General features: G+C 37.5%; 5 protein-coding genes and 1 pseudogene across 12 annotated transcripts in view; 5 read left to right on the forward strand and 1 right to left on the reverse strand.

Annotated features, from left to right (window-relative positions):
- The first annotated feature begins 6 nt into the window (after positions 1-6).
- Positions 7-21,257, forward strand: LOC147870795 (uncharacterized). 6 transcript variants are annotated; one of them, XM_087341911.1, is made up of 12 exons: positions 7-1,474; positions 1,606-1,653; positions 2,330-2,793; positions 11,797-11,869; positions 12,008-12,168; positions 12,554-12,638; positions 12,777-12,946; positions 13,332-13,416; positions 13,546-13,718; positions 14,105-14,189; positions 14,328-14,497; positions 14,602-21,257. In XM_087341911.1, exons 4-12 carry the CDS (start codon positions 11,799-11,801, stop codon positions 14,679-14,681), a joined length of 1,080 nt encoding a protein of 359 aa, XP_087198037.1. In that variant the 5' UTR covers positions 7-1,474; positions 1,606-1,653; positions 2,330-2,793; positions 11,797-11,798; the 3' UTR covers positions 14,682-21,257. The 6 variants fall into 6 exon arrangements, with proteins under 6 accessions (XP_087198037.1, XP_087198039.1, XP_087198040.1 ...); XM_087341913.1 differs by having other exon boundaries at positions 2,340-2,793; XM_087341914.1 differs by having other exon boundaries at positions 7-1,425; positions 2,340-2,793.
- On the reverse strand, positions 4,446-9,383 carry LOC147870796 (uncharacterized). The gene is made up of 2 exons (XM_087341917.1): positions 9,314-9,383; positions 4,446-8,958 (listed from the first exon to the last, which is right to left on the reverse strand). Exon 2 carries the CDS (start codon positions 7,321-7,323, stop codon positions 6,394-6,396), a length of 930 nt encoding a protein of 309 aa, XP_087198043.1. The 5' UTR covers positions 7,324-8,958; positions 9,314-9,383; the 3' UTR covers positions 4,446-6,393.
- A 5,851-nt stretch (positions 21,258-27,108) lies between the features above and the next one.
- LOC147870797 (U5 spliceosomal RNA) lies at positions 27,109-27,221 on the forward strand (annotated as a pseudogene).
- A 337-nt stretch (positions 27,222-27,558) lies between these two features.
- LOC147870798 (uncharacterized) lies at positions 27,559-40,592 on the forward strand. The gene is made up of 4 exons (XM_087341920.1): positions 27,559-28,375; positions 31,281-31,433; positions 35,746-35,837; positions 39,642-40,592. The coding sequence occupies exons 1-4, from the start codon at positions 28,301-28,303 to the stop codon at positions 39,760-39,762; spliced, it is 441 nt and encodes a 146-aa protein (XP_087198046.1). The 5' UTR covers positions 27,559-28,300; the 3' UTR covers positions 39,763-40,592.
- A 713-nt stretch (positions 40,593-41,305) lies between these two features.
- On the forward strand, positions 41,306-51,993 carry LOC147870799 (uncharacterized). Of its 2 annotated transcripts, none has more exons than XM_087341921.1 (6): positions 41,306-41,450; positions 42,573-42,633; positions 44,598-44,743; positions 45,991-46,176; positions 50,038-50,101; positions 50,735-51,993. In XM_087341921.1, exons 4-6 carry the CDS (start codon positions 45,992-45,994, stop codon positions 50,831-50,833), a joined length of 348 nt encoding a protein of 115 aa, XP_087198047.1. In that variant the 5' UTR covers positions 41,306-41,450; positions 42,573-42,633; positions 44,598-44,743; position 45,991; the 3' UTR covers positions 50,834-51,993. The 2 variants fall into 2 exon arrangements, with proteins under 2 accessions (XP_087198047.1, XP_087198048.1); XM_087341922.1 differs by having other exon boundaries at positions 51,187-51,993.
- A 7,543-nt stretch (positions 51,994-59,536) lies between these two features.
- The window catches only part of LOC147870800 (fatty acid synthase-like), a 14,807-nt gene continuing 2,801 nt past the window's right edge, over positions 59,537-71,542 (forward strand). Inside the window, exons 1-8 of one of the 2 annotated variants that reach the window (XM_087341919.1) lie at positions 59,537-59,690; positions 59,838-60,542; positions 60,840-60,956; positions 63,308-63,536; positions 66,191-66,643; positions 67,999-68,281; positions 69,963-70,259; positions 70,981-71,171. In XM_087341919.1, coding sequence (XP_087198045.1) covers positions 68,267-68,281; positions 69,963-70,259; positions 70,981-71,171 — 503 coding nt within the window. In that variant the 5' untranslated portion in view covers positions 59,537-59,690; positions 59,838-60,542; positions 60,840-60,956; ... (1 more) ...; positions 66,191-66,643; positions 67,999-68,266. Of the gene's footprint in view, positions 59,691-59,837; positions 60,543-60,839; positions 60,957-63,307; positions 63,537-66,190; positions 66,644-67,998; positions 68,282-69,962; positions 70,260-70,980 lie in introns of both variants that reach the window. The other variant, XM_087341918.1, reaches the window with a different exon arrangement.

Genomic DNA, 71,542 nt, shown 5'->3' on the forward strand with positions numbered 1-71,542 from the left:
GAAGTCACATTTTCAAATAGTTTATATGTATATATATATATATATTATTATTATAAAATTATGTTTGCTAAGAAAGCAAAGCATTACTGAAAGAGGGAACATATTTCATATGTACATTGTTTTCAACAGTAATTAGCCAGTTAATGTATTTAAAGCAAATATATATAATTACAAAATTATATGAGATATTTATTACTATTTTCATGTCTTCTTCTTCTTATAGCGTTATAACACTGTGTGGGTCTTAGCTTGTTCAATGATTTTTTTCCATACTGTCCTATCATTCACAATTCTTCTCCATCCTCTTACTCCCATCGTCCTCACATCCTCCTCCACGTCGTCTATCCATCGTTTCCATGGTCTCCCTCTCATCGTTCTTCCAATCGGTCTCCATTCCATCACTCTTCTAGTTACCCGGTTTCCTTCCATTCTTGCAACATGGCCAAGCCAGGCTAACCTTTTGCTTTTGATCAGCCTCACAATATGTGCTCCCTGTATGATACAATCTAGTTCATGATTCATCCTAATTCTTGTGAAAAATAAATTAAATTATATTACATCCTATAGTTGTACCCTAAACAGAAGAATTAGGAAAATAAATAAAATTTCACTTCATTTTAGTGTGCTAATGTAGAGGTTTAGGGGGGATTAGATAACACATTTTCCAAATTGGAAAGTCTGACTGTGAGGTGTATAATGTTTCCACTTTGAGACATGTATAAATACATTTTGGTGTTTCCCGATAGGAAGAGAGACAGTCATATCCATCACATCTTGTTCGACAAAAGATAGCATTCAATTATACTTGATGTCTAAGCTTTCATAGAAATTTACTGAGATAACGATCAATATCCAGTGGTTACAACAGTTGGGGAGTGACTGTTACAAAACCAGTGAGTAGCATAAAAGCTTAATAGGGAGAGATTTAATGCGAATAAAGTACACAGTGTGAATATTAAAGACCAGGAAACAACTTTACAACTTCAGAAATATTTGAAAAAGTGTTATAGTGAACCTAACATTCTCTACCATAGAGAATGTATGTAGTTACAAATTGAAGCAGCATAAACTATGTTTTGATGATGAATTCTGAAAATTAACATTAATAGCAAGGGGATAGTTTTCAGTTGTGGCAAAATCAAGACAGGATGAATGGAGATAGCCTAAACAGTATAACATGAGAAAAGTTGATGTTTAACAACAGAGAAAGGGAGACTATTTGAAAAATAAAATCAACTTGAACACAAAGGAAGAACAAAAAATATTGCACATGTGTTTGAAGTGCTGACGAGAATAGGGGTTCTCTCTGCGTTTCTGATAATGTCATCTCTGGTTGGGACGACGATGGCGCCATCATTCTACTTAGTGTGTTAGGGATTATTTGACTAAGATATTTTGTTGTGTCTTCTGCTTCTGTTTTGTAGTGTGATTATTAATCTTTTCTGTATTTGTTAAGAAATATTGAAATAATTTAGTAAGAGCTTAATATTTTTTATTACATTAACATTTATCTTTATTAATGAGGTCAATATTGCTGTAGAATATTTCCCTGATTTATTTTTTTCATGTTTTCCAGACTGTTTTTATCTTGTTTTTTTGCTCTAGGCTGTTTAGTGTGGTTGTCACATTTAATCTGATTTTGACCTCCAGGAAGTAAGTATCTTACAATATTTCTTGCAGTGAATTTTCATTACTTGGTTGTTCCACTATTGACAAATTAGGTAATCTCTTTTTATCTTTGTGATCCAATCATTCTTTTCAGATATTTTATCACTGTTTTTTTTGGTGAAACTTGCTTATACATTTTTAAGAAATTATTTAGGAATGTGTTGAATTTTAAATCTACATCAAGGCTGTTTCATACTGAGTGCCAATTTTCAATCCATGTGTTGTACATTCTTTAATAGTGTCTTCATTTCTGAGTCTGATTGGTATTCTGTACTTATGATAACTGGAGATCGACTTTTTTATTATTAATATTACTAGAAGTTGTACATCGTGATCAGATGGAGTAATTTTGGATTCTTATGGGGAAATTAACTATTGCCATGACATTGAAAAATGCTACTCGGGCATTTTACACATTTTTATGGTGACTTTCAATAAGATAATTTGTATTGATGATAATGGGACCACAGTTGACGATGTTGTGCTGTAGGTTTAAAAAGATAATTTATAATGCTTTGTAACTTGTTTAGGAAAGTCAGCATTGCCAGTGGGGGCTCTATATATAGCTAGGACATATATGTTGGAATGTTTAGATTCCAATTGCACAATGCAGCTTCTATTTCTTGTTATTTTAGTGACACAATACATTTATCTAATTAAGTATATTGCAGCAAACTACAAGGTCGATTCTGAAAAGTTGGCGTCGTTCATCAAAAAGTACCTCAAGTCAGCCGTAGCATCGGGAGAGCTTGTGCAGACCAAAGGCAAAGGAGCTTCTGGTTCGTTCAAGTTATCCTCTGGTAAGCCTGAGAAGGCTCCGACAGTAGTTACTACTGCTCGCGGCAGGAGTTCTTCAACGTCTGCACCGAAGGAAAAGAAACAGCAGCAACCTACAAAGGCAAAGCTGAAATCTTCGAAAAAACGCCGGTGAAGAAGACTCCTGAGAAAAAGAAGCAGGTTCCAGCGCCGAAGGCCAAGAAATTGCCATCTAAGGCTAAGAAAGCTACAAAAGTCCCTACCAAGAAGCCGAAGCGCCGAGACCGAAGACTACTGCAAAATCCAAGGCAACGAAGAAGGCAGCTGCCAAGAGAAATTGGCACCTTCTTTTACCATATTTCGTCTAGAGTAAGTACCTCCAAAAGTAACATTTTCAAGTTTTACCTCTGGTGTTGGGTTAAACACAGATTAGGGTGTGTATATATTATTAATGGACACTGATAGTTGATCAGTTTTGTTTGAAAGTCCTCTTATGTTATGATGGTGCACCACAGAATTGTTATCTTGATTGTATTCTGAATTTAGAACTGGTTTATTAGCATTGATGTAGACATCTTTCAGGTATTTGGTGACAGATTTGGGCTTAAGCCTAAAAGAAGGGTTAGATCTTACATCAGTGATTACAGGTATCCAGTTTGCACCTAATCTAATTAGCAGTGAGTTGCACAAGCTTCTACTTGCCTTCTGAATTAAGTTGTAATCCGTGTCTGGTATGATCATTCCTATTTGAGGATGAATTGTCAGTTAATCCAATATGTGATTTGTCTGCATTCCAAAGGGCACACTCAAGTAGAATATTTCCACTCCCCACCCACTTGTCTATACTAGAGCAGGGCGCTCCTTTTGGAGCTCCTAGGGGGGGTTGGTCAAGTTTGTAAAACGCAACCAAACTTGGTTAGTCCCAAAGTGGAGTTAGTTTAGTGTCTCATTCAAGTGTTTTAACCCCTGAGTAAGAAACTAAATTAACCCACCCGAATGGGGGATTTAAACACTTGACCAACCCCCCGAAGGGGGTTGGTTGCGTTTTAAAATCTTGAGTAAGACACTAAACTAACCCGTGTGTAAACAAATATAAGGTGATATTGTTGATGACGTCATTTTTTGTCGACAACGATGGCTAATCCTTTCGGAGAGCTTCCTGTAATCTGATGTTTTAGTTCTTTGCGTAGCTTTTCAGAGGCCAACTGTTCTTGATCAGTCAACTTTCTATGTCCAGCAACACCATTGCTAATCTTCGTGTTTTTTTTTCTTTTTATTTTTTTCTGTTCTTGTTGTATACGTTTTTCTATGTTTATGAATGTTACTCTCCCTTCGTTTTACTTTATTTGTTAAATAGGTCTGACGGATTAGTTCTTTACGTCGCTTTTCAGAGGCCAACTGTTCTTGGTCAGTCAACTTTCTACGTCCAGCCCCACCCCTGCAAATCTTCGTCTTAAAATCGATCATAAAGTCAGTTTTCATAATAGTTTTCGTAATCGTAATATATCGAATGGGTATCAGTTTACCTTATTGAAGTTGTTGGAGTTGGTACTTCAAATACTTGATAACGTGTTCTTTCACTTTTCTGATGTTTTAGGCCAACTGTCAGTCAATATTCAAGAATGCGAAGTGCTCCTTCTGGAGCAGTGATAATGCGACTGGCTTGATATTTTTTGATTTCTAATCTGATATTTTACTTCTTTACTTCGCTGTTCTTGGTCAGTCAACTTCCTACGTTCAAAACCCAACCTTTGCAAATGTTAGTCTGTTTCTTATCCCTTCTGTTCTTTTTACATATTTTTTTTACGTTTATGAATGTAAGTCTTACTTACCTTTCCTTCTTCTCTTAATATTTTGCTTTAGCTTTTTTTAATTGTGAGATAAGTCTGATCTTTAAGTTTTTACTTCGCTATTGAAAGGCCAAATGTTCTTGGTCAGTCAACTTACGTATTGTTTGTGTTGAAATAGTATGACAAAAGAGGGAAGTGAATTTTTGAAGGCAATATACGAAGACAACAGAATAGAGTAAAGAAATGACCTAAAATTTGTTATTGTATGATTCTTTCGAATAATAAGAGTGTTACACTTTTACATTAATCGATAAATTTCCTAGATTTTGTAATATGATTATCGTCGAAGATAAGCCATTCATCGTTGTAACGTCGCCATGCCTTAAAATGTCCGTCGTTTCCAGTACCGTTAATGTCCACAAATTCGACCGCACTTTGCAATTTCCAATGTTTTCCATACATTAATTGGTTGTTTTGTGTAATTCTCATTATTTGAAATGTGCGTACTCCATTTAGAGTTAATCTATTTATTTCCAAAATCATGTACTTTTGACGGTCACCAACATCAATATCTGTCGTTCCACGTACGTAGTGTTGTTGACATTCCGTACACGTTCCGTTAACTAATCCTTCCCAAACGCTTAAGTTACGTACCAACATGACAATAGCGTTCTTACGTAGTCGCAAATTATGTGGGGGCAGTGATCGTGGTCGCAAAGTGTCTAAGTATTCGGGTGTCACCATTTCACTGAACTTTTCTATGTCCGAGTCTTCGACACCATCAATGCTCGAGTAGATTCGCTCAGTCTTTTCGTCTAGTAAGTCAACAACTCTCTCATTTATTTCGTCGACGTCACAATTTCTTGCAGCAAGGATTGCGGTAGTTTCGAGCATTTCGATGTCATTGTTTCTTATGATATCTCCGCAAATCTTTTCGATTAAATCGCCCGTGGAAACCATGTTTTCAGGCACTTCTACCATGTCGTCGTGGTCGTTGAGGCGTCCTTCGCCGAGGTCGAGTAAGAATTTAGTCCATTTTATAGCTTGGGGTGTGGCGCGCATGTTTTCAGACAGTGACGTGACCTTAAAGTGTTTCCACAAAGGCGAATATTTTATTGTTGAATACAGTGTTGACGTTTTGTTTGAATTGCGTAAGACAGGTAAAATCTGTCTAAAGTCTCCACCGAGCAACATAACTTTACCTCCAAAGGGTAAGTTACAACGTGTGAAGTCTCGCAAAGTTCTATCGAGTACATCCATACAATACCGTGGTGCCATTGGTGCTTTGTCCCAAATAAATACGTCTGTATCTATCAATTCTTTTCCTCTGTTATCCGTTATCGAAATGTTGGTGTTAGAGTCAGGCAAAACAGGAACGGGCAGCCCGGCTACTCTGTGGACAGTGTTTCCTTTAGGCAACAAACTTGCTGCGATACCTGTATAAGCCATCGTAGTGACTTTCTTTTGTCGTCCTACTAACAAATGGTACAATGTTTTATATGTGTAAGTTTTACCGCATCCTCCTGGACCATCAATGTAGAAGTACAGGTTTTTGACAGTTATTTTTTCGTCTATATGATTAAGTATTAAGTCAACGATTTCCTTTTGTTTCTCGTTGAATGATTTGTACATTTCTTCACCAATTCCAATGTGTTCCTCAACAGTTAATTCTTTGTTAATTACTGTCTGTAATTTTTTAATTTCCTGAGGCAGTGTTGGAAAGTCTTTCAAACTTTTCCCTTCAATAATTAACAATTCATTAATATTAGCATGAGCTTTGTCACGTGCGTCAGAGTCAGAAATTTTATCTTGTTTTTTTAAAGTCTTGCGCCATTATATCGATGAAATCATTGAAAAGCTCTTCGGGGTGCAATGGGTGACAATGGATTAGAATCTGAACAAACAACACACGTAGCTGATAAGGCATTTGGTAGATCGCACCTTCTTGCATTCAGCGTCATCTTCGATCAGTCCACGTGCTAAACAGGCTTCTGTGAATGTTTGGTAAGTGACAGTGTCGTAAGTCTTTAAGTCCTCATAGTTTTCTGCGCCTTTCACATTCATCAAAAGAACACGAAGATGGAATGTTTCTTGATCTCTAGGGCGTCCGATTGTGTGTTTACCATCTCTTCGTGGAAACCATGACTTCTGTTTCTTCAAGTTCGTCTTTTGTTCGTATTCAACAGTTTTCTTCTTCATCATTGGTACCTTTCATTCCTGCTCTCCACGTATAGTGCTTTGGAATTTCGAAATAATAATGCACAGGCAGACGTTTGATTGCATGACTGTGTTTGTGCATTTCATTTTCAAGAATGCGATGTGCTGCTTCTGGAGCAGTGATCATGCGACTGTCTTGGTAGTTGGTGATCTCGTCGTAGTGAAGCTCATCTCCTTCGATGATTGTATAGTTTGTCAAATCACCACCTTTAAAAGCATATTTGAATAGGTACTTTACTGAAGTAATCGACGATACGGACTCAACATTGATGTGACAATTTAATTCGTGCATCAAATACGGACAGTATGGAACAACGTCTTGATTTGTTGCGACAAATCCATTTTTTGCGGAGTAAGTGCGTTCATTATTTTGTTGTTTGTAGTTTGGATAACCGTCTTCGACGATTATTGTGCAAGGAGAAAAGTGTTTGGGAAAACCTTTACTACGCTCATTTCCCTTCATGCAACGCGGACTACATTGATGAATCACGTTACGCGTAACAATGTCGTAGAGATTTGGTTCTGTTTCGGGGTCTGGTAGTTCAGCGCAAATGAATTTGTCAACATCTTCATCAGTCTTAATTTTTGATCCTTCTTGGAGGATTAAAAGGATATGTGCATGCGGAAGTCCTCGCTTCTGAAACTCAACTGCGTACACGTAAGCGAGCGACTTTCCCGTAACTGAATGTTTGGTCAGCAAATCCATCAAGTGATTGAGTTTCAACTTGAATGCTCTGTCAACGAAGTCGGGTCTGTCTGGTGGTGTTTTATGTGGTTCGAGATTTTCGCGAATTTCACGCCAATTAGGATTGGTCGTAATGGTGATGAACAAACACGGCGTGCCGAAAGCAGCGACCATTGCCATTGCTGCGTCTTGGTACAGTTCCAACATGTATCGTGGCGATCCAACGAACGATGAGTTCAAAACTTTAATGCGCCCGATTTTCTTCTTCTTTTCTTTTGCAAGTTTGCTTTCAAACTGCTGCACTTATCTACACGTTTACCTTGTTGGAGTTGGTACCTCAAGTAGTTGATAACGTCTTTTTGACGTTTAATTTCAGTATCAACCAAATATTGTTGGAAAAGTTTCCCACTTTTTGTGATTGGATTAAATTCCTTTTCGCGAGTAGCGATTCTATAGCGAGCGAACATTCCTCGTGTTAAACGATCACCAACTTTAGCATCTTTCAGTCTGAGGTCTTTATGCCATTGCATTGTGCCGTAAGGAAACAGAAGGGGATAGACAAAGGGTTCAACGAATGGATTCATTGTCGAAAGACGTCTGAGTCTTTGCTCCTTGGTACTGTAAACAACAACATACGAATCAGGAATGTCACCGTCGTCGGTTTTAGGACACACAACAGCGACGTCATTGCTCCATTTCGGATTGTACCTGTTTTTGTCGTCTCCAGGAAACATCGACATAACCAAGTTTAGCTCCGGTTCAGACTCGTTGTTACGCTCAGCGTTTTCTTTTTCAAGCTTGTATTGGTAGTTCATCATGCGATAGGATTCTGCGTGGACGTTAATGCGCGAAATTATATCAGTTAATTTCGTGACAATTTCTTCTTTGGTGTCGCCTTTCGAATTCTGACGTGCATTTTCTATTCTTCTTCTTCGTCGATCATAAATAGTTGACCAAAAGTTGCATTCTCATTATCTTTCGGAAAAGATGCCGCATTCATGTTATAATAAATTTGGCCATGCAATTTAAAACAATATGGCCCTGGTCGACTAATTCCGAAGTCCATGAGATTCGCTTGAAATGATGCGAATGCCATCATGTTGTTGTAAACACGACATTTGTTGCGAAAATGTCGAAGAGAAAAGAGTTTTCTAAGTTCATCAGGGTTTCCATGTGCACAACAATCATAAAACGATTTACTGGAACGTTGAGTCGATTCATCAAGCCAGTGATGTTCGTCGTTGTTGAAATGTGCTGCTATTAGCAGTCGTCCTTGGTTCTTCATTACTAATTTACTTTGATATCTAATACTTTCCTTTTCAGCGTCTTGTTTTTTTCTCCTCTGTTCTTACCGAATAAGTTTTTCTACGTGTGTCGTTAATATGGTCTCGTCTATCATTGTAAGTCTTCTTTCGCTCTTCTTTATTTCTTAAATACGTCTGATATTTCAGTTCTTTACGTCGCTGTTCAGAGGAAAACTGTTCTTGGTCAGTCAACTTTCTACGTCTCGTGTATCATTGTAAGTCTTCTTTCTTTCGCTTCTTATTTTCGTAATCGTAATATATCGAGTATATATATGAGTAGTATTATTAGTATCACTTTACCTTGTTGGAGTTGTTGGCTCTGGTACTTCAAATAGTTGATAACGTCTTATTTTAGTTTTCTGATGTTTTCCAATAATGCGATGCCACGTGCTGCTTGTAGAACTGTTATAATGCGACTGGCTTGGTAGTGAAGCGTTATTATTTGTTTACTCGGCATATGATAGCCTACATATTCTTGTGTATTTCATGGTCGGAATTCCTTTAGAGAGAGGCGTTGAAGTCGTGACTGTTCTGCTTCCTGTAGGGAAGAAAATGAACTCAAGTTGCCAAGTAAAGAAATGACGCGAGTGGATTGCGCTAAATAAATATTTGTAGAACCTAAACCATTTGTGATATGTAAAATCTGAAAACAGATATGGAAAGCTCTAGAGGTAATACGTATTTCGTACGCAATATGTCCAGATCCATCTGTTACGGTTTTCGAGAGGCGGGCGCTTAACGCCGCCAGATGCATTAAAAATTGCACACATTGGTTCATTAAAATTACAATAAATATATAAGCAATTATAATTACAACAAAATACATTACAGATTCTTAAAGGTCTTTATTTACTGATCATTTTACATATTGGTTACATTACCCTTACTCTTACCATTCCTGAGGAATGAACATTTAAAGGTGACTCGGCTATGGATAACGCTATTTGATGACGTCATTTCATGAAGACAACGAGGAATCAGAAATTTTTATAGTAAGAAGATAAAAGAAACACAGGTGAAAGCCTTCAACTTGCCTGTGGGGTGGGGGTGGGTGTTCTAAAGAAGATGGATGAAAATCATAATAAAATTCTACTGACAGTAAAACAAAGGCTTCGTGTACTTAGGAAATTTGAGAACAGAGAATGGGCAACAGAATTTATAATAAAAGTATGTGATAGGGATTGAGTGATTCCATCCTTGAAAGAACACCATATACCAGGCTGACCTACTGATGGCTTATTTTGGGCATAGTTTTCTGGGAGTCCAGTAACACTGGTTTGATTATGGGGGAAACTTTCTCCAGATCTAGTAAGAAATCAGGAAATCAAAAGTTCATGTCATGGTGCGTGCTATGAGAAGTTTTGAAAAGATTGACAGTGAACTGAAAAATGGCTTCAAAGTGGTGCGTGTGAAGTGGACATAGTCAGTGCTGCCATGAGACAAATGAGAGTGAAGTTCATGCTGTCATGAGGGAGAGTCTAAAGAGTTTTCAGAACAAGTGAGCATTACAAACTGTTTCTTAAAGAAGGTCTGTTGTGTGAGGAACGTTAAGCAGTTTGTGAAGTTCTGTGAATGCACCAAACAAAATAGTTTGGATTAGCTCTTTTTTTTTATTATTTATGCATCTTCTACCCTTCATTAGCCCTGATAATCAATACAACTGGTGGGAAAGGGAAATTCTTGAAATCTGTTAACTTTTTTGGTTATAGTTGTAAAAGAAAAGTTGTTTAACTGTGATGTCTTCGTTATTATTGTATAAAATATGAAAGAGAATTTCTTGAAATCAGTTTGGCTATTATTCTGTAATTCATGCTCATGTAATTCTCTTGGTCAAGTTTATAAACTTCATATAGGAGTGAATGTTCTGAAGGGAACATACCAAGCTCAGATCTTAATAACACTGGTGTTTCACAGTGATACAAATCTTATAAACTATATCTGGCCAAGGTGTATTCTGGATTTGTGCAAAGTGAAGACTTGAATGTGGAAGATTTCATAGATAAAATTTTGGCTGTGACGCGTACTGCTTGAGTGCGTTAGTCGCCAGGTACCGACTGAGGGCGAAGGTACTGTGCCTGTTACAGTTTTATTTTTATGGAAGCCCCACAGCCCAAATGTTACGCCGAGTTTGAAATCTGTGTGTGTATCTTGTGTTTTCTTTTGATTGGTTTGCCAGCTCTTCCAACACAGACCTTGCCACACATGCAAGGAATTTAAGGTGCAGTGTGTCTTCTATGTGAATGTTCTTTGCTGGTCTTGCTGTTGTTCATTTTGTTTGAGAACATTTGTTGAAACTATCTTCACTATACCAGTGTTGAAATCTTGCAGGGATTGTGACTGGATGTTGATGTGCTGGTCAGGAGCCTGCTTCTGCTTTGCAAGAATTCACATGCCCGATTTATTATTCACTTGTTACAGAACTTTCATTCAGAATTTGAATGACTTTTTTATTGTAATGACAGCTTTTGAGCATGTATTTAAAGTACAAGGATACAGTTTGGTCCAGTATAATATGGATTTTTATAGAAATTCCATCAATGCATAACATTTACATTTTATGATATTCGTGCAGAGATAACCGTATGGAAATGACAGATGTAACTTGGGACACTCCTACTGTCTGTCACATCTATCGTAGGTAATATACGATTGCATAACGCCTTTGAAACACAGTGGTAATAAAGTGTACCACAAAGAGCGTTCAGTGATAGTGCCATTTGGCCACAGAGTATAATGTTTCTGCTTTCTATCATTCTGACAGTAAGCATTGATAATTTCGCTAAAGAGCATTCACCGGTTGAGGAGGCTGTTTTTTGTTAGAAAAAGAAAGTTTATTTTTAAATATTATTTTCACAAGTTTCAGCTGCAAAAGGTTAAAGTTTATACTTGAGGAAGCACCCGACTGTTTCAAGGTACCAGATTGCAAGTGGTAGGGTGTGTGTCATTACATGTTTTGGGGCGGAATTCTGCAGCATAGCGTCGTTTCGTACTGTTATTTCATTCTACTCGTATTTGTTTCAACGTCAATAATTACACGTTTTCCCAGCGCGTGGGGTTTTATCTAATTTTTTATTGTACATTATTTAGCTTATTTAAAAACCCTGGTTTCCCTTCAATACTGAAGATTTCTGTTGAGGGGAACATCTGATTCATACTGTTTCATTCTTACATTTGGATTACTGGTTGATTTTTTTAACTTTGTTGTATTGAGAATGTCAGAACAAAAATGACTACTGTGCAGTTTTGGGATCTAACGTAATATTAATCTCAAACGCTACCGCGTCCTTATCAATTCCCTGTTACAAATGCCATTGCCCATGTCAAATCCTAGATGAAAACTGCTTGAGTTTTCTTTATACGTGCTGTATGTTCACAGCAATGGAACCTGGTCCTTCAAAGAGGGTGAGGCAGGAGGAAACGGCTGCATGTGCCAGCAGCACGTCTGAAGGGTAAGTGTTCATCATTACTTCTCTCTGATGTACAGGGAATATTTCCCTCAGCACAGGGAAATTGTAAAAGTATGAAAGTAAACCACCAGGTGTATCTGAAGTCTTGACCTGATAACTGTCTGTCCTTTTGTTTGCTAGGAATTCTGACATCGCCATCCGTTTGCTGCAGTTGATATGCATTTGCCGATGTTGGCCACCTCCTGCTTACCAGGGGCAGCTGACGCATGATCGGAAGTTCAAACACTTCTGCATTGTGCGGAAGCAGCGTGAGGAAGAGCAAATGAAGCTTCAGGAAACAGGTTAGTTGAGTCATAGCACTGGGTATACGATGAGTGCTATGTTTGTGAATGTGTATGCTATGATGAGGTTAGGAATACCAATAGGTGATGATTTTGTGTCGTCATAGTAATCTATAATTTCCCTAGAAAATTTTGAAATTATTTTTAATATTTATATGAATCATACTGTTTCATTCTTACATTTGGATTACTGATTGATTTCTTAACTTTGTTGTATTAAGAATGTCAGACAAAAATGACTACTCTGCAGTTTTGGGATCTAACGTAATATTAATCTCAAACGCTACCGCGTCCTTATCAATTCCCTGTTACAAATGCCATTGCCCATGTCAAATCCTAGATGAAAACTGCATGACTTTTCTTTATACGTGCTGTATGTTCACAGGTGTGGGCACTGGCCAGTCAATGCAAGAAGCCAAAGAAGCAGCTGCCAAAATTATTTTGGATAAACTGCTTCTTGCTTCCAAAGAGTAAGTGTTCATCATTACTTCTCTCTGATGTACAGAGAATATTTCCTTCAGCGCAGGGAACCTCTAAAAGTATGAAAGTAAACCACCAGGTGTATCTGAAGTCTTGACCTGATAACCGTCTGTCCTTTTGTTTGCTAGGAACTCTGACATCACACTCGACCCCATTACGTCATTGGAGACTATGTGTCTCTCCAGGAATTGGCCGGCTCCTTCTTATGAAGGAGTACTCGCTGAGCAGGGCTCACACACCTGTTCCTGTATTGTCACGAGGCAAGAAGAAGAAGAATATTTGAAGCTTCAGGAAACAGGTTAGTTGAGTCATAGCACTGGGTATTCAATGAGTGCTATGTTTGTGAATGTGTATGCTATGATGTGGTTAGGAATACCAATAGGTGATGATTTTGTGTCGTCATAGTAATCTATAATTTCCCTAGAAAATTTTGAAATTATTTTTAATATTTATATGAACCTTGCTGTTTCATTCTTACATTTGGATTACTGATTGATTTCTTAACTTTGTTGTATTGAGAATGTCAGACAAAAATGACTACTCTGCAGTTTTGGGATCTAACGTAATATTAATCTCAAACGCTACCGCGTCCTCATCAATTCCCTGTTACAAATGCCATTGCCCATGTCAAATCCTAGATGAAAACTCCTTGATTTTTCTTTAAACGTGCTGTATGTTCACAGGTGTGGGCACTGGCCAGTCAGCTGAAGAAGCCAAACGTGTCGCAGCTTCTTTTATTTATGAGAAGTTGTTTGTTCCTTCTGAATAGTAAGTGTTCATCATTACTTCTCTCTGATGTAGAGGGAATATTTCCTTCAGCGCAGGGAACCTGTAAAAGTATGAAAGTAAACCACCAGGTGTATCTGAAGTCTTGACTGTCTTTCCTTCTCTTTCTAGCAAGTCCAGCTTGATACCTCCAAATTCCCTTCGGGCCCTGAAGGAATCATGCAAATATCTTTCTTGGCCGGCACCTGTTTTCAGGAGTGGTCCAACACAGGAGAGGTTGTTCACCTTTACCTGTGTTGTGACCAGGCAAGCAGAAGCAGAATATATGAAGCTTCAGGAAACAGGTTAGTTGAGTCATAGCACTGGGTATACGAAGAGTGGTATGTTTGTGAATGTGTATGCTATGATGTGGTTAGGAATACCGATAGGTGATGATTTTGTGTCGTCATAGTAATCTATAATTTCCCTAGAAAATTTTGAAATTATTTTTAATATTTATATGAACCATACTGTTTCATTCTTACATTTGGATTACTGGTTGATTTTTTTAACTTTGTTGTATTAAGAATGTCAGACAAAAATGACTACTCTGCAGTTTTGGGATCTAACGTAATATTAATCTCAAACGCTACCGCGTCCTTATCAATTCCCTGTTACAAATGCCATTGCCCATGTCAAATCCTAGATGAAAACTACTTGATTTTTCTTTATACATGCTGTATGTTCACAGGTGTGGGGTTTGGAGGGTCAACACAAGAAGCCAAAGAAGCAGCTGCCAAAATTATTTTGGTCAAACTGCTTCTTCCTTCCGAAAAGTAAGTGCTCATCATTACTTCTCTCTGATGTACAGAGAATATTTCTTTCAGCACAGGGAACCTGTAAAAGTATGAAAGTAAACCACCAGGTGTATCTGAAGTCTTGACCTGATAACCGTCTGTCCTTTTGTTTGCTAGGAACTCTGACATCACACTCGACCCCATTACGTCATTGGAGACAATATGTCTCTCCAGGAATTGGCCGGCTCCTTCTTATGAAGGAGGTGTTGCTGCGGGAGGCCTATACTCCTACACGTGTATTGTGATCAAGCAACAAAAAGAAGAATTCTTGAATCATCAGGATACAGGTTAGTTGAGTCATAGCACTGGGTATACGATGAGTGCTATGTTTGTGAATGTGTATGCTATGATGAGGTTAGCAGTACCAATAGGTGATGCTGTATGTTCACAGGTGTGGGGTATGGATCTTCCGAACAAGAAGCCAAAAATGCATCAGCTAAAGTTATTATTGACAAGTTCGTTATTTGTTAAAGGTTCAGATAATTGTACTACAAGTTGTGTTCATCATTTTTGTTTTTATTTGTTGCAACGCACTTATTGCAGGTGCTGTAAATTTAATTTAATTTTGGTACATTTTGTCTGCATACAGTGAAACGTCTATCCATCGTTCCCGGATGCATCGTCTGTTTTGTTCGGTCCCGAATACATCCCATATAAAATAATGTTACATTTTGCCGCTTCTATCGTTCCTCGGACTATCGTTTTATCGCATCGATCGTTCAAAAATGTTAGTCCCGGCCCAAAATTTTCCCGCAATGATCGTTTCTGAGAATTTAAAATGCTGGGTTTTGAGATAAATTAATACCGAAAGACGCACAATGTTTTTGGAATACGCAGTAGCGGTAACATGTTATGTCGCCAAACCATTCTTTTGGAATGAGGGGTGATAGTTGGAGTGAATGGCGGTGCTCATTGTCAGAAATTTTACGATTTTAATTTGGGTGACTCATATTTCGTTCCAGCGATGCCAGATGGCATGTGCAGTGTGAATTTCTTCACAAATGCTTTTATTATAAGTACAAAGGAAAGGCCGGCGACACTTTTCATTTTTCTGGTTCATCTCGTTTCCAGTGGTTCAGTGTCTTCTACAGCTACGTTTCGTTGAGTTCGGCAGTAACAGTACTTCCATTCTTCCTGTTATAGTTCCAGTCTATACTTTTGTTGTTGTTCCCGTAAATATTTTGTTATTCCTCTTACTCCTGTTAATTATTTTGTTATTATTCCTGTACCATCTCTCGCCCAGTAAAACAAGTCAGAATTCTTCTAGAAAGATTAAAAATCATAAAAGAAGTTGAGAAAAATGCATTTGAAAAAAGAATCGACTTTGCTAAACGCCTTGGATTAGCACCATCTACTTTAAATTCAATGATTGCAAAGAAGAAATAAATCCGAAAACAAACTGACAAGTGCGGTAATTCATGCAAAAAAAGGAAAACCGGAAGGAAATCAACTTTCAGTGAGCTAGAAAGTGTCCTCTTCACTTGGTACCAGCAATCGCGGGCCTCAGGAATTCCTGTTGATGGCAACATCTTGCGGGAAAAAGCCAAGACGATAGCCGCAAGACTGAATATTGAAAATTTTGCAGCGTCGAATGGCTGGATTAGTAGATTTAAAGAACGACATGGTATGGTCTACAAGAAGTTAGCCGGCGAAAGTGCTGCTGTGGATGTGGAAAGAACGGAGCTGTGGCTCGAGAGTCTGCTGGAGGGACATTTATAATGTGGATGAGACAGGACTTTTCTACAACGCCCTCCCGGATAGGACGCTGGCATTGAAAGGTGAATCTTGCCACGGGGGAAAACGTGCAAAACACCGAATTACTGTTCTTCTGTGTGTTAACAGTGACGGTAGTGACAAACGGGTTCCGATTGTAGTTGGAAAATCACTAAAACCGCGTTGTTTCAAAAACATGAAAAAACGTCCGGTGAAATATCACGCCAACAAAAAGGCTTGGATGACCACAGACATCTTTACGGCGTTCTTAAGTTCTCTGGATGCCTCCATGGGCACACAAGGCAGAAAGATTTTGCTGTTTGTAGATAATTGTGCCGCTCATCCGAAGGACACGACATTTCTACGAAATGTGAAAGTCGTGCAGTATCCAGCAAATTGCACGAGCGTTTACATACGCTTGATTTAGTTTTTCTTTTATGCGCATAATATTATTGAACGTGACGAGGAAAACATTTTGAATGTGGAAAGGTCTCTGTTTGGCTTAAAACGTAAAGTTTCGACAAACCATTTGTCCATTAAAGACTTTTTTGGTAAAAAGAAGTAACTTTGAAAGAGAAACATTGCTTTTTTTAAATTTTTAATGCTTTCCCGTATTCATCGTTTTTATTTCCCACCCCCGCCGAAACGATGCATCGAGGTTTCACTGTATATGCTTGAAAATGTCTGTTACGCACAGGCACAAAAATGAACACACAAATGGTACAATTATCAGTTCTGGGAAAACACCAATAATAACTTTAGTTTGCTTACTTTAGGTGAGTGCCACTAAGAAATCTGTGAATCATCTCTTCCTATAATCCTGTCATCAGCTTGCTGAAATAAGCTTAACATTTCTTCTTTATGTTTTCAAGGTTATGCCTGCAAGCCTTGTTCACTAAAATGTGTGCGATGTTTACCAGTGTCTCTGAATGGATTTTAGCATTAAAAATGGCTGTCTTCAGCATTGTAGCGTCGTGTATTCTGGTGAAAGTTTACCAGCACGGCACTACAACCTGGAAGACAGCCATCTTCATACTCGCCAATTTGAGAATCTCAAATCTTGCAGTTTATGTTTTATCTGTTTCTTAATAATAAGATTTAATTCATTATTGTTGTGAGGTTTAAGTAAGCAGTAAATAATACTTAAAATGCAGTTTATACCTCAAAGGCAATTTAACGTGTGTCTGTTACGAATATCAGTTAGCTGTGCATTTGAGGGAAATTATCACTGTTTATTCCAAGAAAAATTAATGGAAAACAGGTGCACAGTATCCGGTTTGCAGATTACGAGGTGCGATCAGAAAGTTTCCAGACTGTGTCAATAGAGGGCGAACCGGATGTAGTACGAGCTTCTGCCGCTAGGGGGTGCGGCCTACAATCATAGTGAATCAGTGTGCCAGCCGGCATCATCGAATTAGCATTTGTTTCTTAGTTACGGGCGTTTTGGTAGTGCATTACACCGACCCTCCTGCAATTTCGGAATGGCGTGTGCATCACATTTTGCCAAAGACTCGCCAAAACGGCTACGGAAACCTATGAAATTCTAAAGCAAGCATTTGGGGAGTCCGCAAACTTTTGTGTGGCATTCACGTTTTAAAAATGGCCGAACCTCTGTCGATGATGACGAGCATTCTGGACGACCATCTTCGAGCACAACGCCCGAAAATGTTACGAAGATCGACGTCGTACCATCAACGACTTGTGCGACATTGTTGGGATAGGCTATGGGACCTGTCAGCTGATTCTAAAGGAAGAACTCCACATGCGACGCATCATGACAACGCGCCAGCACACACCGCCCTCAAAGTTCGGCAGTTTTTGGCCTCAAACACCATGGCTGTCATCCCGCACCCTCCTTATTCGCCGTGTGACTTCTTCCTCTTGCCAAAGATGAAAATTCAGCTAAAGGGAAGGAGATTTGAGACGATAGAAGAGATTCAGGCAGAATCGCAGATGGTGCTTGACAGGCTGACAAAGAAAGATCTCCAGGGATGCTTCCAGGCTTGGCAGCGGCGCTGGGAACTACTCCGAGGGTGATGGATGAATTTAATACCTGAGATAAGTGTACAGGTTTTTATAGGCGCAGTCTGTAAACTTTCTGATCGCACCTCGTACATTGCAATAATAGCAAATTGATAAGGTGAAATGAACAGGATGCTTGGAATGTTTAGCAAAAAACTAGAGAAGTTCCAGCTAAAAGTAATGAACTTGACAGTGACTGTCTTGTGGATATGGATATGGCATGATCTTACGTGTTTGACAGCTGTTGAGGCATCTGCAAATTAGCTGATGACAATAGGGAGGGCTTCTTGAGCCCATAGCACAGTATGGAGTCAGCATTTGTTTAGTAGCCTCGTTTCTGTGAAACAAGTGATTACTGACTGAAATGCTTCAAGCGCTCGTATTCACGCTGATTTTGATGAGGCGTTGTATATTTTACGTGCAGAAGTTTGGAAATTGCATGATCTGTGAAATAATCCTACAAAATAGACGATGCGGTACTTTTGACTGATTTGTGGATTTTAGACGATACTGATCAGGTCTTTCTGACACAAAGATCCAGATGCATTCATTGGTCTGGCTGCATTGATTATGTATTTAACAAGAAACAGCAGCGACATGTCGCATCATTCCCTGTAGGTTTCTGAAATGCTGGACTTTGCTCCAGATTGATGCTGCTGGTTGCCTGAGAAGATTTTATCACATTTAGTCACTGTGAAAGCTTCAAGTCATTTCTGACTGATGTTCAGTTTTGAAAAGTTTATCATTATCATACTTTTGACTATGTTATGTTACAAGTTATGTGATTATGTTTGATTTTCAAGAATGGTGATATAGGAAGTCACATTTTCAAATAGTTTATATGTATATATATATATATATTATTATTATAAAATTATGTTTGCTAAGAAAGCAAAGCATTACTGAAAGAGGGAACTTATTTCATATGTACATTGTTTTCAACAGTAACTAGCCAGTTAATGTGTTTAAAGCAAATATATATAATTACAAAATTATATGAGATATTTAGTAATATTACTATTTTCATGTATTACATGCAATTGATATGTATATGTGTCTTCCATGAATGAAAACTGATGGAGCAGCATTTTGCATTTATGTATACATGCATATATGTCTTTATATATGTACACCTAATAAGTGCATACATGCTTATACAGTGTACATGAAATGTGACCATTAAAAGTTTTGGAACCCGTATTTACAAATTTCATGGAGAATTGATTTTTGTATGTGAAGAATCTCTTATGTATGGGTGAAACCATGTGGATGGACGTCTGTTGAGTAGAAGTGAATGTTGCAGTTTGAATATCATAGAGTCGAGTTCTTTTAAGTATATATCAGGTTGCGTGCCAGAGACAAAGTTTTCTTAGTAATTAAAAGTTTGATCTCGTTTGCTTGACACAGAAGAAGAGGACAGTGCAGGCATCTGCAGTCACTGTCGTGATGTTGAATGCCTGATGATAATACACAAGATTTATATAGGAATTTGCTATTCTTGTATTTATATGCAGTCCTGTATGTCAAAAACAATACTGAATAGTTTTCATAGTTTCCATAGGGCCATGCTCTTGGATACCTATATTTATGTTAGTTTTTTTAATGGCAGATCAGAGTTATTGCTTTGCTGTTCTGTTTGCCTTATTGACATGAATTGTTCGTTATATGTTCATGAGTAGGTATTGATTAAACGAGTTGTGATTGTGTCTTTTCACTATACACTTATTGTATAATAAAATGAAAAAGCATAGTTAAAGACTAGTGATAATTCACTATATGATATGAATGAGCAAATAAGGATATATTTGCTTTTAGAGACAATTGGGCATTAAAATATCAACATGTGACTTGTGCGTAACTGAAAAGTTGTTCAGATTTGAAAGGATTCATGAATGTTCAATTGACAGTGCCTGTATCTTTCACCCTTATTGTGCATTTACAACCTATTTGTAATTTTAATTTAGTCCTTATAACCCCTAGTGATTACTGGCTTTAAGATACTTAGAGTAAAGGTGTATTACTGTAAACCTCATTTGCTATACCTTGTGTTCAAAGAAGGATGCATTAAAGAATAATCAAGTTTAGTGTGGATAAAATATCCAGTAACTTCTCTGTTATGGCATCTGACTATGATGAATGGCACAAGCACATTATTGAACCACAGTTCATTATCGAGGTGTCTTACAGGGATTTGGGGAAGTTTTTCCCAGTTTTGGCAAGTGGCCTTGAAAGAATGTGATCGTGGATTTAAAATAACTGGCTGTGATAAAATATTGCATACTGTTTTTACTCTGTATAGCAGCTAAATGTTTTTGAGAAGATCATATTACTCTGCTTGAATTTCAGAAGTATGGATGGAGGATGTCTGAGGACTGGTAAAATACAAGTATCATTGCTTATCTTGTGTCACTTGAAACACTGCGTGCCTCTACACGCCTTTACTGGTAATTGTTTTTCAATTCTCCTGCATGAAATGCATGACATTGCAATATTTTACATTGGCCAAGCTTGCCTCTTTGTGAAATTGCCATTTCTTTTGTAAGTCACAAACCCTCAAGGTAGACATGCTTGAAGAAAGGTGAAAGTACTCACACTGGGACAAATAGTTATTGGGGATTGTCTTTACAAATAAACCAATCTACATCACATACCTTGTGCAGTGATAGTTACACAATTCATCTCTTGGTTTCACACAGCATTAGAAATTACATACACTGTTCTGTCAGAAGTCTTTGTAGAACAAAGCTTGCTATTTCTTTGTGTTGAGAAACTGTTGATAATCTCTGAATATATATATATATATATAAATTGTAAAAGTGGTTAAAGGCATGTCAGAAACTGTTTCGTTTAAAGTTAAAATGTAATTTCCAGTATTGATGATGTTTGTACTGTTTGTTGTAAGGAATACTTTGTTGTCCATGTGGAATCCCAGGTTTCCCCTTTTTTTAGGGCAAGTGTAGAATTTTCTTATGGATCTGTCAAAGAATTACTCTGTTTAAAGTTATATGTCTTTGCAGCTATGCGTGTGCAGTTTTACAATTTTTGTTAGCAATAATGTTCATAATTTAGCAATATAAAGCAGTTGTACTGTTTAATGGACAGACAGGTTATGTAAAGCTGATGGCAAAGATCATATTAACAAGTAGTTTGAAGAAGAGGGGATGTTACTGAAATGGTTGTGAGAGTGTGAACCAGGTTGAGTAACTATGAATGTAAACACACACACAGAAACAGTTGTTTAATGCCCACTTGTCGTGTTGGTGTCAGATTTTTGTCTTGAATGTTATAAAAAGGAGAGAGTAGTCAGATTGAGATTGTCGTTGTCTATTTTGAATTAATTTTGTTTCCTGCTTGTTTCCCTTAACCTGACGTGTGGACTCATTGCAGACAGTTCAATGTTCATAAAGAGCATGCATAGGAAAACTTTGAAAGCATAATATTGTACCTTAAATGAGCATAAGAGTTTCAGCAGGATCTAGGAAAGAGCATTTAACAATCCTGAATCCATTAAGTCGTGTAATTGAATATTTTATGTGAGAGTGGTTATGAATATGAGGAAGTAACAGTTTGAAACTCAGTGGTTCTAATGCGAATGAAGGCTGGATGATCTTTTAGCTTGGGTGTAAGCGACAAGAAATGCATCAGGAATTGTTGGGGTTTCGGAGGAGGAAGCAGACTTATAAAAAGAGGGAAGATGATGTTAAATTTTGTTATTTTTGACCCAGTTTAGTGTCATCTACGTGGCTACTGTTTGTCCTGGCTAACAAGTCTCATTGGTCGGGTCAGAGCATATAGCACAAGGGAACATGGCTTCTGGTCATGGCTTAGCTCAAGTGTGTCAGGGTCAGTGTCTGCGATAGGTCACATTAGAAAGAGGTAAAATAGTTTTAGGGGCAATCACAAGAGCATGAAAGATTATAACCATCTATTTTTACTAATTCCGAAGCTTAAACTTGGTGTTTGTTTGTTATTCTTGTATATTCCCACATGTTAATGAAATGTGAATTTCATTTAAACAGCAGTACACAAGTAGCTGTCGGACATGTTATTTGAAACATAATTTTATATTAAAACTGTGAGATTTGAGAGCTGCTGTGTGGAATCTCATAAAACATTGAAGAGGACCCCGTGAGCTGAAATGTTTGGCAATGCCTGGTGTAGCTGTAGTGACATATCACACACAAACCCAAGATGGGGAGACCTCAGTTTGAGGTGCAGTGGGTTGAATGTTCTGTGGGAATGTGAGCCATACTTGACTTAGTGCGTTTGAAATGTGGAGGTGCAGATGCAGAGGTAGTAGTTTGTTAACCTCTAATGTATGAGAACTAGGGATTTAAATGCGAATACTTGAGGCTGCTAGCTGGACTCCAATTCTGGGCCGAGGCATAAGACCATTGAAGTCAGATTGTCACAGGAATATTGAAGTGTCTGAGGTACAGTGTTGTATCCCTTTTGCTTCTGTTTATAGTTATCAAGTGTTACGGATTTCGGAGCAGTTCATGTCTTATCTATATTTCAAGATTGTCAGTTGTTAGACAGCGGTCAGTAATATATCTCTTCAATAACATTGAAGGAACCCCACTTCTTGCAGGTAGCTTTGTGAGAGCTGAATATGTAGAGTTTATAGCCTGTTGTGTGTTAAGGGAAAACGATTTTTGTTTTTCTGGTGCTGATATATTCATAGGTTATTTAGCATATAAACTGTATGTCATTTATATGTTTAGCGTTGGTTGCAGTTCCTTTGCCAGCTTCTGAATTAGGTGGTTTGTAGGCTGTATGGATACCTTGTATGGTGATAATAAGTATTTGAATGGAATTGTGTGTGTGTTTTAGCAACGATCTAGAAAGTGGTTACTTTGGGGACTGAAATGGTAGTGGGAACATGATACTAACATTCACGGTTGTCCTGATATGTCCAGGGTATGAATTTGTGTGAACATTGAATTTGATTGAGCGTGATAGGGGGATGAGAAACGTAGACTGGTGAACAGAGACTAGGCAGATACAAGAAGGAGAGGTAGGAAAGGCCAAAGAGGAAGTTTAAGTGGTGGAAAATGAAGATGGTCACTATTTTTGGAATTTGAGTGTAGAGTCCTAATTTACTATGTTCCTGTTTATAAGTAGGAAGATAGAATAGGTACAAATCTTTAATGCAGCAGAAGGTTTGGCTCCTGTTGGGATGGTGGATATTCTGCAGTGTTTTTTGAACCCTTGGTATGGCAAAGCAGAGAAAGTGGCCTTGAAAACAGTGTTTAAAATTACGTAAAATATAAAATGTAATTAATTGCTTCATATTGTGAAAAATAAATTAAATTATATTAAATCCTTTAGTTTTACCCTAAACAGAAGAATTAGGAAAATAAATAAAATTTCACTTCATTTTAGTGTGCTAATTTAGAGGTTTAGGGTGATTAGATAACACATTTTCCAAATTGGAAAGTCTGACTGTGAGGCATATGATGTTCCACTTTGAGACATGTATAAATACATTTTGGTGTTTCCCGATAGGAAGAGAGACAGTCATATCCATCACATCTTGTTGGACAAAAGACAGCATTCAATTATACTTGATATAAAAGCTTTCATAGAAATTTACTGAGATAACGATCAATATCCAGTGGTTACAACAGTTGGGGAGTGACTGTTACAAAACCAGTGAGTAGCATAAAAGCTTAATAGGGAGAGATTTAATGCGAAGAAAGTACACAGTGTGAATATTAAAGACCAGGAAACAACTTTACAACTTCAGAAATATTTGAAAAAGTGTTATAGTGAACCTAACATTCTCTACCAAAGAGAATGTATCTAGTTACAAATTGAATCAGCATAAACTATGTTTTGATGAAGAATTCTGAAAATTAACATTAATAGCAGGGGGATAGTTTTCAGTTGTAGCAAAATCAAGACAGGATGAATGGAGATAGCCTAAACAGTATAACATGAGAAAAGTTGATGTTTAACAACAGAGAAAGGGAGACAATTTGAAAAATAAAATCAACTTGAACACAAAGGAAGAACAAAAAATATTGCACATGTGTTTGAAGTGCTGACGAGAATAGTGGTTCTCTCTGCGTTTCTGATAATGTCATCTCTGGTCGCGACGACGAAGGCGCCATCATTCTACTTCGTGTGTTTGGGATTGTTTAACTAACATATTTTGTTCGTCTTCTGCTTCTTTTTTGCAACGTGATTATTAATAGATTCTGTATTTGTTAAGAAATATTGAAATAATTTGCTAAGAGCTTAATATTTTTTATTACATTATCATTTATCTTTATTAATGAGGTAAATATTTCTGTAGAATATTTCCATGATTTAATTTTTTCATGTTTTCCAGACTGCTTTTATTTTGTTGGGTTGCTCTAGGTTGTTTAGTCTGATTCTCACATTTAATCTGATTTAGACCTCGAGGAAGTAAGTATTTTAAAATATTTCGTGCAGTGAATTTTCATTATTTGGTTGTTCCACTATTGACAAATTAGTTAATCTTTTTTTATCTTTGTGATCCAATCATTCTTTTCAGATATTTTGTCACTGTTTTGGTGGTGAAACTTGCTTATACATTTTTAAGAGATTATTTATTAATGTGTTAAATTTTGAATCTACATCAAGGCTGTTTAATACTCATTCCCAATTTTCATTCGATGAGAGATACATTCTTTAATAGTGTCTTCATTTGTGAGTCTGATTGGTATTCTGTACTTATGATAACTGGAGATCGATTTTTTATTATTAATATTACTAGAAGTCATACATCGTGATCAGATGGAGTAATTTTGGATTCTTATGGGGAAATTAACTGTTGCCATGACATTGGAAGATGCTACTCGAGCATTTTACACATTTTTATTGTAAATTTCAATAAGATAATTTGTATTGATGATAATGGGACCACAGTTGACGATGTTGTGCTGTAGGTTTATAAAGATAATTTATAATGCTTTGTAACTTGTTTAGGAAAGTCAGCATTGCCAGTGGGGGCTCTATATATAGCTAGGACATATATGTTGGAATGTTTAGATTCCAATTGCACAATGCAGCGTCTATTTCTTGTTATTTTAGTGACACAATACATTTATCTAATTAAATTTTAGGTTCTTTTTGGCAATAATACTTGCACCTTCTTTTACCATATTTCATCTAGAGTAAGTACCTCCAAAAGTAACATTTTCAAGTTTACCTGTGGTGTTGTGTTAAACACAGATTAGGGTGTGTACTTATTATTAATGGACACTGATAGTTGATCAGTTTTGTTTGAAAGTCCTCTTATGTTATGATGGTGCACCACAGAATTGTTATCTTGATTGTATTCTGAATTTAGAACTGGTTTATTAGCATTGATGTAGACATCTTTCAGGTATTTGGTGACAGATTTGGGCTTAAGCCTAAAAGAAGGGTTAGATCTTACATCAGTGATTACAGGTATCCAGTTTGCACCTAATCTAATTAGCAGTGAGTTGCACAAGCTTCTACTTGCCTTCTGAATTAAGTTGTAATCCGTGTCTGGTATGATCATTCCTATTTAAGGATGAATTGTCAGTTAATCCAATATGTGATTTGTCTGCATTCCAAAGCGCACACTCAAGTAGAATATTTCCACTCCCCACCAACTTGTCTATATTGGGCCTGTCATGGTTGCAAAAGGAAAGTACTAGAAATCTGTTGACTTTGTACATTATGATTGCATAATGTCATGAAAGAGAAATTTATGGGTTCTTACTTGTTCAGTAAGCTCCTGATTATGAGTGTTTGGAATATTCATGCATTACTAATTTTTTAAATAAGCACAGGTGAAATAGGCCTTCAACTTACCTGTGGGGTGGGGGTGGGGGTTCTAAAGAAGGTGGATGAAAATCATAATAAAATTCTACTGACAGTAAAACAAAGGCTTCGTGTACTTAGGAAATTTGAGAACAGAAAATGGGCAACAGAATTTATAATAAAAGTATGTGATAGGGATTGAGTGATTCCATCCTTGAAAGAACACCATATACCAGGCTGACCTACTGATGGCGTATTTTGGGCATAGTTTTCTGGGAGTCCAGTAACACTGGTTTGATTATGGGGAAACTTTCTCCAGAGTTAGTAAGAAATGAGGAAATCAAAAGTTCATGTCATGGTGCGTGCTATGAGAAGTTTTGAAAAGATTGACAGTGAACTGAAAAATGGCTTCAGACTGAGAGTGAAGATACTGTGCCTGTTACAGATTTATTTTTATGGAAGCCCCACAACCCAAATGTTACGTCGAGTTTGAAATCTGTGTGTGTATCTTGTGTTTTCTTTTGATTTGTTTGCCAGCTTTTCCAACACAGACCTTGCCCATGAATTTAAGGTGCAGTGTGTCTTTTATGTGAATGTTCGTTGCTGGTCTTGCTGTTGTTCATTTTGTTTGAGAACATTTGTTGAAACTATCTTCACTATACCAGTGTTGAAATCTTGCAGGGATTGTGACTGGATGTTGATGTGCTGGTCAGGAGATTGCTTCTGCTTTGCAAGAATTCACATGCCCATATTATTCACTTGTTACAGAACTTTCATTCAGAATTTGAATGACTTTTCTATTGTAATGACAGCTTTTGAGCACGTATTTAAATACAAGGATACAATTTGGTCCAATATAATATGGGCTTTTATAGAAATTCCCTCAATGCACAACATTTACATTTTATGATATTCGTGCAGAGATAACCGTATGGAAATGACAGATGTAACTTGGGACACTCTTAATGTCTGTCACATCTATCGTAGGTGATATACCATTGCCATTGGTTTAAATTTTTGTCATGTTCATCTTCATTGATGAATTGGTATACTAGTTTGCAGGCTGATCAGCATTGATAATTTTGCTAAAGAGCATTCACCAGTTGATTAGGCTGTTTTTTGTTAGAAAAAGAAAGTTGATTTTTAAATATTATTTGCACGAGTTTCAGCTGCAAAAGGTTAAAGTTTATACTTGAGGAAGCACCCCACTGTTTCAAGGTACCAGATTGTAAGTGGTAGGGTGTGTGTCATTACATGTTTTGGGGCGGAATTCTGCAGCATGGCGTCGTTACATACTGTTATTTCATTATACTCGTATTTCTTTCAACGTCAATAATCACACATTTCCCAAATGCTTGGGGTTTTATCTAATTTTTTATTCTACATTATTTAGCTTATTTAAAAACTCAGGTTTCCCTTGATATTCGCATAAATCTTTTGCCTTTTACTGAAGATTTCTGTTGAGGGGAACATATGGTTCATACAGTTTCATTCCTACATTTAGATTACTGATTTATTTTTTTAACTTTGTTGTATTGAGAATGTCAGAAAAAAGAAGACTTCTGTGCAGTTTTGGGATCTAACGTAATATTATTCTCAAACACTACCGTGTCCTTATCAATTCACTATTACAAATTCCATTGCCCATGTCAAATCCTAGATGAAAACTGCTTGTATTTTCTTTATACATGTTGTATGTTCACAGCAATGGAACCTGGTCCATCAAGAAAGAGAGTAAAGCATGTTGTTCAGGATCAGCTGTCTGGCTTGCAGGAAGATCCAGCTGCGTGTGCCAGCGGCCCGTCTAAAGGGTAAGTGTTCATCATTACTTCTCTCCGATGTACAGAGAATATTTCTTTCAGCACAGGGAACCTGTAAAAGTATGAAAGTAAACCACCAGGTGTATCGGAAGTCTTGACCTGATAATTTTCTAGTGATGTGTAGTGCAGTGAAATCGGCTTTCCTGTGTTATGTACCGTGGTGATACTTTATTGAGAGTGTATTGAACACGGCCTATTGAAGCAACGCATGTGGGGTCAGGATGCTCAGTCATGAGCAATTCGGTTAGAGAGAGAGAGAGAGAGAGCGGCTTGCTTGCACGAAACTTGTGACTGGTGGCAAGTGACGATGTCTTGCGCTTGCGCAGGACCCCGCCTTGTTTTAGTTTCTTTGTGTTTTGAGGGTCAGTTCCCTTCGTAACTCTTGGACCCAGGTATTAAATCAGAATATTCATTGCAGTGTGGATCGTTATGGTTTTCCTGTTGTCATTCGGTTATCCTTTAAGACGCTGCAACGTACGTTCATATTCGTTTTTTGCAATTTGAGGTTGTGTTGTGTTGAGTTGTTTGCGAATGTTGTGCGGGCGGTGATTGGAAGAAGAACGCTAGAAATTGACTGCATATTCGAATGTATGTGACTTGGGCAAGGGAAATTGAGTACGTTTATGCATTAATATTGTGGGTATTTTACACGTGCCATTCTGAGAAGTAAATAACTTCACTCGATTCACGCGTAATGACAAAGCCGCTACTTGTCCTTTGTTCGTGGGTTGAACGCATATCGCCATCTTCATAACTGAGGACTGAGTTGGAAATATGTTTGTAACATACTTTATTTTTGTAAAAAGCCTGGAATGTCATTGCCCAAGAATCTCTACTGTTATTGTTTGTGTATGTATGATTGAAAATTAAATTTCTTTAAGATTTTTTCTTGTGGTAAATGTTTGAACACTGTTATTTGTTTTTTCGGACAGGAATAAGTTGTCAAAAGTAATACTGTCCTCTCATCTTGCCAAAGATTTGGCCTGTTTTTATGAATGTGTTGCTGTAAAGGATCTAAAACTTGAATTTATCATCTTTGGTTTTTGAAGGTGTTTCGTCTCATCGTGATCAACATCAACATTATGGATTAAGTTTTGGCCTGCCCCATATACAGGGATTAAAGTTATTCTGTTTTTTTTTTTCAGGCATTCCTGGATTGTTCTACTCTTCGGTTTATGTTGATAAAGTTGCTTTGGAATTCTGTTCTCATGCATCTTTTCATAGTTTTCATGTTGTCCTCATATTTATTATTGGTTCTTCTGTATTATCTTTGTTACATTTAAGATCCGGCATTCTGTATCCTGCAGTTTCTGTGAGGAATCACATTCCTATTGTTTCATTAATAGCCAGTGTCACGAGATGTGACAAGTTAAATTTCCATACTGAAATTTTATCTCAGTACTTATTTGATGCTGTTCTGTTTGGAAGTACCCTTTCAAACCTGTTACAGCAAATACCGAGCTTCTGTAATTTTATAAGTTGCTGTGGAATTTTGAAAACCTAGTCTTTGATTGTCCCCTTTATTTCATTGATGTCATCGAAACCTTTTCGCTTTGAATTCTAAATTGAGTTTTTGGAAGAACGAAAAGTCGCGCAATACTAAATGCGGAGGAATATGTTAAGAAATGCGCAACAGCCGGAATGGTTGTCAGAAATTTCTGCACAAACAACAGAGTGAAGAAAGCAATCACAACATTTTATTTAGAAAAACTTATATATGAAATAAACTCCCAATACAGATTTCTGTTTACATCAAAAGAGGAGGACATTCTATGTGCTCCTTGCATTTGAGTGAACTCGTCTGGCCTCTTTTATGATTCATCATACTAGACCTGTTAATTTTGAAGATTTGTTTTGGGGTTACCCATGAACCATTGTTTTATCACTTCTGATTTTCTTGGAAAGGAAATAAGGTTCTTTCTGAAGTTTTCCAGGAGTTTTGACACATTGACTTGACTCTACTTCCGCTTGTAAGTCAGCAGATGAGACAAATTTTGCAGCAGTATGTTGGTTCTTAAGATTTTGTATCAGAATGAGAATCCATCCTTATTAACTTACATTTGGTGAGATGTCTGATTTATTTGTAAACAAGTCCCCTAATTTGTATAACTTTTTATCTGCTTTACTGTTGGACTGTAAAATTTCAGTATCTTCGATGAAAGTCATTTTATTTTTTTTTAAATTTTGAAACAGCTTACCTATTTGAGGTCTGCTAATTGTTTCTTCTGTCAAAGATATTTCTGAAATGTTGCAGATGTCTATAGCAATATTGCTTATTTCATATGTTCTGCTAGTTTTTAAGAAATGTAAATTGCAAGTACGACACATGACCTTACATCGAGATTCATAACCTCTAAATGATACATCCTGTGATTTTGAATTTATGGAGAATGATTTAACAGATTGTACTGTGCCATCATCCGTAACAGAGGAACTTTGTACTGACAGAACTGTTTAGATTTATGTACTTTTATATTAACAGTTTTATAATGGTTGTTTCTGTTGAAATTAGAAAAACGTATCAGCATTTTGATGTTGTGATCTTTTTGTTTCTGGTGTCGCTGGGCTTCCATTGAGATCTTCGATGAATTGTTTTGGAAGACACACATTTCTTACAACTGCTCAGATTCCTTCAACAAACTTACTGAAAAGTCTGGTTATGTTTCTTCGCTCATCCTAATTTTACCATAATATTGCTGAGATGCTTTGCAGCCTCAGTCATTTGGGTGATGAGTAAGTCAGATGATAACTGGATCTTGGTGACTGACGCACAGATGCTGAATCATTTCACGTTTTTCAGTATATGCATACTCACTATGTTTCCACTCAGTGTGCATAAATGTTACGTGTGTTATTTAATAGTAAGATATTGTTTAATTACCAGGTGACTTTACGTCATGTTGTAAGTCAGGCAAGAGTTTATAGTTTATTTTCAGCTATCATCTGTTTTTGTTTTTTTTTGAAATTTCTGTAATTGAATAAAATATGAGAATTTTCCTTAATCAGCTTTGGTTGCCCAAGAAATGGATTGGTTGGACAAACTAGAGAAGCGATTAGGGAAATCACTTAGTCAGATGACCAGACATAAGATGGCTGTCTTCTGTGGTCTGGTATAAGTTTACCAGTGATCATTGTCTTTGGATTTGTCACTGTGGAAACCTCAAATGTTACATATTCAGTGAATCTGAAATTTACCTTCTGAGGATAATGCATGTAGACTATTTACTGTGAAGGTGATGAGTGCAGGCATTAACACATTTTTTTCCCTCGTAACTGAATGAATAGGAGTAGGGTAGTTTTGAGGGGAGAGTCTACTTTAGGGCAGTTTTCTTGCATTTATGTGAAAATACTAAGGAGACCCCACAAAAATCCTCGGTCAGAATAACTGAGTTTGAAACCTTTGAGAAGACTCCATATCTGCAGGCTATGTAGCAGTTACATTCTGAACTGGCTTATATTCATTTTCACATCTCTTGTTGAAATTTATGGATCAGAGTGAGTTCTGAGGAAATGGTCTTTCAGGGTAGCTTGCAAGGTTATAATTCTTATTTCAGTCTTCTGCACATCTCCTTGATGAGTAAACACATTAAAGAACAAACAATTTATATGGAGTTGTGTTTGAAGATTATGGAATTCCTGCAAATGATCGGTCTTTTGGCTTATATCCTAAAAAGTGTCATTCCTGGATCGCTTTCGAAGTCACTATAGCTACTTTTATGTTTTGTGAAAGTAAATGACAGCAATTCTTTTGAAGGACCTTGAAAAGTACATTCGAAATCATCCAGAAGCTCGTCTGGCCAAGATCCAGGATATTGGACGTCATTTTGTGGATGATGGCATCATGTCACAGACAGTGAAATCAGATGTGGAGGCTATTACATCAAGGTGGAGTCATCTGAGTCAGCAGGTAGAAATAGGGAATTCATTACTTGCTTCTTAAGTCAGCATGATGAGATGAAAGTCTGATAATGTGTAATAATGTGATTGCTCCGTATTAATCTGCTTACCTGTTTGTTTTGACTATTGTACTTTTAAGTTGCCCTCAGTGGACTTGTGGTTAGCGTTTTCGCCACTGGACCCAAGGTTCACGGGTTCAAACCCAGCCGAGGTCGGTGGACTTTTAAGGATGATGAAACTTCCTTCAGAGGGGAAGTAAAGCCGGCGGTCTCATGTCGTTGTTTTATGGCATGTAAAAGAACCTTATGAGCATGAACAAGATGTTTTGTAAGCAAAATTCAGTGGCCATTTCTCACCCGTATCTCTGTTTTTGGAGTTGCAGCCATTTTTACTGTGGTCTGCACATTGAAAAAAGCAATTTCGGTCATGGCACTGTCCTTTCATGTCTAGTTTCCAAGCAACAGGAATCACCATCACCAGCACTGAAATTCAGGACTGAGTTTTTGACTTTTCTAAAATATCTTCTTGGTTTCCAGGAAGAAGCACTTCAAATTTCATATGAATTAGAATATATTTTTTTTGAACTGTAAGCAAACACACACACAACTCCGAAATTGAAATTAAGATTACCAACCCTATGAAGGTTATTTTTACCAAAAGATCACATGGGGATGATGTCTTGTCAGTGACATCTGAATGTAAGCTAGATGAAACACGCAATGTTGCCACAACAAATAATACTTCATTCATTGTTTGTAGTTGCGTGATTTTTGTTGTTTTGGAAGTTTGAATACTGTAAATGACCTACGTTGTATGTTTACAGAAACTGACATGTATTGAAGTTACGGTTAGTTGAAAGTTGAGGAACGAAATAGAGAACATCTAATTTTGAAGAGTGTCTCTGATGAAGTAATCTCATTTGACAGTGAAATTGAACCAGCTTGATGTGGCAGTATGGCAGCTGGTAATAAGAATAATGCAATTAAAATCTAAAATAAAATTTGGCCAATACCATGACGTCCATTGAATTCTGTTGGTGTCCATCATTTTGTTGAAGGTCTCGGTTACTGGAAGATATAAGCGTTGATCTGTGTGAACAAATGTTCCTAAGCTTTAAGGGTTGAGTGTCCCATTAATTTGTGTGTGTGTGGTTGGTTGAATAGGACTATATGGTCCTGTTGTGTCGTGATATTGTTATAATGTCTGTATATTCAGACAAATAGCACTGTGTATGTCCAAAATGCTTCTAAGGCTTAACAGTACGTCGAAGATTAATTTTTAACCTAATCATCCACTTTAAGGAAAGGATTCTCTAACTAAGATTCACTTGAAATTTTCAAACAATTTGGAATAATTAAAAGGAATTTTGTTTTCCTGCAGAATGTCAAAATCAGACAAAACAGTCTAAAGGCAGTTTAAAATGCCCCTGTTTATATCATTATGACTCTGTGTATATATTTGAGGGAATGAAGTTCAGACTTCAGCTCTACTTAAAATACCCACGAGTTTATGAGATTGTCATTTTTTATTGGGAAGAAATTGAACTCTTTATATATCATAAAAGCAAGCTGTATCATACTGCAGTACTGTGGGATGTGCTATAGTTTACTACTCTTTCCAGGCAGGTGATACAATACCTTGCTCTGCTAATCCCATTGATACTCTTCAGTCAAATCACCCCTACCCCTGTCTAAATGTCTCCCCCCCCTTACAAGGGTCCTGCAGCATACGTATTTGGTCCAAATATTGAACAAAAAAATCTGAGAATGCTCTTTGCTGTTACAAGGATCTCTATGAAACAGAAATAACAAGATAGAATATTTCATTCTGTAGCTTCTCAGTTGGTACCTCAGCAATCGACTTGTACCCACAAGTGAATCGTCATATATTGATGTCAAATGCCACCATTTAAATTTATTTTTAAAACATTTTAAACAGTAGTTTGTGGGGCCTTAAACCCAGTTTAAAATTACAGGTGACATTTCACTGTGTTTTTCTTCTTGTACTGTCTGAGGAGCAGTGGGTTAAAGAATAACAATTTTGTTGTTTATATAATTTGTTTTAATTAGTATCAAATTAGCAGTGTTCATTTTATTAAATGTGTATGTACTACATATTTACTTGTAGGTTTTATTTAGTATGTGAATGTATCACGTTACCATATCGATAATAATTTTTCTCTAAATGAGTATGAAATTAATTTTTACATATGTAGCAATAAAAAAGGAATATCTGCCTTTAAAAATTGATGAATGAATGTATTAACTGTAATTAATAGGAAAAATTTATACCGCTATATGTGGCTGACATCCTGAAATTGGTTACAGGTGTCAAGACGGGTTTTCTCATCATTCCAACGAAATATGCCACAGTTGCTTTGTTTTACTCTCTTTCCAGTTCGCCATAGTCTCAGGATTCAAATCTGATACCCTAACTTTTCAGTTTTCATTATTTTCCTCAGTTCCTCTGGGTATTGCTGTATTTACAATTTATAATTTACAATGTTCCTGCCAGTTTATGATAAGTGTTCCTCGAAAATGACAAAGCATTCTTAAAGTAACAGAGGAATAAATATGGTTACTTTTTTCTTTCATGATCGGAAGGAATGGTCTCAGTATTCACTAGTCTGAGTAAGAAAGCTTTTATTTATATTTGTTTTTGTGCGAGTTTTTTTAATTGTCAGTGACATTGCAGCAAAAGTAGTAGTTGTAATTATAACTGTTCACCAGTACCAAACATTTTTGTCCCTCTACTGAAGCTGTTAAACTGCGAGATTGTGAACAACGTGGATCACCAGTAAGAGTTTTACTAATTGCTAAATTCTGTCCTGTAATTTGTGTTGATGAATTAATTATATTTAGTCTTTCAGACTCCAACACAGCAACCTTTAAACTTTGTAAGAGAAATTACATTAAACTAGATTTATAGATACGGGGTAGCTCAGTCAGTATAGTGATTGGCTATGGACTAGACCAGTGGTATTCAACCTGGGGTACACCAAGACATCTCAGGGGATACGTGAAATTTAAAAAAAATATATTATTTTATGATAAACACTGAATAATCAGTAATGTAATTTATTTAATTTATTTTAGATGTAGATTATATACTACGTATAACTTGTATTATACACCAACAACTTTGGGGGTACAAAGTTGAAGAGAAATTATATCTGGGGGTACACGAAGACATCTTAGGGGGTACGTGAAATTTAAAAAAATATATTATTTTATGTCAAACACTGAATAATCAGTAATGTAATTCATTTAATTTATTTTAGATGTAGATTATATACTATGTATAACTTGTATTATACACCAACAACTTTGGGGGTACAAAGTTGAAGAGGAATTATATCTGGGGGGTACGCGAACAAAAAAGGTTGAATGCCACTGGACTAGACGACCGCAGTTTGATCCTCGATGGGGACAGAGGATGTTTCCTCTAGCCTCTGCATCTATACCAGCTCTGGGGCTCACCTGGCTTCCTTTACAGTGGGGTGGAGTGTGGCTGGGGCATGACACTAACCACTCACCCCCCACATAGTGTTGAGGTTAAGAATGAGTAGGAGCTATACCTCCTCTCCCCCGCAAGCACCTACGTGGTGTTTAATGGGACATCTTTACTTTCCTTTTTATATAATTCTTGTTTTAGCTTGGACCATTCTTGGATATCTGATTTTGGTTTGCACTTGGTTAACATCAGTATATGTTTGAATGTTGTCTGGAGATTGTTTCCTTCTTTGTCTTGCCTTTCATATTCATGGCATACTCAGATGATGGAGGCAGGAAGGACCTCTCGGTACAATCCAGAAGACAGCCATATTCATATTACTGTCATGAGAACCTTAACTCCAGTGTGGATTTTTTGTTGTTGTTGTTGTTGAAAATTTGGCCATTGTCTAAATTATAAAATCACAGTGTTTCAGAAGCTCAATTTTGTTTCTTTCTTCAGGACAGAAACCCTATCTATTAGGCTAGGTCAACCATGGGACCCTGCAGATAGAGCTTCTGCGCTTTTCGCCCCTTCTGCCTGAAGATGGAAGCAGAATCCAGTTTCTGAAATGTAATTTTATTATTTTATAATTTAGGCGAGGGACAAAGTCAAAAAAAATAATTTTACGCATTATAATGCACCATCATGAGAAACCTTCAGACTTCACAGTGTAGACAGTTTTAGTTTCCTAAATATACACTTCTTTATGAGTTTTGCATAAGGAGAGGTATAAACTGTTCAGTCCATCATTTGTACCAATATATATGAAATGTATTTGTGTAAATATGTTATAAGAGTTATATATTGATTTCCTGTGATATGTGCAGAGACTTATTGAAGAATTTGAAACCCAGGAAAGCACACTGAAGGAAATGAAAGAGCAGCTGCCAGACTCCAGGAATAAATGCTCCTCCTGCAGGTAAGCTGTGTTTACTATTGGTATTGATCTAGGTTGCCCCAGGCACTTGGATCATTACTGGACACATTGCGTTCTCTTGATCATGTTAGGGTCCTTCAAAGAACCACGACCACACCGATTGACTGAGACCCTCCTAATGTATGCTGGATCTAGAAGTGTAGAACTGAATATCACTAATCTTTGTCGAGCCAGTGCTGGTCATTGATGGAGTATATTTTAGGAGGATTCCTCCTGTTCACATCTTTTGCATGTGACAGTTTTTTGAGCATGCGCCAATATACATATAGGTGACACGTCAATGTTTAATGACCATTTCACAACCATTATGAACCTGCATTATTTCTCTCCGCGTCCAGTAGGTCCATAGATAGTTTGTCCAGAGGCATTTCAATGAGGAGCTTTGGCTGCCTCATTTGCAGCCACTCTATAACCATGAGCCTTCCAACACTTGGCGAGACTGAATAGCTGGTTTGGGACCAGGGAATAAACTTCTTGACCCCTGAAGATTTCTGTCTTCTGGGTTGTTGCGCTGTGTAGTCTGGTCGATGTTTACCAACGTTTCAGAGGTCATACTGCCTCCGTCATCAGAGTATGAAGATTTCTGTCTTCTGGGTTGTTGCGCTGTGTAGTCTGGTCGATGTTTACCAACGTTTCAGAGGTCATACTGCCTCCGTCATCAGAGTATGAAGATTTCTGTCTTCTGGGTTGTTGCGCTGTGTAGTCTGGCCGATGTTAACCAACGTTTCAGAGGTCATACTGCCTCCGTCATCAGAGTATGAAGATTTCCGTCTTCTGGGTTGTTGCGCTGTGTTGTCTGGTCGATGTTTACCAACGTTTCAGAGGTCATACTGCCTCGGTCATCAGGGCAATGAATGTGCCAGTTGGGTGAGTGGTGCTGTTTATAGGAGCTGGACCATGAATGGAGTATGACCTCTGAAAATAGTAAATGCCTACCTGACTACACAGTGCTACAACCCAGAAGATAACTATCTTCGTTCACACTGCCATTAGAACCTCAAATCCTACTAAGAAATTACTTAATATATCTCAGAGCAGTGCTTTGATTCAGATTAACTGTAAATTGGTATGCTGCACACTGACTACATCTTGTCTTAAATATGTCAGTATCATTAACAATTAGAATGTCTTGTCTTGTAGAATATTCCTGCCACCGGGTATAAACCCATTTGCAGTCAATAATAAATACATGATGAAACTCAATGGGCACAAATCCAGTATTTTAGTACAGCCCCTGCATTGTAACTTGCATACCCACAGTCAACGTCTTTACTACAGTGATAACCTGAAAGTTGATATTGTTAACCTCTACAGTTAGGCAACACTATGCAGAGTCAAACAACTAGTTTTGTATCAACCCTGATTATGGAGACTATATGAACATTTCCAAAATGTTGGTAAAAACTTGCTGTATGGGATCACAACCCAGAAGATCACAATTGGCATTGCCTTAAATAGCTTTTTCTTTGTCATTGTTCATATGGAATGAGCTGTGACTAGTTACGGGCTGGACAACTGAAATTTTGTCCTCTAGCCTCTGCATCCAGACTCGTATCCAATGGGTACTGGGGTCCCTTCCTCGGAGTGTGGTGTGACTGGGTCGTGATGCTGACCACTCACCCTCATCTAGTGCTGAGGTCAAGAATTAGGAGCTATACCTCCACTTCCCACAAACAACCTACATGGCGTATAATGGGATGGCTTTACCTTTATTGTGCATGTGGAATGTTATTACCATGCAGTCTTTTCCTCATTTAACACTTCAGAGACAGGGAAATCAGTCTCCAGCATTTCACTGGAAGGAAGCAAAGAAGGCCCATATGTGTCTCTGCGTTGCTTAGTGAGCATTTTGTGGAGTGTCATTGATACCACGACAGAAGATCTTTTGTTTTTAGTGCCAAATAGACCTCTGCAACAGGAAACCTTTGTCTTGCCTTTTGGTGGTCTGATAAGGGATGGTTATTTTCATATGAAGAGAGAATGGCTTCCTGAAGAAACTCCACAGCTATTGCAATACCCTCCAGAATACCAGAGTGACCAAGAAACCGACTGTGGTTCCTCCCAATAGGAGGCCCATCAGGTGGTCTGTGAATTTCTGTAGTTCACCTACTCCTTGTGCTCTCCCTTGAGATTAAAGATGATATGCGTATGACATGATAAAGATGGTTCTGAGACACCATCCATTTATATCACATGGATTAAAATCTATTATTTCCTGCATTCTATTGCTGAGGAAGGTGAACCTTTCTCCTTGATTTAATATTTGTAAATTTTTGTATTCTGGGTATTCCAGTAGTGCTCTAGGATTGGTGACCAAACTTCTCTATGTTACTTGTTGTGATTAATAAGGCCATTTGCCTTTCCCTGCAGTAGTTAATTATGTCTGCCAACATAGACAGCAGCAGTTTGATTGAGTCACAGAGCAAGTATGCATAACACCCTTGCCATTGGTGTTGAGTCAGGTATATAAATGGATCTTCCTATAGAAGTACAGTAAATATCATGGCTGCTGTGTCAGAGATATACTTGTATGCTCTGCAGTCAATTCTTCACTGAGTTTATGAGTGCCCAGTTTGCTGTGATGCTAGTTAATCTGTAGGAAGGAGAGCCCCATTCTCAGATAACTAAGAAGGAGCCACCGACCCCCTTTGTCCATGCCTCTGAACATCATAAATACCATCATCGTACACTCTCAAAGCTAGGTAAGTGGACCCCTTTTGGGGAACTTGTCTGTGCCTATCCTCAGACTTGAATTCTGCTGTCGTAATCTCATAAACGACCGCCACAGTGGTCTAGTGGTCAGAACACTAGCCTTGTAATCCTGGGGTCCCGGGTTCAATTCCCGGTGGTGCTCAGATTTATAACTTGTGTTGGGCAAGACCGTGGTCTAGGTATCACGAAGTTTTCCTCCGGGGGCTTCCCCGGTTTCTCCGTGGCATCCCAACAATTACTCTATTCACACACAGAAGAAGGCAATGGCAAACCACTTCTGGATCATCTGCCAAGAACGTATATGAACAGGTCCCAGTCCGAGAAAAGGATGGAAGGATCCTGTTCATATGGACCTGTCGTCAGACAGAACACTAATAATAATAATAAAAAAAATCTCATAAACATGGTAGCCATCTGCACTGGTTTCCCAGGGATCTATGCCACAAATTTTTCTGAGTTCTGAAATTGATCCAGTCTTCACAACTCTCAGTCTGACTCTCTCCCAGTGACTTATCCGTGAAATTACGCCTCAGAGCCATTCCTTAGCTCATTCAAGAACACACATAAGTGTGCTGCTGCTCAAGATAGGTAGGTGTCATGCCTTTCTCTTCAGGAAACACATCAGTTTCCCTCTCCGCACTCTACACCGTCGACCGTGAACTTCCACAGTGATGCCCATGTCCTGATGACCACCATACCTGAGCATAGCCGGTGGATCCATGGCTGCTGACAGCTGGATATCTCCGGCTTCCCTCTGCAATTTACTGACTTGAACAGCAGAGCCCCCATCATTGGTCCCAGGCTGAATCAGCAACAGAGTTTTTCAGTCGAGGCCCTCAACCTTCTTGAGGAAACCTTTCCTCTTTCTGCCCCTCTTATAATGCAAGCCAGCCTGATTATTCTTCTTGATGGTCAGGTTCGAGATACCTGTTTTAGCCTCACCCTCAGCCAGACCCTTCACCAGAGCTCCTAAGAGATTTTGCCACTTCTCTGCATGAGGAGAGGATAACCATGTTTACAAATTTGAGAACCCTGATAGGTTGTTATAATGGCATGCATTATTATGTTTTGCAGAAGTCCAGCTCGAGTTCCAGAGATTCCGATCCCTATCGAACTTAGAGCCCCGGCTTGCAAGAGCTTTGAAAGAACTGAGAGTCGTGGAGGAGGCAACTTGCCTGTTAGAACTTGCTTCTGATGATCCAGAAGGGATTGAAGGACAACTTAAGCGTTGCACGGTATGAAAACAGAAAATTGTGATACAGAGCACGAGCAGATCTATATTATTATGGACATAATTATCCAAGACACTCAGTGTGTTTGTTGAAATTCATAGAGAAGCGAGGGGGACATTAATTCAAGTACCGTAATAATTCAGAGCAAGAAGATGGCTGACCGTCTTCGGAGATGTTGCGAATGTGTAGACTGGTAGATATTGACCAGTGTTTCAGAGGAGCATGCTGCCTTCATTATCATACTTATTACACTGATGATGAAGGTAGCAAACTCATGTACGTATTGCGAGAACATAGAATCTCAACTCAGAGCAGTTTCCTTTCTTGTGATGAAAACTGCGGATAAGAACAGACACATTAGTGCTGTTCCATTTCCTCATTGAGTTCTTTTTAACGTTTTGTGACTCGCTAATTTTTATAGTGAGATGTGGTTTGCGCCCCATCTCACTTTATTTCATTCATAGCAATAATTTGAGCTGCTTAATGCTAGACGAAGTTAGTACCACGACGTGTTGAAACAACAGAAGACTCGATTACTATCTCATCTTCTGATGCAATTGTACGCAGGCCACCACCATGTAAGATTAAATATTAAGATAAATTTAAAAGATACCTGAAAAAGTATAAACAATATTAATACGAGTATGTACACCCACATTTGATTTATTCAGAATTTAAGGTGCGTACTTAAATAAGTTTACCACACATATTATAATAGTTTCACTATGTTTTAATATAATTTGTAATATACAGCTGACTTTCAAAACGCTATGAAGTTGACTCAGCACAAATATGTTTCCAGTATATTTTTTAAACAGATTATTTTGAACCCAGATATAGTATAATGATTTTTATTTATAGTTATAGATGTAATTATCAGACATAATTTTTACTCAAGGGAGATTTAAGAGTATTTCCTTTGCTTCATCATAAAGCAGCATTTAGTAAAAAGAAGTTTCTACGGACACAAGCAAAGCTTTAAAAATGCCAGCCCAGTTTTTAAAAATTTGAACATGTTTCATAATTATCACAGATACTTTGAAATGTAATCTGAGGACAGGAATGTTAGGTTGAATTCCCCCTTGTATCGTCACAGATAAAAACGTGAAAATTTTTAAAGCACTGTTAAATACTGCAATTTGTATTTTGAGTCTTCTGATTCCAAGTTGCACCAACATAACTGCTATAAATTGGCTCTGATTAATCCGAGTTCAATTGGAGAGGGCAAAAGTAGGGCACTTCATCCACATGCACCGAAGAAACGTATCGATCAGTAACAAACAAAAACTTCGCCAAATTATCTTTATCAGATGAACAAGAAATTGCAGTAGAAATTCAAATTGAATTATAACCTATAATAACCTTACTTAAAGCAATTAATTGTAGCACATATGAACTAAAAGAAGGAAGGTTAAAAGAATCAGGCCAATTGAGGAGGGCATTTAAACACAAATTACTTACCTTATACATTTATGCCAGGCGCTCTCGTCTAAAACTTCTTTGCAGATTATAGCAAACACCGGTCAATGATTGACGATAGAAGATGGATTACCAACCACAGATCGTATATCAATTGCGAAGTGCTCATCCTGCCATCTATGAACAATGTAGAAACAACATAATGAAGCAGAGATACCGGTAGATGTACGAGGTATTTAACAGAGTCACCAAAGCTAAAACTGTTTGTGTTACATTCACATAGTTGTGCATAAGAAGGATTTCTCACTCTTTTGTCACAGTGTTCACATGATTGAATGCTTTGTTGGGGGGGGGGGGGCAATAGTTTTTGGGTTTTGATAACCGCATGAAACATTACCGTAAAATGTGAACTGCCATGGAGCAAATGTTTGATGGATATGGTCCCACAAGTAAAAGAATAGGACTTCTTTCAAAAATGACTTGCACTATATTAGTTTCATAATTACAATTTCTCAGACACCTGCAATCTATGTTCCTCCCTCAGAGAGAGAGACAACGGGCAAAATTATTGTTTTGTACATATTGATCTTTAGTCTCTCAGAAATCAGACGGGAAGTCGAAATATTTCGAACTGAAAATTGTCAAGCATTTCCAGAATATGGTCGCCTCCTGATTTCCTCATGAGTATCATTTCGATTTATTATCGTTGCTCCCAAATATTTAAAATTTGTCACGCTTTTAATGGAATGGAATCAAAGAGCAGAATAAAACCACATCTTACATATTTTTCATTTACACTGACTGTGAAAATGCTCCTGTACTGTCTATAACATAATCTTGTGTCATTTTGCCTCTCATTTATCATTCTGACATCAAAATAAAACAATAAAATATGCAGGTCTGTTATTTCTCCTACCCAATTTAGGGATTCCCCTGTTGTTCCGCTCTGTTCGTTTCTTTGAGCAACAGAAATGCCTGAAGGATTTCTAAATTGACTTCCACTGATGGAACAATCTGAATGACAATAAGAAAACAATTTCATAGATACACGTCATGTAACAGATATTAATAACCAGTGAAACTATTTTACCTCTGCACCTCTTACTGCTCTTATTTCAAATAATTCATTTAACGTACATACACGAGGCGAATTTGTTATCTTCAGATCTAATACCAGGGCTAGGAAAAATCAGTTGAAAGATTTACTATAAATGAGAAAGTAAATCAAAATGTTTCTCATTTATGGTGGCATAGAAGAGAAATTTACTGTCATGTCGGTCAATCTCATCTTAATTTCCGCTTTGAAAATTCAATTTTGTTTTCCAAAATGCAAGATTGTGGTCTGTGTTTTCAGAGGAAGTGATCCTTGCTGAGGGAAGGGCCACAGAAGAGGGAAAAAATGCACTTGATTGAAGGTGAGTTCAAAACAAATGCACGTTGCATTAGTTTTGGTTTTGTAATTATGAAAAAATAAATATTGTAGATGGGTGATTTTCTTTCCAAACACTTCGCAACAACAAAAAATTGTTTGCGTATTAACAACTGCATTATTATCCTGAGTATCTTAGGTTCTCCTTACTTCCACAAATTGTATATCTTATATGTCAACAGAGCTCTTCAGCATCATAATTGTCACACTTGCTTATATGTTTTATAATCACAAAGTAACGTGCGTGTTACACCTTGTGACCGCGCGTTCTGGGTTCGAGTCCCGGTGAGGCACAAATAAAAATAAATTGGAAACAAGTAATAAAGATTTACGAGTTTCACTTGTTACGACTGTAAAGGAAAGAATTATCGCACCGTGTGACCCCCAAAATTCTTGCAGGGGGCACCCGCCGGCTAAAGGTTTTTTTTAATGGTCCACGTGAGCTAGGGCATCATTACTGCCCAAATACATCATTTTTTGTGAAAGTTAAGGGGGAAGTCCTATGACTAAAGGACAGGAAAGTTTTCTTGTGAGGACACTCTTTTCTGGAATTCAGAGGAAGCAACATCCTAAATTGTTTTGTAGCTCGATTCGGCCAGTGGATGTGAATCGTAAAAGAAATAAATTGTGCTTGCAAAAAACTACGCACTTCAGTCTCGAAGCCATTACCGAAACCTTCAGCTTATACCCCTCCATGTAATATTCCCTGAGAAAAGTTCCATGCCTACATGAGCAGAAATCCCGAATTACATCACATACGACAAGGATCGACAAGACTGCAACCGAGCCGGGCAACTCCAACAGCAGACGGGAGTGGGACGGTTACAACCTGTTATACGAAACAAGCTTGATTCTTATTTTGACTGACGAATTTTAAGTTTGTCATCTTACTTAAGTATTTGGGTTTGAGTTAAAACAAATTGGACCTGTGCACATATCTAATTATCACTTTAATATCAGTTTGTTTACATTTTGAATATGTTCCTTATAAATACTGTATGACGTGATCTGAAAACCATTTCTCTTTTAATAAGACCAGTGAAAGTATACATTTGTTACGATATATTTCATTTGTTTCACCATCGACAATTATATCGAAGTTACAGAACGTTACCCCACAAGAAAATATGATGTGTTATTTCTGGTAGTTGTTTGAAGATGATACAGAATGAAATTTGAAAGGTTTCAACAAGTCAGATCTCTACCCCTTCTGCCATGTGCCATTGGGTCAGTTCCTTTGTTACTCCAGGCTTATTATATTAATTATATTCTTTTGGGGGGTATTCCAAGAAATGTCTACAATTTCACAGTTGTCATCAGAATTTACTGAAATGAAGGAACGGATATGTAATATTTGTGCAGACATTTGAATATGTATCCTGTCACTAGAGGTGCCCACGTATGGGAACAATTTCAAATTTTCATGTTCCAGAAATTTAAATAAAATTAGTATTTCTCAAGAGAATGGCATAGCAGGTGCAATTGGACTTTGTTATAGAGAACTTTCCAGATGAAATGAAATGCTACCATCAGGACTTTGCTCTCTTTGTCGAGGACGTGAATATCAAAATTGAGGTTAAGTCATTATTCTTTGTTTATTGTCATTAACATGTAATTTTCAGACTTTGCTTGCAGGACTGAATTTTGAACTTTTTCTCCCAGTGATTTAAAGCTGTTTTATATTTAAGTATATCAGGTGTGACAGATCATAAGATTCTACTGCATTTCTTGTCATTAAGAGTTAAAATATATATATGAATAATTGCTGCTGCGTCTTGTTACAGTATTGTAGTTTATTTATTAACTAAAATTTAAATTGCATTATAATAATTAAATCAATTTGAATTTTGGTTGATTTGAATACAGTATACGCTTACAGACACAAATTAGTGATCCGTAAACGTGGATTTAATCGTGTTTGTTCATTTTATAAATTTATACTTGTCGCAGGTGCTGGGAACTCTTTGGTCACGAAATAAATATGACGAGTGAGTTTATTAAGAAATCGCTTGCAGTGTCCAAGCGGAATGAGTATGGGATCCGTGACTTACTTTTATACTACGTAAGACGTGAGCTGTCAGATGAAGAAAACGAAGGTTTGTAATTACACAGGCAATTTTACATGCGTATTCTTAAATCTACTGAATTTGAATCGCCGTGAATATGAGGAATAGACACATTGAAGGTAGGATTCAGCTCCACATGTAGCAGATGGATTTTAAGGAAAAAAAAATATAACTGGATTTAAATTCTGCATGCTACCCTATAATTCCAGGCATTTACTTAAGACTACAGACACATTTGTTTATTCCTACCCATCACTTTCACACACAGAATGAACATAATTCGCTGGGACGATACGCTACAGACTTGTTTATAATTAATAATCTTCATTGATAGAAAGGGGATCTGGGGTAGCTGAGTGATTATAGACTTGATCCCCAACATGGACAAAGGGTTTTTCCTCCTCCGAGGGCTGCCTGCCCCTATCTAGTGTCGAGGTTAACGCCAAGTGCCTACATGGCGTGTAGTGGGACATAAGAATGATAATAATACAAAAATAAAAGTTGCTTATTTAAACATGGACTGTCATGCTTTTTCTCCAAATTTTCTTTTTACTATCGATAATTATTTTCATAACTCATTCAATTAAATCAGTCGAAGCGGTATAATTTTTAGATAATATTTCCATAAAGACTAATTAATTACAGAATGTATTCTGGCCAGAGAACAATAATTTTGATTTGTTCATTAAATTTCTTCTATTCTACCTGAGCATTTGTGGGTATCTAAGGTTAGCTTATGTTTGTCCCTAAAGTTTGGGACTGAAAAAATGTAGTCCGACTGATATTACGCAGTGATGAGCCTGGCCACTATTAAAAAAATTGTTGCCTGCTCGCAGTAAGTCGAGAAAAGTTTGTAATAAATTCTGTGAAATATAAATTGTTTCGCACTAAGATATATTTCATATTCATGTAAGCAGTTTGATATACTTGATTACTTTTTATACTTGGATGAAGTATTTTAGATTATTTCTCTTATCACGGAAGCGTACCGTGCTTATTTTAAAGTGTTAATTATTTTAGTGAAATATATTAAGTTGTCAACACTCCTTAATGGAAATTGGAAAAGCGATGATTATAATAACAGAATTAAAATCCCTATGTAGACGACAGTATGATTTGTTTATTGCACAGCTCGGATCATTGTAAACCCTCTCAGCTCTTGTATTTTTCCCTTTTCATTTGTATTTTAAGTTACAAATCAATAGAACTGGATGAGACAGTGTCATATTTGGTAGCTGGTAACAAATTTAATAGATAAAAAGATGTTATCTTTCCAGGATGAACATCTCACATCGGTGCTACAAGACTTTGAACAGCGGCTTAGATTTACACGAGTACCAACATACAGATATTGTTCAGTGTGGATTGCAGGAACATAGAAATAGTCACGTTTACAAGAAAGCATTGAAGATAGCTAAGGAACGGACTAATTTAGTATTTAAAATCGCTGACTTGTTCCGTAGGTACGTTTGATATTAAAATTTTTGCTCTAACCACCTCTTTTTCCTACAAATTCAAGTTCCTTTGCGTGTGTGAAAGGGTTCCATGTCGAAGCAGGCAAGACTCTCCCCGCCATAAGCCGCTTCTAGCGGGGAGAGCTGCATAGTGGCTGATGAGCCGCTCGCACAGGTTCACCGCGGCTCTCGTCTGAAAGGGTCCAATGCGTTTCGCTGGGATTTCTATCTCTAGCAGTCACTTCAGCTCACGTGTGAAAGGGCTATGCCGGCCGGAGCTTCGGCTCATGGTAGGGTCACCCAAGCCGGACAGGTCTAAGGCGATGCGCCAGACTAAGAGCGATACCCTGGTCCTCCAGGTTGGGGCTTGGGGTTATAACAACCCCACCCCGGAAAACGAGTACTGTTAGGATACTCTCAAAAGAGCCTCGGATGGATCATTTTGGTAATGGACCCTGGCAAACGTTCACGGACTCGGAAGCGAACCGCGACACTGACCGTGGCCACATGATGACGGAGGTGCTGAAGTATGGGATGGACGTGGCAGGGTGGATAAAAACGAAGCTATTTAGGTTTCGAGCCTTTAGGAGACAGAATGTGCAAGATAAGGCTCGAAGGACACTTCAGAAACTTGTCCTTTGTTTGGAAGGTACCAAGTATGGATGTGGTCAATCAGATTGATCATGTCCTGGTGTCGAGAAGGCATTCCTCTTCTGGGCCAGGCGCTGGGGAGTTAGAAGTTTGGATTCCTCGACACCGCTCCCCACTAAAGATCACCCCACCGCGCTGAAACCTTTAGCCAAGGGCCCCGGTTCGCAGCCGGGACCCGCTCCCTCGACGCACGTAGCATCTAGGCGCAGCTCTCCCGGAGACGAGTCCATTTCTCTCAGTGGCACGTCAGCTGACAACCACTGCTCGCACCCAAGTGGACAAACAGTTTTAAGTTTCCTATCATCAGCATGTTTTATGTTCTTATGAACATCATTCTGACTCCCTGTGTTTCAAAGGAATCTCTGTTTGAATGATTCAGATCAATGTACAATATCTCTTCTGACATTATGGTACTAGAACACAGAAACAATGTATTTCAAGTGCTCTGATTAACCAACACAATTATCAAACCTTAAAGAGCCTCGAAAGCTTGAAATGTTGAATGAAAAATATGGGAAACCTAATATACCTTAGGAGCTTTGACAGTAAGGATCAGAGAAAAGTGTACAAGCCCATACATAGAAACTGGTTTATTGAACAATACAAACTTCTACATTCACTTACAGTTTATGGCTACTGATCGTTTCCTTCTGTAGACTGAATGTTCTGATAGACTCCCATTAATATTTTCCCCAAAATTCACACAAAACAGATCTATCATGTATTTTAAAACTTTAAATATATAGGCCCCCTCTCTTAGGAGGACTAGCAATTCAAACTGCTTCGATTCTCGTAACAAACTGTCATTAACTACCGATCTCTTTTTAACTGTGAAGTGTTGTCTTTCATTCCTGGTACAGACTGCGTTCTTGAATATTATTTCGACAAATTTTGGGCTTCAAACTGTTCGGGGTTTCCATCGAGCAGAAAATAATAATTCCTGTGTTCAAGAACCATCTGACACGGCAGATTCTCTACCCGGATCAGGGCATGAACATCATCCTCACGTATTATTGAATCTCGAACACGCTGCTCCCGCGTAACTGGTTTATCTTGCAGTCAAAGTCATTAAAGTCGAATATAAAAAATAAAATAATTAAATAAAATAAACCGAGGTCTGAATTTCTCTTATTTGTAAGCATCTGTAATCTTAGCTAGAGAATTAAGCACGTGTGTGGATGAAGCCAAAAAGTATCGTCCACATACACAGAGCTGAAAGATGTATCTGTCCATCGTACAAGATTAAATCCTGTCACATACAGATTAAGATCGGAGTACAGGTAAATAACAGAAGAGTTTGGACACCATGTGGGCTTGGGCTCACAGTTCTTCAGACCTGCGGATAGAAGCAACAGATCCTCCGAAACATTGGTATCTACCAACAAGCCCCAGAGGCTTGACAAACCAACTCCGTCAGAACCTCAAATCCCACAAAGTTTATTTTTATGTTTAAGGCTTTGACCGGGATGTTCTTTTGTTAAATCTTATGTGGTACCGCCTGATTCGACTTCTAATGGTTAAGTGAAGTGTTTTCTTCGCGGTACGGTCTGGATTCGTAAATAATATTCAGACGATCTTCGGCTTCAAAGGGTTAACCAGCTGATTTTCGTAATGGTGAGGTGTAGTGTTTTCTTCGCGGTACGGACTGGATTCGTAAATAATATTCAGACGATCTTCGGCTTCAAAGGGTTAAAGTGAGAATCATATGATATCCATAAATACAAAATTAAGATAGTTATTATTAAAGCAGATGGTATATACATTTACCACTGGGATTTAAAGAGTTGAGAAGGGCTGAAAGTTTATTGTAATCATTTAGAAACAGCAAAAATATTAACATGAAATTAAACTAATCGGATTCGTTGCTTATTCTTAATTCACGTAAGTGCTCAGATTACACAGCACAGAGTAGCAACAAAATTACTCTAGTCAGGATGAAATTAATTCCGGTGAAAATTAACATTTCTATGTCAATGAAACCAATAAATGATAAATCATTCGTACAAACAAATTGAACCGCGTGTGTTAAGCTCAAGTATAGACGTTAATATAGATATCCAGGGCGAGGTTAAATTATGTTGACCTTGAATCTCATCGCCTTGATGATGGAGGCAGCCATCTTGATCTTTTTCGTAAACTAAGATCAAACAACGCACATGGACTCTTGAGAGTCGACCGAAAGAGCACGTAGACACAAGAAGCGCCGATTTTCACATTTTTAGATTTTGTCACGGGGACGTATTTTCGTTCTCTCCGGCTCGAGTTCGATTCTCGTCATATTTTAATATCACGCATCCTCTGTTAGGCTGTCATATGAATTATGAATCCTTTCGCTTAGTTTTCACGTCTCTTTGCTGCTAAGCTTCTATAAAAGAGTTTTCGTAGTGCGAAAGCGGCGTACGTCTGATAAGATAGTGTAATTGCGTCATATTGTGAATATTATATTAATTATTTGTTTTAATCCGTCTGTATTTTATTTGTAGTGTTCTGTCTGACGACAGGTCCATATGAACAGGATCCTTCCATCCTTTTCTCGGACTGGGACCTGTTCATATACGTTCTTGGCAGATGATCCAGAAGTGGTTTGCCATTGCCTTCTTCTGTGTGTGAATGGAGTAATTGTTGGGATGCCACGGAGGAAAACTCCGTGTTGCCTAAACCACGGCCTTGCCCAACACAAGTTATAAATTCGGGCACCGCGATTGTAATCGCATAAGCACCGTATTTGGTTGTCAAGAACATAAATTACATCATGAGTCTACTTTAGTGGTTCCTTATGAATCTGGTGTTCTTCTCATAATATAAGAAACTGACGCGTGGTTTTCTGTACACAGAGATTAACATATACATTTCGTAACAGTCGAGAAAAGCATACAATTGAATGAAGAAATACCTGGACCGTGGAGCAGGTTTGGGAGGGAGTAGATTTTCTTCAGACGTTCCATTAGAAAGTCTTTCGTACAGGTTACAGTACCTTGTGATTGTTTACGAACTTCTATACTCTGTACTCTATGCCCATTTTGCATTGAGCAATTGAGTTTGTAAATTGTGTGTTCTACGTTGTTGGTTTGAAACGTAAGGCGAAATATGTCGACTAAAAGAAAGCCCGAGTCCCAAGTATGTCCTTTGTATGTTAATGCTGTTATCTTACACTAGCTATAGGTTAGAATAATATTGGTTTTTCGGAAATATTCGATCCTAACCTCACTTCTTTTTCAGGGGAGCCGGTCAGGAGGTTGGGCGATCGTGTATTATGTTGGAGTATAAAGGAAAGAAGATTATGGTATGTTTAAATACTTCGTGTTTCGCACAGTTTGATTTGTGAGCAATATTTAAGTTTATATCGTGATGTGTAATCTGAATTTCTCGTATAACCTTGTTTATAAAAATTTTTTGTAGATTAACTGTGCACGACGGCTTTAAGTGGAAATTTTCCTCGTGCTCGCTTCCATGCAATATTCCAGCTAGAATTTTATTTCTTGTTCTTGTAACCTTAATGAATCGTAAATGAAACAAAATATATCCCTTAAAATAGATTAATGTTATGTTTTCTCCGACCTAGCATTTGTTTTAAAAGTCTTTTTTCGAGATTTCTAAAGTGTGTGTATTTGATTCGAGTGTCTCAAGCTGTGAAACTTAGGGTTCAATGAAAGACTGGGAATTCCTTGATGACTGTCAAGAACTCTGCTGCATGGAGTCTGTTATTAAGATTTTTCTGTTATGTTCTGAATGAATTAGTGTTGCATCATATTTAGTAGGCAAAGAGGATTGGAAGAGCAGGCCAAATAAGCTGAGACGAATATATTAGTTTCATAGTTCTAAAGAACTTACAGAACTTTCACTGAAACCCTTAAAGCTGTTTATTTTTGCCAATCTTTTTTTTTTTTCAAATATATCTTCTGTTTTGTGTGAACAGGTAAGACGTTACTCCAGTATCGGAACATATTCTCTGCACGTGTTGACATTTATTCAGAATCTCAGGGCAGGAAAATATCTTACATGTCATAGGATTTAGGATACTATGTACTACGTATGCACTGATCATTCATCACACATAAGAACAGTCTCAATGATATATACTTTGATGTCTCTTCATATGACCCCTCTGAGTGAAATGATTTACTGCACACATTACATGCATATGGACTCTCTCCACTGTGCGTGACTTGATGTGTCCTGAGACCACCATTTTGACGAAATGATTTTTTGCACACATTACATGCATATGGACTCTCTCCACTGTGTAAAGGTTGATGTTCACTCAAAGGACTCTGTTAAAGAAATGAGAAAAATTTCTGGATGAACATAACATGAAGAGGAGAAAGAATGAGTCTGAAACCAAGGTGATAATTATGTTTTTTTGGATAGCTCAGTCAGTATAGTGACTAGCTACGGGCTGGACGACCGGGGTTCGATCCCCGACGGGGGCAGAGGATTTTTCCTCTAGCCTCTGGGGCCCACCCAGCCTCCTCTACGATGGGTACCGGGGGTCCTTTCCCGGAGGTAAAGCCGACCGGAGCGTGATGCTGACCACACCCCCCATCTAGTGCCGAGGTCAAGGAAGAGAGGAGCTATACCGTCTCTCCACCCAAGCGCCTACATGGCGTATAGTGGGACAAACTTTACTTTACTTACCAAACCCCATCACATGACCAGAATTTAGTGGAAGGTGTGTTTTATAAATATTGCAAGAATTATGGGCCTCCATATTAGTTTAAACTGTTAATTCTGTGTGGTACATGAAGAATTTACATAACATGAATGCTAGGTTATAAAATTATCGAGATATTGTAAATGTGCTAATGCATTTAGTTTGTCAGGTCTGAGTTCAATATGCATCGGTTGGACTCCTGAATGACAGCCTGGTAGGAACAAGGTTCAGGGGCATCGTGTCTCCAGTGCATGGAAGACTTGCAAATGTCACTTATGCCACATCTTCCCAGATTCTCATTCCATGCCGTAATGTCCAAACTGAAGTTCTCTTGACCCAGTCAGATTTTGTTAGAAAAACTGGCACACAAGAAGTTAAATTAATTTGTGTGTGGGAACTTAAGTATCAGGAAGTGAGGTTATGCAGTTGTCTTGATGGATTTTGACTAACAGCATATAGTGTTGCTACTCTTGTTAATATATTTTCACAAAATCAGCTTAAATAAACATAACTGCCTTTTCAGATGTTTTGCTGTGTAATCTGGTAGAAGTTTACCAGCATTTCAGAGTCTTAAAACCTTGTATTGTATTGAAATATAAAATAATACATACAAACAAAACTGTTTACACTTGAAGGGACACTAATCCCAAACGTGCCTCAACCTCAAGAGATCATCATCGAGTATTTAGCCCACGCACCGTTAAAGTTCACAGGCACAGACAACACAACTATTAACAACCCCATCCTGTAAGATGGTCCACCAGGACCAGGCAAAGGAATGTCAAGCCATCGAAAGAGAGAAGATAAAAGGAACATGAGAAGAGGAAATTACAGAACAGTAAAGGATTGACCATCTGGTCAGTTGTAACTCAAAGTTGATGGAAAGGCCACTAGAGGGCTACCGCATACAGACAGACAGTCCTCATTCCAGTGGAAAGACTAAACCACACGGTTCATCATCCTAGGCAAGATTCACTGTAAGTGCAGTCTGGTAACTCAGCTTACCCTAATATCAGTGTCACTTACTGCAGAACCATTTTCAGAATCTATGAATGTTAGCAGATCGAACTTCATTTCCTTCATAACTTTGTTACACTCTGTTCCTACACAGCAGGATAGAGTTATCATTACTGTTCTGGGTCTATAACAGGACAACTGATGATTCTCTAAGCAATGATGACAGTAGCAGACTGATGATACAATCTGGACATTGTGTGTTGTCTGAATTATATTTGATATAAACAGTGTTTTGAATATTGGTTCTGTTCCCATCTTCCGGTTGTCATTATTATACTTACAGATGTTAGTCTTCTGCAGACCCAAGATTTCCAACAGGTATTGAAGAAATGGGTGTCGATCAGTCTACTGTCCTGAAAACTATGTTCAGTGGCAGGATGTACTATCAAAACAATGCTTAACAATTTAAAGCCCAGTTGTAACTACATGCGCCACCTACTTTAACAAACAGCAATTATTTCCTTACCCTAACCTAACCTAACCAACCTAACATAACCTAACATAACCAGCTATCTTTGTAATGTTGAAGAGTTGTGCTTTCTTAGTGATACGGAATGAATTCTTCAAAATTATTCAGATGAGCTTTGGTTTCAAAGGGTTAATGGAGGGGATGAAGAAACACAATGTTCCTGTGGTTATAACACTGTTTAAAACATTTCATAATCTACTCAATATTTAATTACTTTCCTAAATTAAGGACTGATTAAAACTAGTACTCTATAAGCAATGTGCAACAAAACATAATCCACTGAACACATTTTGGAAAGCACTCTTCAAAATCCATTCACCAGAAGTGGGTCATTTCCTCTGGATGGACAGATAGAACAACAGATGAAAAACTCAATAGTGTGTTTGAAGATGGCCGTCTTCTGGGTTGTAGCACCGTGTAATCTGACAGGTTACCAACTCATCGCCCTGACGACGGAGGCAGCAAGGAACTCTGAAACGCTGGTAAACTTCTACCAGACTACACGTTGCTACAACCCAGAAGACAGTCATCATCAGAGTCACCGCTGTGAAAAACTCAGATCCTACAAAAGTGACTTTGTGTACTTGTAAAAAATGTTCTCGGCAGTGAAAATAAGATAACCTGTGTTACTGGCACAGAGTGTTCCTCAACTTCTATATCTGTGACATCCTCTGTGTTTATACCGACGACCTGATTTCCATCGTAACACGTCTCACTATCTGAACCAGGTACATCTTTCGGTGAATCTGTGCAGTTCTGTAGAACCACCACACATGTATCAGTCAATGCTATTCCCTCCCATTACATGAAATGGAACAGACATTCTTTACGACTATGTCCGATTGTTATCACTTAGTAGGTGAAGATAATCAATAGACTATTCACTTCGAACCTGTGATCCAGTTCAGAGCACAAAACTGCAACATTATTAAGCTGAAGAAAAGTTGTTTCATTGTAACCATTTCATGCAAATGAAAGCTAACAGCAATGCTTACTTCCGGTTCAAAATTCTTTACAGAAAATGTCGATGGTATGTAAACCTCGTCAGTGTTGATACAAATGGGATCTTCTTCACTCTATTTTCTACTTTGATAATATCAATTTCTTGCTGTAAAATTATGAATTAAACATAATTCTGTTAGATAGCACATTTCTTGTGCACCAAACACACAAAACAGGAGAGAGTCTTTACACTGGCAGATTCCAGACTGAAACTTGCAGACTTCTGATATCATAATTTCAGGACTTCAGAATTAGAACACTGCATGCCTGAAAATTTATACTAATTATTTTCAGGACAAAATGGTATCTCATGATAATTCTTCACTTAATTTCCAGAACATAAACTGTTATCATGTTGTGCACCTTTATGAAACTCATTAACCTTCCATTGCTCAACTGCACTAATGCCAAGGTACACAGCCTCATATACCAGCATCTTACATTTAATCCCCATATATGGACCTTTTTCTTTAAATCATTACATTTTCATCCAAGCTCTACGTTTGAACACTTCGTATAAGATACTAATTAATTCATACTGGACACAGTTTAAATTAATTATGTCCGTTCCGTAACGCACAATCAATAAATGTGGCAGAGTATATTTTTATTGACTATATTGTGGCGTACCTTAATGCTATTCTATTTGTATGAAATTATTCTAATGGCAGAAGTGTACTTAAGCCATGTGAACATCATCAAAGTGACATGCAAGTTATAGGGACTTAGATTAAGCACAGTAATTCCTATAATAATAATAATTTATTTACATTTCATGGATCCATAAGACAGTCAGATGACGATAGATGTGGAAAAAGTCATAATAAAAATAATAATACAATATATATTATAAAGTAAAATTCGTACTATTATATAAATTTCACATAATACAAAACAAAGTATTGACCTAGAGAAATGATAAGCTACAAATAGATCTACACATTACGCACAAGATGTTGAAACACTGAAGAAGACATCAAATGTTTGATCTTGAATAAATTTACAGTGAAACTGGGAATGTGCACTAACCACACAACTGTTTGAAACATAGCTGTCTAAATTTAAGACTTTGAATTAATTATTCGGTTTTGTCCGTCTAATCACAATTATATTTAAAATTTACAAATAAGATAATTAAAATATCATCTTATGTTCCACATCGAATAATCGATTTACATTTGGAACATTTTTACAACATGTTTCGGTTTCATCGAACCATCTTCAGGTGTAAAATTATATCGAAATTGTAATTGAGTTTTAAGTTTGTCGATATAATTTTACACCTGAAGATGGTTCGATGAAACCGAAACATGTTGTAAATAAGATAATTAAAATATCATTTTATGTTCCACATCGAATAATCGATTTACATTTGGAACATTTTTACAACATGTTTCAGTTTCACCGAACCATCTTCAGGTGTAAAATTATATCGAAATTGTAATTGAGTTTTAAGTTTGTCGATATAATTTTACACCAGAAGATGGTTCGATGAAACCGAAACACGTTGTAAAAATGTTCCAAATGTAAATCGATTATTTGATGTGGGACATAAAATGATAATTTAATTATCTTATTTGTAAAATGATTAGACGGACAAAACCGAATAATTAATTTAATATTTGATTCACAATATGACGCAATTATACTATCTTAAGACTTTGAAATTACAACACACACAGACACAGAATGAAATTATGAATCACAAAGCAGCTAATCCAAAAAAATTGAGTGAACATACGAATAATAAAGAGAAATAAAGATAATTATAATGACCTGGCCATACATAACCTAACTGGACACGGCCATGGCAACGACATATTGCAGTGACTGCCTACAATTTTTTTTGCTACATGTAATCAACGATCAAGTAGACCGACGCGAAAGATGGCGGCCGAGTATCTGACGTTTCTGCTCATCTGTTGTCGCTTTCAGAGAGTTGTTGTGTTCGCAGAATTTGTTTTCTTTGCTAGGGTGGTGGTTCCATCATCTCGAAATTGTTTTACCCACTGCTGATAAGTAACTCGTGCGAATTTGAGCATGGTTAAAGAACCATTTCATATGGATTGGAAAACAATTCTTAAAGACCTTTGCTGCCAGTTATCACGTGGGTTTTATAATATTTATTTAAATGTTGCTGCTTTTGACTAGGCGAGTTATCACGCTTTGCTATTTAAAGTCTGGCAAATTCGTCTTTATTATTGTTCTTAATGAATTACTTTTGATCCCAACTCTGTTATTATTTAAGTGAGGATATAAAATATATAAAATGTTTCAAATCATAAAATGAGCTGGAGGCTATATTTACTGTACCTTTAATCAAAACAGTGATTTGAGGTATTGATCTTTGATTTCCCGAAGAGACTTCTATTTGCCAGAGAGGTTTGAAATTCACTGGGGAACATTTATTTTGTATCTATTACTTTGATGTCCCTTTCATTTGTACACTGTAGTAGGAGCTATACTGTAAACTACATTATTCCATGGATTTCAATAAATCTAATTTATGTTCCTGTAAGATGTCAGGGTTCATATGTTCTTTGAATGAGACAAGTGGAGTCCTTGAGACCAGGTCAAGAAATTCCCAGTCTTTTATGGAATTTAGAGGTTCATGAGATCTCTCCATGGGGCCACATGCTTACATCCTACTTCTTCAGGGTTAATTTTAATTTTATTCTCCCCTTTACATTTCTCAGTTGTCATAGTTTCATATCTCCTCAAGCCCAGAGAGAAGGAAACAAATTTTAGCCAGAGCAGACGCTCGAGGGTTCTGAAGGAGAATACGTCATTCTTCGCGATGTCTTAACACCACTGCGTAACGCAAGCCACGCACTGATTAATGATAATATTAAAAACTTAGCTCTCAGCCTAAAGCGCACTCCATAAAGGCGTGAGAGTAGAACTCCACGCAATTCTGACATCGTTAAACGTACATGGTGTGGAGTGGACTGATCTGGCTTAGGGTATGGCGCCCTGTTCCATGAAAAACACTGAACTCAGGCTCAGTAAACAGTTGAAGGGAAATGATGATAGTCTTGAATACTTGAATTCTATAAAAGTAGCGAATTTGAAGTACGTTCATGGATTGAAAGGAATGTCAGAATGCTGTTAGCGAATGAATCCTTGAATGATATTTAAGAATCCAGTCCGTACCGCGAAGAAAACACAACTCTTCACCATTACAGAGATCAACTGGTTAACGCTGTTTAAGGAATTGACCGCTGATTACGGCGAGAACCACACAAAGTGTTACTGATTGTTGGAGTAGGTGGTACGTATACTTACCATTCCATTTAAAGGGTATAAAAGTAAAGTTCGGAGGTCATACTGCCTCCATCATCAGGACGAGTTTTGAGTTTCTTTCATTTGCGAGTAAGAAGGTTCCTACATTCTGGGATGTTGAGCTGTGTAGTCAGGTAGATCTTTACTAACGTTTCGGGGGTCTTACTGCCTCCGTCTTCAGGGCGATATTTGAAGTTTTCACAGCGGTGAGTATGAAGATTCCTGTCTTCTGGGATGTTGAGCTCTGTAGTCAGGTAGATCTCTACTAACGTTTCGGTGGTCATACTGCCTCCATCTTCAGGGCGAAATATGAAGTTTTCTCAGCGGTGAGTATGAATATTTCTGTCTTCTGGGATGTTGAGCTCTGTAGTCAGGTAGATCTCTACTAACGTTTCGGTGGTCATACTGCCTCCATCTTCAGGGCGATATTTGAAGTTTTCAAAGCGGTGAGTATGAATATTTCTGTCTTTTGGGATGTTGAGCTCTGTAGTCAGGTAGATCTCTACTAACGTTTCGGTGGTCATACTGCCTCCATCTTCAGGGCGATATTTGAAGTTTTCAAAGCGGTGAGTATGAATATTTCTGTCTTTTGGGATGTTGAGCTCTGTAGTCAGGTAGATCTCTACTAACGTTTCGGTGGTCATACTGCCTCCATCTTCAGGGCGAAATTTGAAGTTTTCTCAGCGGCGAGAATGAAGATTTCTGTCTTCTGCGATGTTGCGTTGTGTGTGCCCTGAAGATGGAGGCAGTATGACCCCCGAAACTTCTCAGAAGACAGTCTTCTTCGTACTCGCTGCCGTGAGAACCTGAATTCTCGACCTGGGAAGAATTTGTGACACCAACTTTCTTTCTAATGTGTTTAGGTCCATTAGATCTGTTTTTTGTTTACACGAGCTGTCTTTGGTCTTTCTAGATTTCGCTTTTCTAGAAGCGTGTAGTTGAAAACTCTTCTAGGGAATTATTAGCTTGGCTTTAAGTGAAATGGCGTCGTTCATTATCCTAACATCAAGTAGAATGTACGACCTAAAACTTTTACGGCGACATTTCAGGTGTCATCTTTCTCCATCAGGATCATTGATGTGATTATAGTCCTCATACCATCCCTTCCTTTCATTTTATAATTACGGTGATAGTGGCGTATAATATTAATAATCATTACATTTAATTATAACTGTCTAAGCAAAATTTCCATCATTAGGTCAACAGATACAACCTATGTTAATTTTCACCCTGATGCCACGAAATTCGTGGACATGTTTACGTCTGTATACAAAATTTCTATCTCCATCAAAAATTCCTTGAAATTCATGAAGTATTGGAGTTAAAAATCTATGTATCTTTTTATGGCATCCCTGCACCTGTCGTGTGTCTCAGAATGTAACCAGAGTGATGACAGCATCTTCCCGTTTCTATGGAAACGAAGCCAAGACCGCCGTTGAGGAAGGGGGGACGAAAGGTTGGAAGCAACCGCCATTCATCTACCACAGATCCATCTTAAACGTAACTAATTCAAGTTAAATAATCAATGTCTTAATCAAACTTATCTCAATTGTAAAGGATCTATAAAGGAAATATTTAGAATAAAGTCAATATATAAACTTCCTTTCCGTATAGACGTATTTAAGTCAAATTCTCCGGAACCGTGGTTCCAATGAGTGCCGTGAATTATTATATGAAATTGTATATACTCACGTAATAGCCAGAAGAAAGTAATATCTCATCTGTCTCCACCTCCAGTGCTTAAGTGTTTAGAACTATAATACTTTTAGTGGTGGCCTTCATTGCTTAACTAATCAAAGAATACGAACCCATGTCGAAATGAAACCTGCCGACGGATAATTAGATAAATTTTGTGTCTTTATTGTGTGTTTGTTTGATACAGTTTGCCCAAAATAGCAAATGAAAATAGACTGGCGACCCTGTGTGGATGGTTGAGGACGAGGGAAATGCGAGAGTAGAATGCATTTATCTTCGGTGCCGAGACATGCAGGGAAATTAATTGTTGAAGCTTAGGGTATTTATACTTACCATTAGGCTTTAAAGGGTTAAAAATAGCTATTTATAATGCAACATAAACATGCCTTCTTAATAGTAGAATTTAAATATTTACTTCCAAATAATTGGCAGTGACAACTTCTGAAGCGAATTGGAGATGGCTTTGTTCTGAGTTGCAGCGCCTTGTAGTCTGCTAGAAATTTACCAACACAGCTATAAATCCCCCGAAGACCGTCATCTTCGTACTTCCCGCCGTCAGAACCTCATTTCTTTAGCTGTTTTTCAGACGTTGGCGTCCCTGCGTGCGAGAAGATGGCGCAGTTCCTCTGCTGATATTGTTTACTTCGGACGGCGTGATGGTAGGATGCATGCCCGGTCGAGTGCAGCTTTACTCTTATATTGCCAGGGCTTGTAATTTTATTTGAACTGATGTTTGTCATCTTTCTCCTGTGTGAAGTACGTAAAGTAGGAAATATTTTGGTTGCACGAAAGGCCGGATTAGTTGCCAGTAGGTTATTAATGTGGTGTAGAGTGCCTTCGTAGTAAGAATTAATACTGGTCTCTCAATGCTGATGTTTATTTCTGTACATGGTTTTGTTTCAGGCAGGCGTGAATGCAAGCATATGGGATACTATAGACGTTACGCATTTACGAGTCCATCATTACTACAGAGGTAGCAAGACTTTGCACCGGGAGCTGACATGATCATTGTGCATGATGGACACAATTCATCAGGCGATGCGGTTGGGATGATCCACAGACACGTGTTGGCAGCCTCTTTTTTTGTGACTTGCATGTGGAAATTCAGTAGCTGTTGATTTAAATTTGTGTAAGAGCTTATCACAGTGAAGAAGCTAGAAGTAAGCAGCTAGGGTTACAGGTTGTAATGTTGGTTATGTGGCCACCGCAACACAGTTGCACACTTTTGATTCCTAGTGACCAAATATGGGGTGTTCGTAGCATGCCTCACAATGCCACAAGGAAGACCTCAGGCCCTCGTGTGATCTCCTTGCTTTCCGAGGAGGTGTACGGTTATAGATTCAGTGTGAGTGCCTTGTCTGTCTGAAAGAGGAGTTTGAGATCAGGGGATGTGCTGAGTAGCAACTTTCATGTGAACTGTAGCTGTAGTGTGTGTGGACTGGTATCTACGAAGACACGGCAGACCAATTTGTCTGAATATCAGTGTTTCAGAAGATCAGTTGTGTGCGTGATGGGGAAGCAGCTTATTTGGAGTTGGAGATGTGAAGAACCAGACAGAACGAAGCACCTGGAGCGTTTGTGACTTGGATAAGGAAGTGCAGTATTCAGGTATGTTAGAGAGTAGAGTTTATTTACATTCCATAGATCCTTATTACGACTAAACCAAAGGATGGAGAACAAGTCATTTCATACAATAAACGTAAACTTCTGTATCTTATGGTCAGCTGCAAAAATGATGCTGCAATATCCAAAGGGTTGTGGTTGTGGCTGTGGAATCTGTGTCTTCTATTTGCTCGTTGTTCCAGATATGTGTACTTCCAGTCACATCTAATCATTATTTCCACTCTACTGAGATATGTTCTTCCGCTGCTCTTTATGCATGTCCGTACTGTGATTCTGTTACAGCCGAGTGCCAAATCTGGCGAACGATCTGTGATTATCAGCTTAGAGGATGGATCAGCGAAATATTTATCTGGATATATCATTAATGGAATAAATCTCTTTCCTGCCACTGGCTACCTTGTGAGTTGTAATGTAATTAATTTTATTAACCTTTGAGATAAGATAATTTAAATTCCCTCTTGCAACCTCATGGTTAGATTAAATTTGCTCCTTATTTGTCTTTTAAATTCACTGTATAACAGAAGTTGATCCATGTTGTTTTAATAGAGGGCTCGGAACCAAAATTACAAATATGACCAGAAGGGATACTCAACGTAGAAAACGAATAGAAATAATAAACGTGTTTTGAAATGATTTTTGTACTTGCACAGTAAGAAAGAGGAGTTTGGCTGATCTGACTTACTTTTGAATCTAATATAAATGCAGGTTTTTTATTATGTAAAATGTTCTTATCACATTATTCTAGTAATCAGTGTTCATTTACAATTTTGTGTAGAAATATAATGAAAGATTCTTAGGGCTACGAGCCACATCAGGTGGCTGAATGGTGAATGAACCATATCCTCTGCCAACGTTTTGAGAGCCATCTCTGCTCTCATCTTCAGGGCAGCTGCGTAACAAACTGGTCCTCTGTAGCGTGCTTGCCGATGATTGTTTTTATTTGATAGCTTTCATCACTGTAGTTACGTAAGGATGGTAATTTCACAAACATTAATCCAGTATCAGCTTATATTGTCGAATATTTTCTGATCTTTAGGTACGACTTTTTAGAAAACTAAACTTGGTTTTTACTTTTACGCGATGAGAAATGTAATTGTGTCATGCTTCTGTTCTCTTGTAATCAGGGTCGTTGTCTTAAAAGTAATAGTTCTGGAGCAGTTTGAATTTTTAAATTTAGAATTTAATGGTTAGCCACTGAAAAAATGCACATTCTTAAAAAAGGTTCTTTTCCTTATTGAGCCACCTTACACAGCCGGTAGCCCAAGAAGGATTTATTGTAGTTAAGCTTCGGATACTTCTACAATTTTACATTATCTTCATGTTAATCTGTTTGATATACAGATACGATATATTGTTGGCAGCATTGATCAGTGAGAGAAATATATTTTTCAGTAAGGCATAAATTATTCTCTGTTATATATAATTATATATGTTATCAAAAGTGCGACAAGTAAATGTTATAAATCTTAATAAGATCTGTATTTTGTCACGCAATAATCGTGACAGCTCAGTTTCAGAAACCATATTAAATTCAGTTTTAGGCTCTGTAGATAATAGAGGTTATGTTGTACCTTTTCAAACAAAAGTTATTACCTAGAAAACTTGTGTGTTCACCTCCGATGCTGATTTCAGTTGAAAAATTATTGATTTGTTCATAGATTATACATGATATGAGACCTGTTCATCGTACGCTCATGTATACAGTTCTTCCAAAGATAGGTTAAAACTTGTTTATCATTCTCGTTATATCTTGCACAGGAACTAGTGTGGGAATCAGTTAGTCTGATGTCTGGGAAAATTCACACCAATGTACCTGTTGTATTTGAGGATGTTTAGTTCCACAGGACTACAGAATAATGACACAGTTTATCATTCGTAGTCTATATGTGTGTCTTAAGTGGTACGTGCTTATGTTTCCTATCCTTTCAACGATATGTCCCTCTCCTGCAATCGTATTTTGAAGCGCGTTAAACTCCAGAAAGTAAACGATCTGCGTGCAAGGGAAGTATTTCCAATCTCGTGGTACAAGTGGCAGAGGAGTGATTAGACTACATGCATAGCTAAAGTGTTATGTTGGTAGAGAACCTTCATGTGACTGCAGTCGAACACCTTTTAAAATGGGGGTTTAATAGTGGGGGCTTTTCTGAAAAGAAAATAATCATCGAAAGAGGACGACAGGCATGCAAGTTGCCAGAACTTTGACAGACCAAATCGTGTGTGAAGAAATTTTATTTGGAACAGTATTTGAAAACAGAGTGGCCATCCGGTTGCCGTAACATAGGAAAATTGTTTTGTTGGTCGTGCCTATTGTTTCTGAATGGAAAACAAATGGAACAAGACTGGATTCGGTGATACCAACGACATTCATAAAGCACTGAAACGACATGAGAACTCTCAAACCCCCATTGTTTCAACAGTGCAAATTGTGATGTTTGACAAGTCTCGAATTGACTGTCAACTTGCCAATCAGAAGAAAGCTCTGCTTCCCTTACTGAAAATAACACTGCACGCCACTGCTGGAAATGTTGGATTTATGCTAATAAATAATGTGTTTTAAAATCTTAATAATGCTTTTGTTTGCAGTGCTGACTATATTTAATAAGGAAAACAAAGAAACAAAACACTAGACACTTAATTTCATCAAGGTAACTGCTTGTGGACATTTAAAATTAGTACACTTCGGTACTCTCTTTATCTTTAAAGGGTTAACCTACAGCCCATAACATTAATATTCAGTTGTTTTGTTATAGGAAGCATTCAGTTTACGGTCATGGTTTAGCAAGCAAGTGGGAGGTTTGAGGTAACGGCAAGTGGTTTGGTGCGAGTACCTGCAAACATGTCCTATGAAATGGTGTTGCTGGAGCCCTCGATCCCACACATTAATGATGAGTTGCTTGAACTTTCATCACAGGACATATATAAAGAGTTACGACTACGTGGCTGTGACTACCAAGGACTCTTTCGGGGCTGACAACCATGGTAGGTAGCGCTACAATCTAAAGGAGTAGTTTTAATGTACCTTATAGGCTGTAATATGTGATGGTGTTTATTAGTAGACATTGTTTTTGCAAATGAGCTAACTGTTGTGACCCTATGTAATGGATATATAATGTACAATTTTGTTTTAATTTTACAAAAAAATATTATGGGTCTCAGATATTTATTACATCGTTCAATGTTGTTTTCATCTGAATCTACATTCCACATTTGCTAGTTATGCAGCTTCTGAAATCATATGAGTTTTTTCTTTATATTTCATGTATTCCATTTAATGTTTTCAGCCCACATAAAACAATATCCTTTCTTACAGTTCTTGTGTTTTGCATGTAGAAAGAAGTCAGATTTTAAGTCAGGGTTGATATAGCTCAATGGTTTCAAAATTGGTATAAACCTCATTGTCTTTGGTGTACATGTGTAGTCCAGTTAATTAGACAAGTACGTGGCCTCGTCCTATGAACTGCATATCTCATGTGTCAATAAACATTCAGATAAAATGTTTGGTTCGCAGTGTGTTACTAAGGAACAAATTCTCAACGAACATTTCTTTGGAAGCAGAAAAAAAATATCTTGACATGCACAACTTTCACTTCTCCAGTATTTCGGTAGATTTCCATCAGTGGCTGTGACGTTTAATTTCTGGGTTGTACTTAGAACTCAGAGAGTTTTATCATGACATTATGAGACTTGAAACATTTCTGTCATTTAGAGCTATAAAGATGGATGGAGCAAATTTTCTTTGTTTCATTTTTTGATGATCTATAAACAAATTTTCAACTTTGAAGGTGGTTCTTACCCTTTCGACGTAATCAGTCGGATCCTCTGAAATGTATGGTTAGTGTCTACCGGATTACATCGTGATATATCCCAAAAGATGTCCCTCTTAATTCTCATCACTATGCAAAGCTCAAATCTCACCTATTTTCAGTTGATTTTATGTTTAATTTGCTGACTAAAGTTTCGTCTTTGGCATGTTCAAATATTTTGTCACTCATTCATATGTCAGATGAAACCAATACTTTTTCTTCTTTCTCTTCTCTCCCTGGATTACAAAGGCATCTGTTTATGCACATCACTTATCGTAAGTCACGTGTTCTCTTCCTTCTTTGCTTGTATTTTGATATCACCTCTTAACTACAGACTAGTTTCAGCATGACTTCATCTTGTATACATTTATCAAAGTTCAACCCAAAAATGTGTAAATTCTTTCTTATAAAATCAGATGAATGTGCAAATAGGATGTAATGATGGCCAAGTCATGATTCTAGGTCTTGAAAGTTGATAGCTGCTAAACTGGTAAAGAAATTCCTCGCTTTTGTGGAATATGAATATTTGTTGTCGTGTTCTGTCCTGAATTAGTTGAGCCCTATTTTAAAAAGGTTCATTTTAATATAAACCTCCCTCCATTACTAATGTAACCCACACAGAATTCTCTTCAGGTTTAATGACCATGTATGTACGTGTCTATTCTACCTCATCATCCTTTATTTAATCAGTCTAATAATATTTAATAAAGTGTACAAATTATGAAGCTCATCATGTATTTTTCTTAGATCCAAATATATTCTTAATTCTTTGTTCGAAGATATCCTCAATCTTAATTTTTCCCTTAGAGTGAGAGAGAAAGTTTTGCACTCTTAATTTACTTTTTTTAATAAATAATGGACAGATTATATTTTAAAGATCATTTAATCATCAGGTATTTTAATGACCCCATTTTTAAATTTAACAGTGGCACATTAGTTAATTATTGTGGGTAATACGCTTCCGAAATTTGACTTCACTTTGGGTAACACTAATTATAATTCACCTTCAGATTGGTTAATAATTATTAACCAATTTGGTTAGCGCATGGCCCATAAGTACTGTATGGAGGTTTTCCTATGTTCCAATTTATTTGCAGTATTTAAAATAATGAAGACTGAGACACATGAACGTAGTTAGAACTCTCGTTTTACCGGGTATTGACTGAAACTGACCAGTGAGACGACGCCACATTTCTGAGACGTAATTAAACACTGAATTTCTGTCTTATTTCACTTTTTGATTTAGTATAGAAGTAAAGCTTATGAATTTGGAATATTACTTGGAATGTTGAGTAACAATGCTTACTGGCTAGGAGTGAGTGGTGTTGGGACAACGAACATCTTCCGGCTGTCATCGTGTGATGACTGCCACACGTAGCTTGTTTTTTGACTCTCGTAAATGACATATAATTCCGTTAAATGTAGTATGACGTTATCGAGGGCCAATCAGTAATGTTAACTGCGAGTAATGACTTATAAGCTGCCAATCACAGACATGCTAAAGGAGTTTCTTTAACAACAAGGAAGAATTGTAAAATTTCTAAGTCAGTTGAAGGTGATGAGTTAATGACAGGAAAAATGAGTCTTTGACCATTTGAAGTTCTAAATTGAACTAGAGCAAACATTTAATCAGCTCTCAATTCTCCATACTGGTTTGAACTTTGCCACATTTACAGAGAATTTAATGGCTTTACATCATGAAACTCTTATAGACTGCAAATTAGAATATGCCCTTATCCAAACTCCAGTGGGCCTCGTGGTATGAGATGAGTAGAAGTCTCCCTAATATACGGTACTGTCTAATGTAGATGATTTCTTGTTCTCCCTTAGGTCAAACGGGAAAGATTTCGTGGAAAGACGACTGGGTAGCATTCCTGGACAACTGCAGATGAAAATACTTGAGGAAGAATCGCGACGTCTCCTCGTTCCAACCTATATCCAGAAGATCACAATAGACGAAGCTGATGTCCGTGAACTGAACACCAAGAGCCATGATGTTGGCGAGTTGGTCCGTTTCAGTTTGAACGAGACTTCATCTGTACGCGTGCATGTGTGTACTGATGGGACGAGATTGCTTGTGAGTTCTTAGCATGGAGTGGAGAACTGCATGCACACCTCCACAATATTTCTGTTCCTTTCAAAAACATTGCCTTGTACGTGGCTGTCTTCAGGGTTGTAGCACCACGTAGTCTGGAAGAAATTTACCAACATTATAGAGGTTCTTGCTGCCTTCATCATCAGAGCACTTATCATCCTGATGGGCAGTGGACAATCAACTGACAGGTATGTGCATTTCTCTGTGTGTGTGTGTATCTCATTACCAAAACGTCCTCTTTCATTCCTAATATAAACTTCGTTCTACAACTTGGTTTCAGAACATTTTCATGCCACACATAGGGCATTCTCCTTTTTTCATGTTTTACCTTTCAGACCCTTTGATCTCCATATACATTAATGTAAGCGTGTACAGCTTTTCCTAAGGTTTAGTCGCATATAATAGTATAATTCCGTCTGTACTCAGTTTTCGTTAGTTCGTAAAAGTGAATTGTACTCTTCCAATTCACACTGTTAAAAATATTTTGCACTTCTGTATCATTGTTTCTGTCTTTACGACTTTCATTACGCTTGTCTCATTCCTTGCGTTTTCGAATTCAAATATACTTCACGCCAGTGCTATCTAACTCAGGCTTTAATAGTGCAGACCATTTTATATTATTTTTATTATCACATACTTGAGAATTATAATAAATGTTTACATTCTCATCATCTCAGAGCATTGCAGTTCTTATTCGCTATAGGACAAGATGATCAAAAAATCAAAATGAAATGTGGGACAGGAAACATAAGAAATCCACAGAAGACAGCAGAATTATTCTATTTGTATATTATCTGAAGCATTCATGGTGACTAAGTGTAATGAATTCTTCTTGGGCTACCAGACGTGTCAGGTTGTTGAGGACGAGGATGAAGACGGTTTTAAAAATGCTAGTTTTTTCTCCATTTAACCACCTGACATGGCTGGTAGCCCAAGAAGAATTCATTATATTCAATTCCTACTTCACAGAAATAGCCATAAATTTTTGAACCAAAATTTTGTTAAATTCTCAAGTTGCATGTTACCACAGTTGTAATAAAACCATGGTTGTATTCCAAGTAACTGAGTTTAAAGTTGAAAAAGGTAACAAAAAGCGTAAGGGCAAATGTTCAGAAGGTGTTGATGGTGTACCAGACTATGTAGTTGATTGATGTATAATCATATCAAAAAACCATTAGCACATATTTACAATGTTTAATTACAATCAGATATGCTTTCAGACAAATTAAAATCGGTGAAAGTACATTTTCAAACTACAAAGGTGGGTTATATGAATAATCTACAACTGTTGAGTGTTATCTATTGGTCTGGCTACTTTTCTAAAGCCATTCTGTAACTTTGATAATATATCTCCAGCCATATTTTTATTCATTTACCCAAAATACTAGAATACATTTTCCCTGTAATTGAAAGCAATGCAGTTCCTCTAAAATTGTTTGTATCATCCACACTCCCTTCTCTTCATTAATTTCTGTGCCTATTACATACCAATTCACTTGTACTAGAGAGTTTAAGTAAATATTTTTACTGTTTCTTGTGACAGTGCTGTCAGTACATGTGTATAAGGAGTTGGATATCATCCAGTCAGCAGGCGTGGAAGTACGAGGACTCCAAACTAATGCCATAACTCAATACAAGTGCCCGACCAAGCCTGTGCTCGAGAAATACGTGTTCACACCTAATGTAGAACCTGCACACTGCACTGAGGGTTTGCTCTGGAGAACACGAGTGTCACCCATGTGAAGGTGGTGGAGCTGCACAGTCAAGGCACCACACTTCTGTCACCAGCTGTGAATCTCATCATTGCGGACATGCCACTTATAAAAGCAAGTGTAACAATGTGTGACACAGAGTTACTTAATTTATAGTCAGCATTATTTATTATTTTTATTTCACTTGAGGTTGATTGGTCCATGTCTTGATAGGAGGAAACAAAGTGGGATTTCAGCTTTTCCTTTCTATTGTCTCACCTCCTGACATTTTTATGTTGTCTGTACCATTTCTGTAATTATCTCTCTTGTCTTCTTTACTAGTAACTTTGCATGCTGAACTCCTACCACATCATCCTCACAGCTGCAGTATCGTTCTCGTACCAGAATTTCCACATCTGTCTGTGAAACACAACAATTCTTCTTCTTAGATATAGCAATATAGGTTCACTTGGGTGGCCTCTGTACTACCACTGACCACCCTGTGCAGTACCATGGCCTATTAGAATACATGACTAATCCTCTATCTTAACACTGGCACCACTTTGAGGCGTGAGGTGGGCAAGCAGGATTTGAACCCTACTGCCTGCTGCTATGCTCTGTCTTGATGGTATACTGCCACTATCCCTGTTTTCCATTGGGAGCAGAACCCCTTTCTGAATGTTTTTACTCCTGGTATCTAACCCTTTCCACAGTCTCTTTGTATGTACAGGTAAGGTTAGTTAGGTAGATCAAAGAATACATCCAGTTCACTATATATGATATATATCATTAATGATGCATTCTCCGTCCATCTTAAAGTCTGTTCACTCCTTAGATGTTCCTGTACCTAACAGCTCTTGATTTCCCAATAACATGGCTGGCTCATTTACTTACAGATCCAAGGATTCCTATGGTGGTTACCAGACCAGTCCATATCCTGGCTGGTTGGAACATTAGTATGTGGCATTCCATAGCTTATGGCTCCTTCCCTTTTGGCCTGATCTATCCATCAGCAAGTTTTCCCTCCTGGCTCATGCCTTCTTGACTGTGCTTTTGTGTCATCAAGAGGACTGTTCTGCAGTTTGATGGTGTCAGCTAGTTTCTGTTATCATTTGGCTGTCTGACTCTCCATATGACCTAGTTTCTGGGCCACTTCATGAGATTATGAGATTTATCTTCTGAGCTATATATAATTCTGCATACCTCTGTGTTTTCTTCTTCTGGGTTTCTTAATATTGAAACCAAACCGAGTTTGTTATGGTTTTACACCAGCTCTCCTACTTATAATCTCTACTAGTTCATAGTCTGTGTTTCCATCGTTGTTCATTATTAATATGTCTAATTAGCTTAAGCTTCAAGAAGTAATGTTTGCACTTGATGGAGTCATGGGAAGGCACAGAATTTGTGCCAAGAAAATAACTTGAGTGTTAGAGTAACCAATTTGGAAAAGAGTAAGCAGAAGATATTCATGTTCACTGCCAAAAGCACCAAATTTTTATAACTGAAAGCAAAATGTGCATGTAACCAAATTAACTTTTATTGTGTGAGAATATGGGATTTAAGCCTGTGTACTATGGGGCTGTCTGCTGGTTAATAGTTTTTGTAGTATGTTACTGTGGCCCTTGGCAAACTGTTCCACACTTGAGCCATAATGCATGGCTAATGAAGGTTAAAGATTTGTGAATAGCATTAAGATGCTTCTAGGCTCTTGTTGAAATGTTTTACTAATATTGTTTAAGCTTATGTTTAAAAAAACACAAAAAGGCAAAGAGAACGACAATAATTGAACATGTTTTTTGGTTGTTGTATATTGCAGGCAAATATAACAGTCCTGTCGAATGGTTGTAACCTGTCACACAGAAACTTAAACGAGACAGGGATAATGGTTGAGGAACACAAATTAGAAAATGAGCGCAACTGTACCCTGGTTATTGCTTCAAACATCCTGCTGTATAGAGAATTTCTGCAGACTGCTTTAAGTGCTCTGGCTGATGGGGCGTGCATCCTGACTCGTGAGAAACCTGAAACAAACAGTCTGTTCATCTATGGCTTTAGGCTTGAAATTGTGTTTGAGAAAACCCTAAAGGATGAAAAGTTACTTTTGCTCAGGAAGGTAAGGCAGAACGTTTATAATGTTGATCACAAAAGCCTATGACATTTCCTTTTACTGAGCCGCATGAATCCAATCCCCATCCATCCACTCTGTTTTTATCTCTTTTAATATTATCCTTCCATCTATGTATCAATCTTCAGAGTGGCCTCCTACCTTCAGGTTTTCATGCCTAAGATTTGAATGTTTATCATCTATCTCATGCATGCTACATGCCCCACTCATCTCATTCTCAAGCATGTGCTCACCATAATAATACTTTCTTGACAGTACAGATGTGCTTTAATAATGTTAATAATGAAATATTTCTTTCTTTAGATTATTGTTTCCATGTTTGCTAAAAGTAACATCATCCATTTGTGATATAGCTTCTTAGTCAGTACAGCATAGTGTAAAATATAATAACTGATTAAAAGTAAAACTCCAATAAAAGACATAAGTATGGATGTGAGTGAAATTACTGAAAAGGCATTCTGAGATTTTCAGTTTGTATAAATAAGGATAATGTCTTTACAGTAAATTTTACAAGTTATGTAATTCCATTTCATAATATAAGAGGAAATCTACCACCTCGGGTTGACAAGAGCAAAATGATTAATAAAAAGTAATCCCAGTTAAGCCAGAGGTGGCAGTATGATCATCAGCTCATCAAGAAACTTTGGGTAAACGAAATGATTTTTTTGTTATAATATTTGGTAGAAAGTGTATGTGGAATCTGTTTCAGAGATTGATGGTGGAAAATCCAGTTGTGATCTACATTGCAGCCCAGAACTATGATTGGCTGCCACAAATGCAGACTGTCATCCAAAGCAACACTAAGCATCGCATTATCCTTGTAGCTCAGGATACACCACTCAATGGCATTTTGGGTCTCATGAACTGTATCCGCAAGGAGCCAGAGACCAACTTTGTAAGGTTAGAGACTCCTACTTGAACCTTTTTACTGCCAGTGAAGAAAGTACCACATGTTAACAAGTTTTCACCTGATTTCTAAGATTTGAACATTTGTGTAATATTTAATCTCTTTGACTTATAAATATTATTTTATGTTTTAAAATAAAATTTCCATCTGAGATGGTGATTTATTTAATTTATTGTTCTTACTTATTTATAAATTCTTGGAACATATGCCAGTTTCACTATTACAATAAAGTCCACAATCAGAATTTTTGTTGAAATAAAACCTGTCTTAAATTTGCATAATTGTTCATGTTTAGATAAAATGTTATAATGTACATTTTTGTCTTGAAGATTAGCTGATTTGAGTTGGTTCACTCTTTTCTTAT

The sequence above is a fragment of the Zootermopsis nevadensis genome, unplaced genomic scaffold (assembly GCF_977971745.1).
Source record: "Zootermopsis nevadensis isolate Lab colony 2312 unplaced genomic scaffold, Znev_1.0 Znev_ptg000197l, whole genome shotgun sequence".
NCBI lineage: Eukaryota > Metazoa > Arthropoda > Insecta > Blattodea > Termopsidae > Zootermopsis > Zootermopsis nevadensis.

Excerpts from the sequence above, each read along its gene's own strand:
- LOC147870796 (XM_087341917.1), bottom strand. The coding sequence starts at position 7,323 with ATGTTGGAACTGTACCAAGACGCAGCAATGGCAATGGTCGCTGCTTTC.
- LOC147870795 (XM_087341910.1), top strand. The coding sequence starts at position 11,799 with ATGGAACCTGGTCCTTCAAAGAGGGTGAGGCAGGAGGAAACGGCTGCA. Across the intron at positions 14,190-14,327 it reads CTGCTTCTTCCTTCCGAAAA|GAACTCTGACATCACACTCG; the intron begins GTAAGTGCTCAT and ends TTTGTTTGCTAG. Across the intron at positions 14,498-14,601 it reads CTTGAATCATCAGGATACAG|GTGTGGGGTATGGATCTTCC; the intron begins GTTAGTTGAGTC and ends GTATGTTCACAG.
- LOC147870798 (XM_087341920.1), top strand. The coding sequence starts at position 28,301 with ATGTTTGTAACATACTTTATTTTTGTAAAAAGCCTGGAATGTCATTGC. Across the intron at positions 28,376-31,280 it reads TCTCTACTGTTATTGTTTGT|GACCTTGAAAAGTACATTCG; the intron begins GTATGTATGATT and ends ATTCTTTTGAAG. Across the intron at positions 31,434-35,745 it reads GGAGTCATCTGAGTCAGCAG|AGACTTATTGAAGAATTTGA; the intron begins GTAGAAATAGGG and ends TGATATGTGCAG.
- LOC147870799 (XM_087341921.1), top strand. The coding sequence starts at position 45,992 with ATGAACATCTCACATCGGTGCTACAAGACTTTGAACAGCGGCTTAGAT. Across the intron at positions 46,177-50,037 it reads ATCGCTGACTTGTTCCGTAG|GGGAGCCGGTCAGGAGGTTG; the intron begins GTACGTTTGATA and ends CTTCTTTTTCAG. Across the intron at positions 50,102-50,734 it reads ATAAAGGAAAGAAGATTATG|GTAAGACGTTACTCCAGTAT; the intron begins GTATGTTTAAAT and ends TTGTGTGAACAG.